This window comes from Benincasa hispida, chromosome 6 (assembly GCF_027475165.1).
Source record: "Benincasa hispida cultivar pf3 chromosome 6, pf3_genome.v1.1, whole genome shotgun sequence".
Taxonomy (NCBI): domain Eukaryota; kingdom Viridiplantae; phylum Streptophyta; class Magnoliopsida; order Cucurbitales; family Cucurbitaceae; genus Benincasa; species Benincasa hispida.
Genome location: NC_143483.1, coordinates 19,705,000 through 19,777,088, shown reverse-complemented (window position 1 = coordinate 19,777,088; position 72,089 = coordinate 19,705,000).

Genomic DNA, 72,089 nt, shown 5'->3' with positions numbered 1-72,089 from the left:
ACACGAGGGGTTTACTTTTATGATCCATCGGAAAATAGAGTGTTTGTTTAAATGAATGCTACCTTCCAGGAGGAGGATCATATTAGGGAGCACAGTCCATGTAGTAAGTGAAAGAAATCAGAAGCGTGATTTCCATGAGCAGTGGAACAAGACTATTCCAAATGACAATCATGAATTAACAAATCATTTACAGTCGACTTCAAACATAAACGGTTCTACAAATCATACAGAAATTACAGCATGAATAAATACAAATGCATAAAAAGAAAACTCTACGCACAATAGCAGAAACGTCTCTATGCTCTGATGTGCACGAACGCTCATACAACAGTAGCCTCGAACGCCCGATCTACACGACCGCAACACCGCACGAACACTTCGCGTTCGTCCTCAACGATCTCCTCGGTCACAAACTCCTCTGCAACAGGAACGAACACCACGCTCGTCTTCAGCGACATAAACGGCTTCCACAGCACCACAAACGGCCTCCAGAAAACCTCGACAGTGTCGAGTTGAGTCTGATACCACCAACAAGGCGACCTTGGTATTCTCGGTGTGAGAATCCAAAAGGTGGGCTCTGTTCGGTATTGGTATGAGGCAGACGAATGGAGGAAACAATAATCGCGTACACGATTGGGCAAGTGGGAGATGGTTGAGACCTATTGTATAGGTCGATGCCCAATCGTTTAGATAAAGCTATACAATCGTCTAGTAAAAGCTATGCGATCGTTTAGTCTATCGTTTAGCTCGGTCTGTCGCGACAAACACTACAAGATCATTTACCTTGGGCCTGCGATCGTCTAGCAAAGCTATGCGATCGTTTAGTAAAAACTGCACGATCATTTAGCTCGACTCTGCATGATCGTTTAGCTCGCCCAATCGTCGTTTAGTAAATCCGAATTTAATTGACGACTTCGTGAGTTTATTTTTCGCGAGAGAAAACTCAAAAACCTTTTCAATTGTTTGTAAAAAACTTCTTTTCAAAATAGGAAACCACTTTCCTTTTAAACTCACGGTTACCATGATCCAATAACCACCGACTACTTTGGTTATTTAAAATAAAAAGTATTAATTATCCAATAATTAATATTATTATAAATATAAATGATAACCAACTTAACATACTATGTTTATAACCTATAGTTTTAATATTTCATCTCATGAAACATATAAACCATAGTTCTTTTTCTATTCCATGGTACTTAATGTAAATCTCATTTACATCAATCCTCCACTAGATGTATCTTATACATCATATCGATTATATCATATATAATCAAAATACCTCTTGTCAATTTAAATATTTCAAATCAACACCAAGAAATGATCCACAACAGAATCCAAGCAACCAAGGGGAACTCTTGGACCTGTAGCTCCGAAGCTCCAACGATATGTGAATAACTGACTAAACTCTTTAGTCCTAGGATCCACCATCCGTTAACTACCAGACACTCCACTATAGACCGACAGCTGAACTCTTCTTACTACAGATATATTATGTGTCCATCTTAACCAATCAGCAATACGACAACCCTTCACAGATCACTCATAAGTACAGCTGAGCCAATAACGGTTATGCCTCTATAGTTACATCTATTTTCTTAAGTACCACTGATCTGATCCCTCTAATGAACATAAATCATAGTCTTACTATGATTGAGTCTTCTCTTCCAAAGAGAAGCTGTGGCCACTATGTTCAAGCCCCATAATCAGCCTTTAAGGAAGCAATCTCTCTACTTATCCCTGCTTCGGGAAAGAAGTGAATTCCATCTTGTGGATTGAGTTCACAGCTCCTAGATCAAACAAGTCCCCAAAAAGGTAGGCATGTTGAGTTGGGAATCTGGCCATTCTCACCCATACTAATCAAAGGACTACCCTCAAAGGTAGGAGTTCCCAAAACACTCAGGATTGAAGTCGTGTCACCTATGGTCCTTTAGGTGAGATGTAAGTCTCTAGTATCAATGGCGTTATATACAAAATCTAATCATCTCATGGTCCAGGTTTTATACAAACCCTTTGTATAGGATTCCCCGCTCTACATCTCCATATGAATGGTCAGGATCTACCATTTATAGTAGTTTACAACACTGGCAAACCTCTACAAAGCGGGCTGCATCCGTAGTGTCACCAGGATCAGGTATCCCATCTTAATCCTTATTACAGACCAATTTAGGTTATCACTTAAGGCATGATCCACTTGTATATCACATATACATGCTTAAGTTCACATAAGATAACCAAGGAGCTTTGTTTATTGGATACGAGACTCCGAGAGAATTAGGACACCAATCGAACAATGTTTATCTTTACAGTAAGGTCGTGTTACGTGAGCTTTCCAACGAAACTACTGAAACTTCAACAAGATTTGTTGAACAACCTACTTCATCAACAAGAGTTGTTGATGATAGTTTATTTAGTAGGTTGGTTCCACCTCAAGAGTTGAGGGAACTGTGATGCAGTGGGAGGGTTGCGAACCCACCTGTTCGCTATATGGGTTTCATGGAAATCCTAGCTATGTTAGTCAATGGCGATGTTGAGGATCTGTTGTCTTATTAAAAGACAATGAAGGATGTTGACTGGGATGAATGGGTCAAAACCATGGATCTCGAGATGGAGTTGATGTACTTCAACTCAATGTGGGATCTTGTAGATCAGCCTGATAGGGTAAGACCTATAGGTTGCAAATGGATCTACAAGTGGAAACATGGTATTGATGGGAAGGTGCAAACCTTCAAGGCTCGACTTGTGGCAAAGGGTTATACCAGGTGGAGGGAGTGGACTATGAGGAGACTTTCTCGCCTGTTGCCATGTTGATATCGATCCGCATCCTCCTATCCATTGTTGCTTATTATGATTATGAGATTAGGCAAATGGACGTTAAGACGGCCTTTTTGAATGCTAATCTTGAGGAGACCATTTATATAGTGCAGCCCAAGGGATTCATTGCCCGAGGTCAAGAGAAAAAAGTTTGTAAACTGAATTGGTCCATTTATGGGCTGAAACAGGCGTCTCGATCTTAGAACATTCAGTTTGATAATGCGATCAAATCATACGACCTTGACCAAAACGTTGATGAGCCTTGTGTCTACAATAAGATCGTCAACGATCCAGTAGTTTTCCTAGTATTGTAAGAAAATATCCTACTCATTGGGAATGATGTAGGACTACTGACTGCAGTTAGGAACTGGCTAGCGAACCAATTCCAAATGAAAGATTTGGGAGAGGTTCAGTTTGTTCTTGGTATACAGATCTTTCGGGATCATAAAGACAAAGTACTAGTGCCTACAGATACGGATACATGATACAGATACGATACGATACGACGATACGTTAATTTCTAAAAAACTAAGATATAGATACGTTGAAGATACGTTATATATGTCTAATTAATTGTTATAATACTTATTTTAAGTTATATTAAAATATATTCAAGAAGAGAGTGAAACTTGAAAAAAAAAACTAGTAACGTCGAGTGATTATCATGATTTAAATAGTAAGAGCGGAAGGAAGAATTAAGATTTAATTACGTTTTGGGGTTTTTTTAAATTTTTTTTATGTTTTGTTATTTTTAATTTATTTTGATTTGGATTGCTCAATTTATGTGGGCAAATGTTTGGAAGTGATTTCAAATCACTTATGTCATTTTCAAAATCATCTTGAAACATGTTAATTATTTAAACTAATTTTGATGATATGAAAATTGCATTTAAAAGTGTAAAATTGATAACTAAATTAATTTTGAGTAATTAAAAGTGTGTTTTCGAGTGATTTTAAAAATGAAAAAAAAGTGATTTTTGATGATTTTAAAATCACTCCAAAATATGCACTAAAATAAAATGGGTTGTGGGTTGGGCTTTTTAAATGGTTGTGCTTAAATTTGGAAAAACAATTGACCCATGTATCTCTTTCATGTATCTGGAACCAGATACGTGTATCTTAAAATTTAAAATAAAAATAAAATCAGATATTTCAAATCACGTATCAGATACGTATCTATCACGTATCTGGACGTATCTATCTGGACGTATCCATAAATATATAAATTTGAAACAAAAGCCTCCATAAAATGTACTTTCTTGAATGATTAAAATTACTTAAAATAATGAGATATTTACATGTGTTTGGATAAGTATAACTCCAACTAGGAGGATTAATATATCTTATCCTATTCCAATTTAAAATTCTTCAAGAACTTTTATGATCTTAAGTAAATAATACCTCATGTGAGATCTAGGTATCATAAATTTGACTTTTCATTTGTTTCACACTAATAATTTTGTTATAAAAAAATTCACTTTGAGCTAAAAATAGGTTTGAGCATTCCTAGCTATGTTGAATAATAATTAATATATACCTATAAATTGATCAAATAATATTTTACTAAAATAAAATAATTATTAAAAATGTAAATTTGAAACAAATACCTCCATAAAATGTATTTGCTTGTTTGATTAAAAATACATAAAATAATGAGATATTTGCACGTGTTGGATAAGTATAACTCCAACTAGAGGATTAATTAAATTAAATTAAAATGTGAAATGGAAGTTTAGAAAAGCCACCCCACTTCACGTTAAACAAGAAAAGTGGAAGGAAGTTTTTCAAGTGGTTTGTAATGACATGGTTTTATGTGAAATCTCACCAAAAACAATAATTCCCTTTATTTTTTAAAAAAGAGGATCCTACCCTCCGGTCCTTGCCATAGTAGGGAATATCAATTGGAGGCGTCCCAAAAGTGTTGTGCTGATTTGTTTGTGAGAAGGGAATTTTTTAAGAAAACGGTGTTCTTCAAAGGCAATTCCTCTCAACCCAATTTATGTTCTTGAATCTATGCTTAGTCTAAAATTTATTTTTCATTCTATATTCTCATTCTCTCAATTTGAAGACAAAAGCGATAAATTGGTTCCACTGTAGGATTCAATGCCTTCAATAATATAAATCTTATCCATATAATTTATTATTTGAATCTTATTCAAATATATTATATCTCTCATAAGATGAATTTTGAATCTCATTCAAAATTAACTTTATACAAAAATGTATCTATATACATTATATTGATTGTATCTTATACAATTAATGTATACTATCTTATTTAATTTGAACTATTCAAATTATTTCGAAACTCTTTGGTTCTTGTTTTACCTAATAGTGAGCTAGCAGGGACCTAATAGACTGATTCATAAGCTTCAATGATTTGAGATCAATTAATTAAAATTTTGAATTACATTAATCAATACTCATCAACTATGGGTCACTTCACTAAAGACCCATAGCAGCACTTTTCGTACTGTATAATATTTTTGTGTACATGGATATAACCATTACAAGTAAGTTGATCATTCACAAGTTTTTCATAATTTTAGCTGGGTCAAATTACTGTTATACCTCTGTAAATACATCTTGCTTCTTAAGTCTCACTGATCCTCTAATGAACAACTTGTTTCTGGTTCTATCATAAACTAAATCCCTCTCAAGCCAGTGGAAGGGAGGAGGCTACGGGCTCCATTATTCAAGATCTGGAGTCAGCACTCAATGAAACAACTCATCTACTTCCCTAAAGTTGGGAAGGAGTGAATTCGATCTTGTGTAGTTATGTTCCTAGCTCTCTATTCAGTTTCATTCCTAAAATGGTAGGCATATTGAGTCAGTGACTCGAGCCACGCTCTCCCATACAAATCAAAGGGCAATTCCTCATAGACAACAGTCCTTAATTCACCCAGATTGAGATCAAGTTACATATGGTTATCCTATAAAATGTTAATCTCTTCAGTTAATAGTGTTACGAAGAGAGATTAACTATTTCTCATTCCATTCTTATACAAACTCTTTGTATAGGATACCTCCACTCATATGTCTCCACATGAACAATTTGGATCAAATTATTTGTAACGATTATAAAGTGGGTCATATCCATAGTGTTACCAGGATAAGATAACTTCTTATTTTATTAAATAAATAATGTGTTTATACCTTACAAACTACGAGATTTAAGACATAAACCCCAACAATTTTTCACTTGTCCTAAAGTAATGGGGTGTACAATACAAAAAAGTACAATAATACAATAAACTAGGACATACACTATACTCAGTAACATCTTCCACTTGCCATAGACAATGTGATACATTTACCTTTAGACCTAGACTTTCTGGATTACCCTCAAACATTGTAGTCATGAGAGTATTTGTAAATGGATCAACCTTTATAAGCAAGTATATCCTTATCTATCTCTACTAATACAATGCCGCATAGTTTTATCATACCTAATAATCTTTGAATTAAAATGTACGTTCATTTCTAAAGGTCCTTATATGAGATAAACTAGTGCCTTAAGTTAAGCATCATTTTCACGCACAAATTTTCATAAAAATTTTATTTACAAGGCATATTTGGTGATGAAAAGAAATCTGTTTATGAGCCATAAGGACACTCGTCATAAATCTGCCTATAGAACCTATAACCTTAACGTTGATACCCACTATAACGTCCCAAACTTTCTAGAACTGCTAATTGACCATTACTACATGGAGTTTGATATTAAAAAAATACTTTTACTCATTTCAAAATGAAAAGAACATGATTTATTAAAATGAATGAATTTAATAAATTTATTTGTTCAAAGTGCATAAAACAGTTTATCAGAGTCCTAAAAACAAAAGTTTAAATTAAGAAAATTAATTAACAATCTCAAACATTTGATTACTAATAGTTAAAACATGAACATCATGAAAAACATGCATAAAAGCGTCTGATTAGTCGTATTGGCATGGTCACAGATTCTTCTTGTCATTCTCGGTGTGTCCCTACCCTTACCTGAAAAATATTTTATAATAAAAAATGAGTATAAAAAAATATTCAATAGGTAACCCCATTATCAAGGTCAGGCTATGCATTTATATCCAATAAATGAAAACATGTTAGTGGACATGCATAATTCAACCATGCATAGATTGTCGTTTAGTGAATGGTTTAACCCATCCTAATGCATAATTTGGTGCCCCGAAGACTCACCTAATAATATAAAAGTGAACCCGTCAGTCCACGAAAGTGTAACATAGTAGTCTAACTTGTTGGTCCACGGAGCTGTAATATAATGGTGAACCTGTTGGTGAAGGATCCGAATGAAAGGTCCATGAGCGGAAGCAGCAGATCATCCCAAGTCCTATTTTTCATAATTCAACTTTTTTTCATAATTCAATTTTTATAGAAGAAGAAATATAGTTATGCATTTAACCAAAAAAAAAAAAAAAAATACAGCAAACGAAACAAATTGGATTAGAAAACCCCTTACGTTTGAAGACATTTTTTCAAGAAAATTCCCCAAAATCGAAATGGGCAGCACCATGAGATGACCTCGGTATTCCCTAGTGAGAATCCAGAAGTTTGTGATGCTCTAGTGATTTTGGATTGAGAGAGGGAGAAGAGAATTGACACAGATGAGAGGATAAAGATAATTTCTCTGAGATTTTTCTCTAAGAAAGCTCCCTGTCTATTTTTCACTTTTGCTTAATTGTAGGAAGAAGAAGAAGCCTGTCAAGAAAACCTCAACCTCCCAAGTACGTGATGTGGAGAGAAGTTATTTCCTTCCCTTTAATTAATTTAAAATTAAATAAAAAGAATTATATATATATATATATATATAATAACAAATTTATTATACATATATACATAACTATATGTTATATCATATATAATATATAATCTATAGGTTTTATATTGCAACAAATACAATATAACCTATAGTTTCAATTCTGTCTCACAAATGGCTTTTAATATAAATCACATTCAAATTTAACTACATGAATCCAATTCTTATAATTAACATTTTAATCAAATTCAAATATTTATTTCCTCTCATAAATACTTAATCTAATGTATCAAATACATTATTAATAATTATATCATATATAATTAAACAATTAATTAATTCTATCATATATAATTAATTTTCTCAATTTATTTGAATAATTAACCCAAAAACCGATTCTCATTAAATCCTGTTGAGCTACCGAGGAGACCTCATGGACCTGTAGCTTGAAGCTCTAACGGTACGTGAATAATTAATTAAACTCTTTAATTTAATTATTTTTCATCCTTTAATTGTCAGGCACTTCAATAAAGATCAATAGTTGCACTCTTTGCACTACAAATATATTTCTGTGTCCATTGGATATAACCAATCAACAATATGATGACACTTCACAAATTGCTCGTAAGTACAGCTAGACTAAAATTACCATTTTTCCCCTATAGTTACATCTAACTCCACTGATCCCTCTAATAAACAATAAATTAGAGTCCAACTATGATCGAACCCCTCTCGGGCTAGGAGAGGGTGTGGCGTCACATTGTTCAAGTCCCGAAATCAACCCTTAAGGGAACAATCTCTCGACTTGTCCCAACATTGGGGAATGAGTGAATTCCTTCTTGTGTAGCTGTGTTCCCAGCTCCCCAATCAAACGAATCCCCAAAATGAGATATGAGTTGATAAGTTATTATTATGGTTTCTATTCAGTGTATTCTAGTTCATGAAGTTCATTAACTTATTGAGTTTATGTTGATAAGTTTAGTTTATGAAATTGCTTCCTATTTCAATTTTTTATTCTCAAGTGTTTACATATCTCTATATTTCTTTTTTCCAGATGTTTATGTCTTGATAGTCTCCAATATAAGGTGTTTCATAGAGTTTAATTTAGATGGAGATTCAAGGAATATCTGTTAGTATTCTCTTTTTGTTTCAAATTACTTGTTATGCTTCAAAGAGCATTGAAGTTTTTATTATGTAAACCTATGATAAGTATCTTATCATTGAGGAAATAATGTGGCCATTATGTAATGAGGTTAATGAAAAAGGTTTGCATCATCTAGACACTTCTATCAAATCCTTATATGTTACTCATATTGTGTACTTAATAATAATAAGTTATTGTAATATTTGTTATTTATTTGATCTCATGTGATTTTAATTCCATTAATCTTTTTACTCAGGAAGAAGTCAATGAGGTATGCGTTGATTGGCCCAATGCATAAGTCAAATAACATTTGATCATATTGTGTTGTGGTACAACATATATTCTTTGGAAGCCCTTAAGTATTTTTTCGGTTTCAAATACATCGTGTAACTTTGCTAAATTCAAAACATATTGTGTAGCAAATTATCAGAACATTCTATTGAAACTTGAATTGATTAATATTGAAATGAAATAGCATATTGTGCTTACGAAGTTTGTATTTATTTTCCTAAATATTTGTCTAAAGGAATTAAATGAAAGTGGTGATGAGAATCATTATTTTTGTAAAAATTGTTTTTTAGGATCTGGAATCCATATTATGCTAATATATTTGTTGTCAATTAAAGTAAATATGGATATTAGTTCTGAACTGATATTGTAGTAGTATATAACTATAACAATTATTAAACGTCATCTAAACATAACAATTTGGATTAGAATCAATGTCCAGTTCACAACCATCATCCATTATCTACATAATATCTGTTACAAATTGACATCATAACAAACTGTCATCGTATATATATAACAGCAAGGATATGATGTCAGTTCCTAACTGACATCATTGATAACGGTCATCAAATTTTAGAATGACATGTTATATGATGTTAGACAAAAAAAAGCCATCATATATATATGATATCGAAAGTTTTGATGGCGATTCGAACCGCTATCAAAGATCATCCATCATCGTATTCTACGAGGACAAGCAATACGATGTCGATTTATAATCTATCATCATATGTATACGACGTCAGTTTAATTATTGGGAAGTTTGAGCAGATGTTTTAGATCATATTTTTTTCGGCAGATTTGGGAGATTTCTCCAAGAGTCTAAAGCTTTCTAAGATTTGAAGGGGAAGGAGTAGAGTAATGGGCAAAAAACAAGATGAAGAAGTTGAGAGATGATGTCGATTTTGGAATTTTAATTTAAGATAGCGAAAAAATACGAAAAACAGACTATTACACATAACATTAACATATTCAATATGATTTTTAGAAGCTTCTTATTACAACCCAAAAAGTGGTTATTTATACCTTACAATAGTAAGTTAATCTAAAATACTAATTAAACCCTAATTAATCTAAATTAATAACTAAATAAATACTAACACAAATATACTAATTATCTAATAAATCTCCACATCAATTTTTAATTACATTTTACTGATAAGAATTGGTTATATGCAGTCTTTGTGGATTATTTTATATCTGGAAAATGCTAGGCATCCATATTATTCATGAGGAATTTGCATACCCAAAGTTCCATCAATGGCCAAGAAATATGCTTAATTAATGTGTATATATTTATCTTTGAGTTCACCTACTATTTTTTCCACAAGAAAAAAGTGGGGGTAAATACTCTATTAATACAACTTGACAAAACTAGTATTCTCATATTGTGCTTTAATAAAATTAATAAATTTCTCAAAGTATGATATTCAACTTAATTATGAGATAATTTAATCATAGTTATGCTTGGTATTGGAACTTCTGTAAATATAAATTATACCATTAAGATCAAGCAATATGCTGTCATTTAATTAAACTTGGTTAAAGGTCATAATTATCATCAGCTTCAAAATAGGACCATAAGAAGATGAAATCAAATCGAACTGCGATTGAAATACGAAGAAGATGGCATGACCATAACTTGCGATCGAAACCACGTTAAAATAATTCCAATAACAAACCCTAATTTACGCAAAATTAGTTGGGATTTAATTGGTCCGATCCTAGCGACTCCAATTATTTGGAACTTAAACTAACTACGTGGCACCTAATCATCTCATAAAAAATGTCATCTCATAAATCCGTTATTTTTTTAACAACACGCTGACCCCCAAGGACCAAATTGAACCTTTTCTTAAGCCTAAAATAAACATTTTTAAAGTATAAGGACCAAAGTAGTAATTAAATCTAAAATAATATCAATATGGTATAAAGGTTTGAAATCTTGATTTCGACCCAAATATCTTAGTCTTAATTTTATGAAAATTTCAATGAAAATATCAATTTTGATGGATATTTCTAAAATAGTTATAAAACCAAAAAAATTTTTTAAACAAAAGTAAATAAATATTTTATGATTTTTAAACAAGCTAACATATCTATTATTTATATTATATTTACATTAGTGATATTTTGTTTTTTATTTTTTTATTTTTTATGTTTAACGGATTTTTCTACATTACAATCGAAATATCAATATCAAACTCATGAAAATATAGAAATATCGATGAAAATATCGATAGGTAGATGGAAATTTAATACTATGAGAGAGAATGAAACGAAAAGTGAAGAGAAAAATACCACATATATATCAATAGATAGGGACTAGAAATAAAGACAAGTATAATTATTTTATTCATTTATTTTATTTCATAGATTTTTGCATGGATATTGTTAAAGTAAACATAGTAATTCAACTTTAGCTTTTATTCTCCAGAAGTACAGATTCAAAATTTAAGAGACGTACTACTGCCCGTTGATTAAAAAACACTTTAGCTGTATAAGTCCAATTAATTCCACATGAGTTTTTAGCCACCAACACAAGAGTGAAAACTATTCGAATAGACCTTCTTCCTTGTTCCAACCCATTTATCACGTGCTGGAACTCCAGTTTTTCTCTTGTGTTTTCATTATGCTCACTCACTGCAAAGCTTCCATATCCTTGTATCTCCTCGCTATCAATATCCTTAATTGGTACTAGATCAACATTAGGAATTAGATCAGTATCCTCGGAACTCATTACTAGTTACCTCTTTTGATAGATGGATATATACCAAAATAGGTTTGTGCTGCATTCTAGTTAAGTTAGATAATCATTAATATACCTATAACTCGATCAAATAATATTTTACTAAAATAAATACATTAATAAATATAAAAATTGGAAACAAAAGCCTCCAAAAAATGTATTTACTTTAATAATTAAAACTTATTAAAATAATGAGATATTTGCACATGTTGGATAAGTATAACTCCAATTAGGGGAATTGATATATATTATCCTATTCCAATTTTAAATTCTTGAACCAATTTTATTGTCTTAAAGTAAATAATACCTTCTATGAGATCTATACTTAACTTGGTTATATTTAAGTATCAAATTTTGATTTTTCATTTATTCTACATTTTCATAATTTTGTTATAAAAAAATTCATTTGGAGCTGAAAATAAGTTGGATCATTCTAGCTAGTTGGATAATAATTAATAAACCTGTAGCCCCATCAAATAATATTTTACTAATTTAAGTCCATTAAAAAAATATAATTTTGAAACAAAAGCCTCCATAAAATATATTCGCTTGAATGATTAAACTTATTTAAAATAATGAGATATTTGCACATGTCGGATAAATATAACTTCCAACTAGGAGGATTAAGATATATTTTCCTATCCAATTTTAAATTCTTCAACTACTTTGATTGTGTTAGGTAAATTATAACTTCTATGAGATATATAATTAACTTTGTTATAAATAAGTATGGAAATTTGATTTTTAATTTATTTTACACTCATATTTTTTTTTTATAAAAAGTTTGAGCTCAAAATAAGTTCGAGCATTCTAGCTAGTCGATAATTAATATACCTATAACTCCATCAAATAATAATTTACTAAAATATGTCCATTAGTAAAAATATAAATTTGAAACAAATACCTCCCTAAAATGTATTTTCTTGAATGATTAAAACTACTTAAAATAATGAGATATTGATATGTATTGGATAAGTATAACACCAACAAATAAGATTTAATATCCTATCCAATTTTAACTATAAACACCCTAGATTTCAATTTTACCTATGATTATTGTGAAATTTAAATACATTTTAGTGTTATGTGAAAAAAATAAAATTATATATGTTCGCACGAGGTTTCCGGAGAAACGTGTTTCGTGGAGTTGAACTTGACTTGGTGTTGATGTTGGAGTTGATTTGATGCGATGTGGATCGATCTCTAATATTTGATCCTCTGATTCTCTCTCAGTTGGGTGAATATGCTTGACTTGGAGAAGGAAAGCACCGAACGTTCTTGAAGTAAAAGTCTTGGAAGCTTGGAGTAGAAGTCTTGGAAGAGTATTTGTGTCTTCAAATGTCTTCTGCCTTATAGGAGTGCAGCTTGGAAGCAGGAGTCTTGGAAGCTTGAAGTAGAAGTCTTGGAAGAGTATTTGTGTCTTTAAAGGTCTTCTGCCTTATAGAAGTGCAACTTCAGGAGTCTTAGAAGCTTGAAGTAGAAGTCTTGGAAGAGTATTTGTGTCTTTAAAGGTCTTCTGCCTTATAGGAGTGCAACTTCAGGAGTCTTGGCAGCTTGAAGTAAAAGTCTTGGAAGAGTATTTGTGTCTTCGAAGGTCTTCTGCCTTATAGGAGTGCAGCTTCAGGAGTCTTGGGAGTCCTCTGCTTGTTAGTGAACTCTCTCTGGGTCTTCTGAGTGTAGAAAATGCTACCCTTACAAATGAAGAGAATTTCTCTATTTATAGAGTTCTCAGGTGGGTTTCGTGGGCTTGGTTGGTCCATGGGCCTGACCTTTGGGCCCAATTCTTTGGTTTTGGGCCTAATCTGGAATTTGGATCCAATTCAATTTTTTTTTAGTTTGGACTTTAAGCCCAAATAGTAATATCAAATTGGACCAATTTATTCTCATCTGATTCATCTGCGTGATGTCATCAAAACTTGTCTTTAATTCAATTCGAGACATGTGTCAACTTCTAATTGGACCCAAAGTCAATGATTTAGAAATTCGTCGTTAATTTAGCAAACGACGTGGTGACTTGTGATTGGTCCAAAATTTCTCATTCAACAAATGCCCCTTTTCGAGATTTATGCACGTATATGGGTGAATGAATCTCGAAAGAAAATGTAATTTGAGATCAAAGTATGATTTTTTTACTCTTTTAATTTGATGCATCATCATGATCAAAATATGAGAATTTAGCTCAAAATTTTGATTTGAAATCTTGTTTGTTTGACACATTATCGCTAAGTAAACTTTAATTTGAACTAAAGTAGAATTTATGGTCCACTTTAATTGCAAATTTAATTTAATTCGAATTCAGAATAGAATTTGGGGTGAAATTGAATCTTGATCAATTTTGATTTGATAAAAATTTGGGATATGCTCAATTTTACTTGGAAATGAGTATAGAAACTAAGGTATAAGTTTGAGATAAAATTTGGAATATAGCCAAATTTTGACTCGGCATTTTATTCATAACTCAATATCAAGTTTAACCATTCAAATATTGATAAATTTTGGGATATGACCAAATTTTAATTTGGGACGGATTTGACATTTATCTCACCCGATTTGGCTGGCTTGAATTTAAAATAAAAATTTGGATTAGAAGCTTTAGACTAAGATTTGGAATAACAATTGATTTTAATTCCAATTTTAATGGAATATGAATTTAAACTTAAATGGAAGAGATTTTGGAGAGCCAACGTATTGGAAGACAGCCTTACTAGCGAGATCAGGCCATTACCAGCGATACCAAGCCAATACTAGTGAGATCGTGGGAGAGAGCGAGATCAGCGAGAGCATTTCGAGCAAGATTGTGGGAGAGAATGACACTAGCGAGAGCGAGATTTTGGAGAGAGCGACACTGGAGAGAGCGAGACTGTGAGCGAGAAAGTGGGAGAGAGCGAGAGTGGAGAGAGCGAGATTTTAAAGAGAGCGAGATCGTGGGACAAAGCGAGATTGTGAACGATAAAGTGGGAGAGAGCGAGAGTGAAAAGAACGAGATTTTGGAGAGAGCGAGATCGTGGGACAGAGCGAGATTGTGAGCGAGAAGTGGGAGAGAGTGAGAGTGGAGAGAGCGAGATTATGGAGAGAGCGAGATCGTGGGAGAGAACGAGAACAGCGAGAGGATTTCGAGCGAGATTCTCCCTTTGATTATTATTATTATTTTTTTATTATTAATATATTTTTCTTTTTTTTTTTTAATCTCAGGCAACTGTCTGCTTTGTGGCTAGCGATACCAGCCTTAGCGAGATTTCCTTCTCCATACTATTGGCTTATGGCAGATTCTCTCAAGTATTAAGCTCAAAACTCCTCGTCGTTGAATTTGGGGATTCAAAACTCCACCGTGACCCCTAATTCCGGCAGCCTCCAATGGAGCATGATCTTTTTTGTTGACTCTTAACTAATTTTAGCAAGAATCGAAGTTCCACAATAAAATAAACAGTATTCAGTTCGAGTAACCTGTGATTTTATCAAATTTCAACTTATTAGTAGAAAAAATCCCATTGAACTTAGCTATATAAATACTGGCAGGACGCATGCTCTTTTTCATCTTGTAGTGTGATCTCCTTCGTTCTTACGTCCTTTGCAGTTTGAATTGTGATTCTCTTTCGATCTTACGTTCTTTACATCCTTTGTCAATCGGACTCGGATTGCAAATCAGCCTTGAATTACAATAGAAGGCTGTAAGTGAGAAGAAGGGAGAAAGAAGGAAAGATGGGGAATTAGGGCTTCGCTTCCTTTTTTTTGTTTTCATATATATATTTTTATTATTTTTTTTTTTGTTTCTTATTATTATTATTTTTTTTTTGCTCTCTTTTTTTTACTAACTTGCCCCCTACTATTGTTTTTTAGGAGTTACAGTGCAACCAAAGGAGTACAACAAAACAAGTTTTTTTTTTTTTTAATCTCATCAACCTGTCTTTGGTGCACTCATGTATCCTAATCGTCATGGGAGGGGCCCCGCAAAGGCTTACAACTCTCTCATTCGATCACCCTAGGTGGATCCCGTAAAGGTCTACGTTGTCGCACCGTTCGTACATCCTGATCGTCATGGGAAGGGCCCCGCAAAGGCTTACAACTCTCCCATTCAATCACCTTAGAGAGGATCTCGGAAAGGTCTACCTTGTAGCGTCGCTCGTGTATCCTGGTCGTCATGGGAGGGGCCCCGCAAAGGCTTACAACTCTCCCATTCGATCACCCTAGGGAGGATCCTCGAAAGGTTTGCCTTGTTATGTTACTCCTTGATCAAAATTTGAAGATAAGGGAAATATGCCATTGAGTATTTGAAGATGAGATGGATATGCCATCAAACCTTGAAAATGAGAAGAATGTGCCATCAAGATTTTGAACGGAGTCAGGTTGGTTAAAGTCAATCTCGCAAACAAGGCGGAGCCAGACGGACCGGAGTTGTCCTCGCATATGAGGTGGAGCCGGATGGACTAGAGTCGTCCTCGCATATGAGGTAGAGCTAGACAAACTAAACTTGATCTCGCATATGAGGTGAAACCACACCCACATTTTTGGAGAGGAAGCGAAGCTACACAAATTTTGGAGAAGAAGTGAAGTTGTACCAATATTTTGGAGAGGAAACGAAACCGCATCACGACTTTGAAGATGAAGCAAAATCGCATCATCAGTTTGGAGATGAAATGAAACCACGCCACGACTTGGAGATGAAGCGAAGCCTCGTCATGAGTTTGGAGATGAAACGAAGCCATGCAACGACTTGGAGATGAAGCAAAGTCGCGTCATTAGTTTGGAGATGAAACGAAGCCACGCCACGACTTGGAGATGAAGCGAAGCCGCGTCGTTAGTTTGGAGATGAAACGAAGCCACGCCACGACTTTGAAGATGAAGCGAAGCCACGTCATTAGTTTGGAGATGAAACGAAGCCATGCCACGACTTGGAGATGAAATGAAGCTACCCCACGACTTGGAGATGAAGCGAAGCCGCGTCGTTAGGTTGGAGATGAAACGAAGCCACGCCACGACTTGGAGATGAAGCGAAGTCGCGTCGTTAGTTTGGAGATGAAACGAAGCCACGCCACAACTTTGAAGATGAAGTGAAGCCACGTCATTAGTTTTGAGATGAAATGAAGCCACGCCACGACTTGGAGATGAAGCGAAGCCGCGTCATTAGTTTGGAGATGAAACGAAGCCACGCCACGACTTGGAGATGCAGTGAAGCCGCGTCATTAGTTTGGAGATGAAGCGAAGCTGCGTCATGATTTTATAGACCGAGTCATTGAAGATGGAGCTGAGCCATGCAAACCAACCTTGAACTTGAAGATGGAGCGGAGTCATGCACATCGACCTTTAACTTGAAGATGGAAGTAGGGCCATGCATGCCAATCTTGAACTTAAAGATGGATCAAGCGGAGTCATGCACATCGACCTTTAACTTGAAGATGAAAGTAGGGCCATGCATGCCAATCTTTAACTTAAAGATGGAGAGGCATCAATGAAGCCTTTGAACTTAAAGATGGAGAAGCATCGATGAAGCCTTTGAACTTAAATATGGAGAAGCATCGACGAGACCTTCGCACTTGAGTTTGAAAAAGCATCAACAAATTCTTCGCATTTGAATTTGATGAAGCATGAAGCTTTGGCAGTAGGCTTGACTTGGTGATTTTGAGCATGAAGATGAAGCATCAATGGAGCCTCTAAACTTGAAGATGGAGGATCATATAAGTTTACTTTTAAAGAGGAAGCGAAGCGCATTCCACGTGTGTGCCTTTTATTTACTGTGTTGGCTCTTTACGAGGAATGAACATCTTCAACCCATTGTGTTGCTCCCAATATGGATGAACATCTTCAATCTGAAGTGTCATTCTTGGACGGGGATGATTAACATCAATCTTATAGTATTATATATAGGTGGTTGTGGTACCTCTTCTGATGGACTAAACATAAATTTCTTTAAGTTTCCTTCGTACCTTTAAAGAAAGGGATCAAATCATGACGTAGTTCAAGATTTTTTTTTTTTTAACCGGACTGAACTTGAAGTTTCTTTCAAGCTGCCTACATACCCTTTTTAATGATAGGGATCAAGTCATAATGTAGTTCGAAGAGAAATTTTTTTCTTTTTATGCGTGACTGAACTTAAATTTCTTTAAGTTGCCTACGTACCCTTTATAATGAAAGGGATCAAGTCGTAACATAGTTCATACAATTTTTTTTGGGCCGTTCACATTTTAAGCTCATGTGGGCTAGAAGCATCATGCAGTTTAGGCTCGTGCGATGAAGAGCTTCTTCATTTAAACTTCAGAAGCTCTTATTTCATCAGGGTTTTGATTATCCTCTTCATTTGTAGGATTCGTCAATATGATGAGTTTTGGCTTCACTATCAAGGAACCTTCTGCATTTATGTCCACAGAAAATTTCCTCTTCATGCGTGAAGGGACACAACTGTGAATCTTTTCATTGTTGTTTTCTTCATGGAATGATGTTGGCTTCAAGATTTTCATCCTTCCTTTACGTTGATCGCTTGTTTCCTTGAGATGATCAAAAGTAGATGCTGGAGGTTGATCTTTCTTTGATGTGGATATACTTAGCCTTTTGAAGGCTGAAGTTCGAGCAGAAGTAGTCGTTGGACATTAGTCTTCTTCTCCTACTGTGGCCATACTCAATCTTTGAAAAACTGAAGATCGAGCACTTGAAGGCTTAATACGATCGAAGACAGAAGTTCTTTGCTTCATTTCTTCTAAGTTTTTGACTTCTTCAGCAGTCACATGATTGTTGTCAACTTCCACTATGCTGACAATGTGACATGCAATAACTTCTGATACTTTCTCTGGATGATTATTGAGAAAGCTTCTTGGGAGAAATTCTGCCGAAGTTACCGGTTGTCAGAATTGAGGGAAGTCTTTGTCTTTTTTCTTAGCAGACTTAGGCTTCCGTGTCATCTTTTTGCCTTTCTTTTTATGAGTCTTGTTTCTTCTTCTATAGCTTTGATAGGAGTGCGAATCTTTTTGGGTGGAGTTTGGTTGTCTTCTCTTTCGATGAGCCACTACTATCCACCCTTTGTTGTCATCTTCAAAAAGCTCATCTTTCTTTTCGGAATTTTCTGTTTGAATCTCTTGTTGGAACCAAACAACTATAGGCTCAAATTCTCCAAACTGGATCGGACTTTGTCTTTGAGCATGGGACACAGACAATATTGGAACATTTGAAGTCACCGCTACTGTAGCGTGATTTGTCTGAGCTACTTCATCCAAATCTAGCTCAATCTTCTTTTCACGAGCCAACTTCATAATTCGTTCCTTCAGCACGAAGCACCTTTCAACTGGGTGACTAATGACCTGATGATACTTGCAGTAGTTAGGATCATCTATTTTTCCTTCTTGTTCCGGTCGCTTGCATTCCGGTAGCTAAATAAGTTGCTTCTCTAGTAGTTGCTCTAACATATCTGCCACATCAAAGTCAGGGAATGGATAAACCTTCTCTTGTCGTTCTTTAAGAGTTGGACGATGCTTCTCGCCTTCATTGTGCCTTCTTTCAAATTTTGTTTGTTTTCCTTTGGAGGAAAATTTCAGCGGGGTTACATGAACGACCATAGATTTTTTTGTGGCACTACCCACGATCTTTTCAGTGCCTTTGGCATCATTTTTGTATTTTCTCCCTTCAGAGACTAGGAAATCTTTAGTTCCCCTATTGGCAATGCTCAACTCCATATCATGAGCGCATGTTGCCAGCGCCTCAAATGTATAAGGTTTTATCCCTTGTAGGATGTAGAGGAGTTCCCAGTGCATACCCTACATACACATTTCCACAGCAGACAACTCGGTGAGTCGATCTTTGCAATCTAGACTCAGAGCTCTCCATCGATTGATGTAGTCGACGACTGGTTCCCCTTTCCGTTGTTTGTAGTTTGTCAGCTTCATCATTCTGACGGTGCGTCTGGTGCTGTAGAAGCGATTCAAGAATTCTCTTTCAAGTTGCTCTAAACTGTCAATCACCTTAGGCTCTAAGTCTGCGTACCAGTCAAACGCATTCCCTTTGAAGGTTCTGACGAACTGTTTGACCAATAGATCCCCTCTTGTTCTCGCATTTTCGCATGTTTCTATGAAGTGGGCGATGTGTTGCTTTGGGTTGCCCTTTCCATCGAATTGTTGGAACTTTGGGGGCTGATATCCAGTAGGCATTCTCAGGTTGTCGATCCTCTGAGTGTATGGCTTGGAATACATGAAGGAGGTTTGGGGCGACCCTCCATATTGAGCTCTTATGGAGGTCATGATCATGTCTTGTAGTTGTTGGACCGACAAAGAGGCCACCGAGGCTGACTGTTGCAATTGGCTTTCTTGTAGCACGGTCTTCCCCTTGTCGATTGCTTTCATCATGGGTGCTAGGCTTGATTGAGCAGTATCTCGAGCCTGTATCTGATCTCTTAAAGCAGTGATTTGATGATCCCACTCCTCCACAACCTTCATTAGGAGGTTTTTCTTTACCTTCATCTCTGTCATAATCGACTCAATCGTTACGTCAGTCATCATGACAGACACTACATCAAGATGTGATTCTTTCTCTGATAGATCAGTAACAGAAGCATAGTTTTCAAACAAGGGATTTTCTCTAATGATGATCTCGCCTTTAGGAAATTCCATCAGCTGGCCCCAGATTTCCTCCTTGATGACAGAGCTTATATAAGTGTTGCTTGCGACGGTAGCTTTGGATGCAACTTTATTTGGTGCCATTTGGCTTGTTTGAATGAAGAGAAAGAGATGAGAGGTAGAGAGGTCCCACTGGGCGTGCCAATTTGTTCGCACGAGGTTTCTAGAGAAACGTGTTTCGTGGAGTTGAACTTGAGTTAGTGTTGATGTTGGAGTTGATTTGATGCGATGTGGTTCGTTCTCTAATATTTGATCCTCTGATTCTCTCTCAGTTGGGTGAATATGCTTGACTTGGAGAAGGAAAGCACCGAACGTTCTTGAAGTAGAAGTCTTGGAAGCTTAGAGTAGAAGTCTTGGAAGAGTATTTGTGTCTTCAAAGGTCTTCTGCCTTATATGAGCGCAGCTTCAGGAGTCTTGGAAGCTTGAAGTAGAAGTCTTGGAAGAGTATTTGTGTCTTCAAAGGTCTTCTGCCTTATAGAAGTGCAGCTTCAGGAGTCTTGAAAGCTTGAAGTAGAAGTCTTGGAAGAGTATTTATGTCTACAAAGGTCTTCTGCCTTATAGAAGTGTAGCTTCAAAAGTCTTGGTAGCTTGAAGTAGAAGTCTTGGAAGAGTATTTGTGTCTTCGAAGATCTTCTGCCTTATAGAAGTGTAGCTTCAGGAGTCTTGGGATTCCTCTACTTGTTAGTGAATTCTCTCTGGGTCTTCTGAGTGTAGAAAATGCTGCCCTTACAAATGAAGAGAACTTCTATATTTATAGAGTTTTCAGGTGGGCTTCGTGGGCTTGGTTGGTCCATGGGTCTGACCCTTGGGCCCAATTATTTGGTTTTGGGCCTGGTTTGGAATTTGGATCCAATTCAACTTTTTTTGTAGTTTGGACTTTAAGCCCAAATTGTAATATCAAATTGGACCAATTTAATCTCATCTGATTCATCAGCATGATGTCATTGAAACTTGTGTTCAATTCAATTCGGGACATGTGTCAACTTCTAATTGGACCCAAAGTCAATGATTTAGAAATTTGTCGTTAATTTAGCAAACGACGTGGTGACTTGTGATTGGTCCAAAATTTCTCATTCAACAATATATATTATGTTTATATAAAACTTAATTTTATTCATGCCTCTAGATTTTTTTTAACTCACTTTTCTCCAAATTTTCTAGTCTTTTTGTTAATTTTTTTAAATTATTTATATTTCTTTCTAAAACCATAGCTCTTCTTTCTAACTTTATTTCTCATTCTAAAATTTTATCATTCAAATTTCTGCTCCTTTTATATTTAAGAATTTATTAGTTTTTTCTTCTTGAAAATATTCATTTTTCCGTATAAAATTTATTGTTGCATTTTCTACACTCTATTTTATAAATTTACTTACAATTTCATAAAGGAATTAAACAACTCGATTTTGATTTGGTTTATTAATTTAATGGTTGTTTTCAAATATAGAAAAATGAATAAAAATATTTACAAAAGATAGCAAAATTAGAACTATCAATGATAGACACTGATAAACTTCTATCAGTATCTATAGAGATATTGATAGACTCTGATAGAAGTCTGTAAGTGTCTATCAGCATCTACCTTTGATAGTTTTAAAATTTTCTATATCTTTTAAATATTTTCAACAGTTTTACCATTTAAAAAAATTTCACATTTTCATTTCTAAATTTAGTTTACCTTTAATGTTGTCTCCTTTATGTTTTTGTTCTTAAAATTATATAGTATGAAATGATTTTTTAAGATTGTAAACAATGTGTATTTTTATTGACAAAATTATACATGCATTGTTAACACTGAAAATGTGCTAATAGAAGCTTAATTTGGGACCAGTATCGAAGTTTATGCATTTATTATGCTATTTTGTAGGTCTCAATCAACTAAAAGGTAGAATAAACCAACGAACCTGAAATGGTGCAAAAATGGGTCAAATTGGAGTTTCGAAGCAAAAATTGGGAAGAAATGAGGTAAAATGACAAATGCCTCTATGTCTGGCGCAGCTGCAATTGCATGGCGCTACGCCTAGCGCCCAAAGGCAAAAGTGTGCCTAACAGGGAGCGTTGCGACACTCCGAATAATAAAGGACAAAATGAAGGATTGATCCCAATACGGGAGCGAATTATCGTTCTGTCTTCTAATTGGAGTTGGGAAAAATCAAAATTGATTTTACTGAAACCTAATTTAAGCTAAGCACATATATTTTTCATACGGAGAGAATCAAAGATTAAAGGAAATAATATCTTTGTAGAAAATCCAAATCTTCACGAAATTCCCATTATAAGGCCACAATCAAACCTTCTGTGAAAACCCAATCGTTTTACTCAATAGGAACACCACCAAATGAATTCCTTATTATTTTCAGGATGCAAGAATGAAGGTGTGGATTTATTGATTTTTTATGGCAAATAGAAGATCTTTGAGAAAGAGTAGGAACAAAATTAATCAAAAGTAATTAAAGAGACTTCTATCTTTGTATTTCACGCAGTAACTAAGAGAGAGACGAAGAGGGGGGAGTTAAGTTTACTCCATTCCCAAGTTGTGCAAATAACTCCCTCAACTGGGAGTTATTTTATTTAGTATTTTATTTAATATAATTAATATTAAATAATAATATTAATATAATATTAATAATATGGTTAATCTAATTATTAGTAGTCATATTATATACATTTATAATCACATTATAATGCAACCTCTTCTTTTATCTTATAGTTTTACTATGAATCAGATTTATATTAAATATTAATTTATAGTATAAAATTCATTTAAAATATTTGAATCACATTCAAATATTTCTCATTCAAATATTTCTCTCTCTCACATATTATATAGTTTCAATTATAAATCATATTTATAATTAACTATATGCATTATAATGCATCAATATACATTATACATTATATTAATCATACTAATATAATTATTTACTCATATTCCCATAGATAATATGAAAAATTCAAATTCTTCCAAAAAAAACAATTGATCTTTGTTTCTATGCTTGGTGACCTAACAATGGGACCTATTGGACCTACAAATTAGAAGCTCCAATTATTCGAGATTAACCAAGTAAACTCTTTAAATGGTTTAATCAACATTTATTAACTGCCAGTCACTCCACTAACCCTTCATAAATTACTTGTAACTATAGTTGAGTCAAAATTACAATTTACCCTTTAGTTACATCTAACTCCTTAAATGTTACTGATTCCTCTTATGAACAAACAATTTATAGCCAAACTATGAACTAACCCCTCTCGGGCCAATGAAAAGGTGAAGCCTCATAGTTCAAGACTTGGAATCATCTACCAAGGGAGTAATTTATCTACTTTCTTTTTCAATGGGAAGAAGGTAATTTCATCTTGTGTAGTTATGTTCCTATCCCTACTCGGAAAACCCTAAAATGGAAGCATATTGAGTCGACAGAAATGAAGAGTTAAACAATATGCAGTGGAAGAATCAAGGATCCATAAGCATTCTAATTCACTAATTTTGGCAAAAACTAAAGCATGCTCTTCTTAAAAAATGGGTTTTCAGAACATACCTTTGATGAACTCTCCAATAAAACGTTTGTACAGCTGCTGTCTTCATTTGATATCACCGTGAACCACCCCATAGTCTTCCCTACTATGATCTTGGAGCTTTAGACAGAGTTGTGGGACTCAAGAACAGCTTGAAGATATGAATAAATAAGAAGATCTCACAGCAGCCGATTGAAGAATACAGTTTCTTCTTCACATAAATTTTTCTCTCAAATTTCTGCATTCATCCTCCTCCAACAACTTCAATCTTCTTTATATATATTAGATGAACATGCAAAGAGATGGAGTGCATGGCTTGTAGCTCATGCTTGGAGACAAAGTAGAGAGGATAATGGCTTTTGTGTGAGCATAAAGATGATGGTAATGGAGAAAACTCATTTTTCATTTTGTGCAACCATGTAAAATGATTTTCCATTTTTTCTTTTTAAAAATTAAAATGTTTTTAAACCATTTTAATTAAAAAAATGATTTTCTTAAATTAATTTAAAATATTAATTAATTTAATATCGAATATTAAATTAATTTTTGCACAATAATCATCTTCATATATTTAAATCATATTTAAAAATATATTTTCTCTTGTTCTGTTTAATTTGAACGTTTCAAATTAATTTCTCAAGCTGCCCTAAAGCTTATCCATTTACGAGTTAGTAAGGAGACCTCGCGGACCTACAGATCTTGGGCTCTAACGATTTGAGATTAATCGGCTAAACTCATTAGTCCGATCTAACCCTCATTCGTTAACTAATGGGACACTCCACTATAGCCCATAGTTGAACACCTCTCACTGTAGATATATTATGTCCAATTAATAACCATAATCAGTAAGTCGATCCTTTACAGGTTGTTCGTAATCACAGCTAGGTCAAAAATACCGTTTTACTTCTGCGACTACATCTTGTTCCTTAAGTTCCTACCGATCCTCTAATGAACAATTCTAATTCATAAATTTTATGAATCAAATCCTTTCTCTATTATGACAAGGCGGGGCTCCGTTTGTTCAAGACCTGGCGTCAGTACTTAAGAGAACAACTTATTTGCTAACCCTAAATAGGGTAGGAGTGAATTCCATCTTAAAAAGCTATGTCTCCAACTATTCATTCGGTCTAATCCCCAAAATGGTAAGCTTATTGAGCAGTGCTGTTGGACTACTCTCACTGTTTGCAATTCAAAGGGTAATCTCGAACAAACAAGAGTTCATGCTAGCTCAGGATTAAGATCGAGTTAACCTAGGTTATATTATATAATAATGAAATAGTCAATTTTAACAGTAAACGGTCATTATAAAGAAAAATGACTATTTTCGTGGTCCAGTCTACATGCAAACTCATTGCATAAGATGCCCCCACTCTCATGTCTCAATATGAACAATTTGTGGATCACATCGTTTGTAGCACCTTACAACTTCTTGTAACAACTACAGAGTGGGTCGCATCTAATAGTGTTACCAGGATGAGATACCCAATTTCATTCATATACTTATTAGACCATTTAGGCTATATACTGTCAACTTGATGCTGTTTATGTCACTACATAAAGTTACAACATTCAGACTATAGCCAATGATGCATTTATTGAATTTTCATAATAAGATGCAAAATCAATAAGTCATTGTTATTGATAAAATAGAATGTTTAACAAAAACTACGAGTTCTAGGACATTCCCAACAGAAAAGACATTTCTCGCCCATACAAATCAAAATTTTGTCCACATTGATAGGAGTTTATAACTCACTCAAGGTTAAGCTACCTATGGTCATCCTAATGAAATGTTAGTTTCTTCAAGCAACGATGTTATTCTGAGAAAGTAATCATTTCGTGGTCCTGTCCTATTTAAACTCTTTATATAGGATACCCCCATTCACATGTCTTCACATGATCAATATGGATCATATTATTTGTAACGCTTACAACTCATGTAACAGTTACAATGGATCACATCCCTAATGTCACCAGGATAAGACGTTCAACCTTAACCATATAGATAGATTTTCTACAAGCATGTGACATTTGGTCAAAGACTCCGTTAAAGATTTTAATGGATGATGATCAAAAGTTGTTCAACTATCCAAGGTAAACCTAAAAAGTCATCCAGTTAAAATTTTTAGCCATTATTTTTTCTAAGTAACTAAACCATAGGTTATAAAATACTCTATGGGAGGAAAAGATATATGTGATATGTCAATGATTCCACTTACGCTTCTCCCTGAATGTTCACGTCGTCAGATTCATGCTTGGCTTCATGGTGCTCTGAGAGCATCCCCTTCAGACGGTGTTTGCATGAGTCAATATCAAGGTAGATGGAGAGAGTGTTTATAGTAAGTGGGTGAAAGGTGTGTGTCAACACGTCCTGCGGTCTCTTTTATTGGTTCGCACCATGAGATTATTCTTGCACTCCCTCGTGGCACCCTGGGAGCATTCCCTTTCGGATGGGTTTTTTGCAGTTGGTCAATATTAAGATGAACTCCAGAATGGATAGGGTCACTTTATTTTTTGCCCTAATCGGATTTTTCCCTTTGGATTCTCTTCTTGGGGTGGAATTCTAGGGCCTAAAATGACGGGTCACACTTAGGAAAATTGTTAAGTAAGTTAATAATTTCTTGACCAAATCAATAATGGCTAGTCATTATAGTAGCAAGAGTTGTTCTAGTATAAATGGCTTGTTGAAAACGTCTTAATTCAGAGGAGAGATAAATTGACCACACTTCAGCAGCTTTTGTCCTAAACCTTTGGAGCATCATTGCGAAATTAGATGTCATACGGGGTTCATGTTAGTTTTACTAAACCGTATTGAATGTTGTTTGTTTTTATGGAGTATTTGCTTAAAACCTAATGTAGGTCAATGTGTCTTGTTTTCAGCAACATGTTTTATTTTCCATTAAATGCCTCTAGTTTGACTGATTTCATATGGTGGAAATAGTCTTATAAAACATATTTCAAGGTAAACGACCTTCAGATTATCATGTTTGAGGAGTGTCCTCAAGTCCCGACCCTAAATTGCACCACAAAGTGTTCGTAATGCATATGGGGTGTGGATGAAGGCTAATTCATTGGCCCGACTTCAAATATTGGCTAGCATACCTGATGTTTTGGCCAAAAGGGTTGAGAACATGATCTGGCGCAACTGCGGTTGCATGACGCTGCGCCCGACGCCCAAAGGCAAAAGTGTGCCTAATAGGGAGCGCTGCGACACTCTGAATATTAAAGGACGAAAATGAAGGGTTGAATCCCAATATGGAAGCAAATTATCGTTCTGTCTTTGAATTGGAGTTGGGGAAGATCAAAATTGATTTTACTGAAACCTCATTTAGGCTAAACGCACATATTTTTAATGTAGGGAGAATCAAAGACTAAACGAAATTACTTGTAACTACAGTCAGATCAAAATTATCATTTTATCCCTGTAATTACATCTAATTCCTTAAATGTCATTGATTCCTCTAATGAACAAACAATTTATAGTCCAACTATAAACTAACCCCTCTCCGGCCAATGTGAAGGTGAGGCCTGATAGTTCAAGACTTGGAAACATCTATTAAGGGAGTAATTTATCTACTTTCCTTTTCAATGGGAAGGAGTTAATTTCATCTTGTGTAGTTATGTTCCTAGCTCCATACTTGGAAAAATCCTATAATGGAAGCATATTGAGTTGACGAAAAGGCCTCTCTCGCCCATACAAACCAAAGGTTTGTCCTTATTGATAAGTGCTCACAACTCACTCAAGGTTAAGCTATCTATGGTCATCCTAGTGAATAGTTAGTTTCTTCAAACAACGATGTTATTCTGAGAAAGTAATCATTTCATGTTCTGGTTGATAATGGGTAGAAATACACGTTTTTACAACGCAGATAAGTAAAACAATGAGAGAATGCAATGGTAAAAATAAACAATATCATGTCCAAAAGCGCTAAACTGAAGAAATTGCGATCGCATGCGCCCATCAAATAAAAGCAGTTAATTCACTTATTTTGTGTAGGAAAAATGCATTGGCGTAAGTAAAATTGCGATCTAAGGAATTAGGCGTCCGCACGCTTGAAAGATGGTGATCACAAGGTCATGTGATCATATGTGATCATGAGAAGTTGCTCAGAAAGGTGGCCGCATAAAGACTACACATCGCATCAAGGTGACAGCATAATAAATCATGATGGGACGAAAAGCTGATGATAATCAAATCTGAATTTAGTTGACAAGCCATTAAAGCCACACTGTAGCAAGTACACTCAAATTTCGGTGACCATTAATCGGCGCATCAGAGTAGGAGATTTAATGACCGCCCATCATTGCAATCATTAGAGAGAAAGCTGCTTTACCTTGAGCTCTATAAATTCCGAAGGCCACCATTGTAAAAAGGGTTAACAAGTTAGATTATATACAAGTTAAAGAGCCGTTAGTCTGTTCGCGTACATACTCATACTTAGAAGATAGAGATGAGTTAGGAGACGAAGAAGCTGAGAGATCATTCCCGGACAGATCAAGAGACTACCGACAAGCGCTACAAAGGGAGAAAGGGCAAACCTTGCGAGAGCAAGAATATTTATCTAGACAGAGTTGAAGTGAAAAATACAGTGTAAAAGGCCACGGGAAGCAAGACATTGCTTACCGAGCTTCTTATCTCTAAATTCCTTTGCCATTTTGTATTCAGCACTTTATTTATAGAAAATGGAATCTCATTTAAATCTATGTTCAATCTCTCCACATTTCACATGAGTAGCTAAATTTCTGAATGGATTGGAAGTACTTAGTTAGCATGACCTAAGAATTACAGTTTATGCGATCATCTTGTCTTATGTATGCGTCATTCACCCTTTAGAGATACTCGAGAGAGTAGTGTAAATAAAGAATCTAGACTTGAGAGAGTCAAATTAGAATCTAGGCTTGAAAGAGTCAGATTAGAACCGCATAAGCAAGAAATAGAAACTTAGACATAAGTTCTATCGCTATTTACACATCGCATGCACCCTAGAAATAGGATATGATAGTATGTGGTCACCTTGTTTTATGTGTGCATCACTCATCATCGCATAGACAAGAATAGAGGATTAGACATAAGTCCTATCGACATTTTCATATACATCACATGCATTCTAGAAATAGGAATTATGGCATTTGCATTGAAAGATGACGTGTTGTTGTTTGTGTGTAGCATGATCGCATAACTTATACGTAATCTTAGGAAGTGTTAGCTAAACCCCTTCTCAACTCGTTGTAACTCTTGATTTCATTAATTGTTTGAACTCCGTCGCATAGGAAATATACTTAATCAAAAAACATCCAAATTATTTATTTTCACCACTGCAAGAGAATCGAAGTAACTGTTGCATATTTACTTAGTAGTCCCTTTGTTCAACCCTGGACTTACTAGGAAACCTAGTGAGGCTTATACTTGGGTCTCATTAGGAAAACTTGCATGTGCAACGCATAACACGTCACCGCAAACTCATACCATAATCGCATCGCAATTCATAACGCATCACCGGTCCTATTTAAACTCTTTATATATGATATCCCCATTCACGTGTCTTCACATGAACAATATGGATCATATTATTTTTAACGCTTACAACTCATGTAACAGTTACAATGGATCATGATAACGGGTAGAAATGCACGTTATTACAACGCAAAGTTATAAAACAATGCAGAATTACGATGGTAAAAATATACAATATTGCATCCAAAAGCATTAAGTTCACAACATTGCGATCGCATGCGTCCATCGCATTAAAACAGCTTACTTATGTATTTTTGTGCAGAAAATGCGTTGACGCAAGGCGAAATGCGATCCAAAGAAATTAATGCCCGAGCGCATTAAAAGATTGCGATCGCAAGGCTATGCGATCATTTATGCCCGCGAAAATCTGCTCAAGAAGGTGGCCGCATAGAGTGCATCAAGGTGGGCACATCTGGGTGAAAGCTTAATAAATCACGATGGGACAGAAAGTTGATGACGATCAATTCCGAATTAAGTTGACAAGCCGTTAACGACATATTGTAGCAAGTACACTCAACTTTTAGATGACAATTATTCATCGCATCAAACAGCCATCTCATCAGTGCAATCATAAGATAGAAGAAGCTTTTCACCTGAAGCTCTATAAATACGGAAGGCCACCTTCAGTGAAGGAGTTGGCCCAGTTTTAGAGTTCACCATATAGACGATAGTTAGCCTTGTTCTTAGCTTTTTTATACTTAGAAGGAGGAACCGAGAAAAGGGAGAAGATGCCGGAAGATCGTCCTGGTCAGCTCGAGAGAGTGCCATGGAGCGTGGGAAGCAGAGAGAGGGTCGACTTTGGAGGCCAACGCACAGCAGCGAAAGTATTAAAAAGTGGGTATTATTGGCCAACATTATTTAAGGATGCAAGAGACTACGTGATGAAATGTGACCAGTGCCAACATGTGGGTAATATTTCATGGAAGCATGCGATACTCATGAACATCATTTTAGAACTGGAATTGTTCGACGTCTGGGGCATTGACTTTATGGGACCATTTCCACCATCGAATGGTCACAAATACATTATGTTAGCCATCGACTACGTTTCCAAATGGGTAGAAGCGGTAGCGTGCACCGCAAGCGATGCGACGATAGTCTCCAAGTTCTTGTTGAAAAATATTTTCACTCATTTGGCACTCCGTGTGCCATAATAAATGATGAAGGCTCCCACTTTGTCAATCACACTGTCAAAGATTTGCTGCTCAAATATAATATCCTCTATAAAGTGGCCACTGCATACCATCCACAGATAAATGGTCAAGCTGAAGTGTCCAACCGGGAGATTAAGCTGATATTAGAGAAGGTGGTAAAGCTTTCATGAAAAGATTGGGCAACAAAGCTGGACGATGCCTTGTGGGCATATAGGACCGCTTATAAGACACCTCTAGGCATGTCCCCATATGCGTTGGTATTTGGAAAGGCATGTCATTTACCACTCGAGCTGGAGCATAAAGCACTGTGGGCAGTAAAAAAGTTAAACTTTGACTTAAAGGCCGCAGGGGAAGCAAGGAAACTTCAATTGGTCGAGCTGGAGGAATGGAGAACTCACGCATACGAGAACGCAAATATCTACAAAGAGCGTGCAAAGCGCTAGCACGAAAAACAATTATGCGAAAAGAATCTCCAAGTTGGGTAAAAGGTCTTACTATTTAATTTGCGGCTACGACTCTTGCCTGGATAATTAAAGTCACAGTGGTCTGGACCCTTTATAGTCAGAGTGGTATTTCTGCATGGCGAGGTTGAGTTATCCAATGAAGACGGGACCAACATACTCAAAGTCAATGGGCAACAAGTGAAAATATATCGCGGAGAAGACTGGCATCGCAAGGTCACCTCCGTGTACCTGAGAAACTCTAACTGAAAAAGAAGTGGGCGGTCCCTGCACAATCATGTGATTCAAAATCATCAGGGACGCAAGTTTTGTGAAGTATCCATTGTAATTCTCAATTCATGAACTTATCTCTATCTCCTTTTAGTATTTCGCTATTTGTTGCTTTTCTAAAAAAAAATCGTGTTTTGTTAACTTTATTTTTTTATTTGACCCTCTCAATGTTTTCTTTGCAAACGATCGAGGTGAACGATTGCGGAGGTGCTACACGAAAGATGCAACTGCTTTATTTCGTCACCACATTCGAAGAGAGCAGTTCACCGCAAAGAAGAATACGTTCGCAAATAATTCGGGTGACAATGCAAATTTGGGGGTTGTATCTTTCCTTGACTTCGTTATTTTCAAATTTTGCTCTATCACATCACATTTTAACTTTGAAAATCTTATCATCGCATCTTCTTTAGTCGGCGCAATCAGTTAACACTGATTAATTTAGTAAGTCACCGCATTAACCCTTGCCAATTATGATTTCAATGATAAAATACATGCCTCTATTTTTTCGTATATACTAGAGTCAACTTAATTTTAGGACAGTCAAATCATGAAATATTTCTAGAAGTTAGTGGTCTGCTAGCTTTCTTTCAAACTGACTTTGTACGAAACTTTCTAAGAGCATCACATGACTTCTTTCAATCTTTCAGTAATGAAGACATTGCTGTGTTTTAAATTTGGGGGTGCGGTATTCATTTTCGACCTTGCTATTTTTAGGTTAAAAAAAAAATGTTGCAATCGAATCTTACTCGTAGTTGGATGTTCGAATGACGCTCGTGGGGGCAAGCCAAAATGAAGGTAGGAGTTGTGATCAACACATAAATAAATGATCCCAACTCCACTGCCAAATGGGCATGAGTTTAGACTGAGAAAGAGCGCCTTGCTCGTAGTTGGATGTCTGCATGACACACATGGGGGCAAGCAAAAATGAAGGCTAGGCACTTAGATCAGCGCAATGTCATAAAAAAAAATATGTGACTAAAATATGTAAGAATAAAAATCATTTGAAAATACGCTAGTGAAAAAGTTTTTTTTATGAAATAAATCATGCGATGCCCTGGAATCTAGTAAAGTCTTTTTGAAGGTTAAACTTGCGGTCCCTAAATTTTAGAAATATTTTAAGATGCCTGGATAAAAATTAAGGAGATTTTAGTGCATAAGATTTGAATAAGGCATCCTTGAGAAATCTAGGAAAGAGAAGGCGGTCGACATTCTAGAGAAAATCTTTAGCTTATGCTTGAGGACAAACATTGTTTTAAATTTGGGGGTGTGATAACAGGAAGAAATGCACGTTATTACAACGCAAAGTTATAAAACAATGCAGGATGACAATGGTAAAAATATACAATATTGCATCCAAAAGCATTAAGTTTACAACATTGCGATCGCATCGCATTAAAATAGCTAACTTATTTATTTTTTTGCAGAAAATGTGTTGATGCAAGGCGGAAATGCGATCCGAAGAAATTAGCGTCCGAGCGCATTAAGAGATTGCGACCGCAAGGCTATGCAATCATTTGCGCTCGCGAAAATCTACTAAAAAAGGTGGATGCATACATCCGACGCATCAAGGTGGGCGCATCTGTGTGAAAGCTTAAATCACGATGGGACAGAGAGCTGATGACAATCAATTACGAATCAAGTTGACAAGCTATTAATGACATACTATAGCAAATACACTCAACTTTTCAGTGACAATTATTCGGCGCATTAGACAGAGAATTAATGCCATCCCATCAGTGCAATCATAAGAGAGAAGAAGCTTTTCACCCTGAAGCTCTATAAATACCGAAGGCCATCATCAGTAAAGAAGTTGGCCCAGTTTTAGAGTTCACCATATAGACAATAGTTAGCCTTGCTCTTAGCTTTTTTATACTTATATGGCGGAAGCGAGAAAAGGGAGAAGACGTCGGAAGATCATCCTGGTCAGTCAGAGAGGCTAGGGAGCGTGAGAAGTAGAGAGAGGGCCGACTCTTGTGAGAGCAAGAATATCTTTTGAGCAGAGTAGAGAAGAATAGTGTAAAAGCTTTGGGAAGCAAGAAATTGCTACCTAGCTCTTTATTCTTATTTCACATTGTCATTCTGTACTTCGATTATATATATATATAATGGAACTTGCATTTCTACATCTGTTCACTCTCTATAAAATACGCATGAGTAGCTAAAATTCTCGAATGGATTGAGAAGTACTTAGCTAACATGAGCTAGGATCTTCATTGCATGCGATCATCTTGTCTTATGTTGCGCCCATCACCCCTTTAGATCTACTCGAGAGAGAGTCTATAGAAATAGCCTAAGACTTGAGAGAGCTAGGTTAGAATCTAGACTCGAGAGAGCAAGACTAGATTTGCATAAGCAAGAGATAGAGACTTAGAGATAAGCTTTGTTTGTCAACATGCATCGCATGTACCCTAGAGATAGGCTAGGAAGTATGCGGTCGCCTTGTGTATGTATGTGTCATTCGTCATCGCAGAGACAAGAATAAAGGCTTAAGATAGGTTGTATAAACACCATCGCATACATCGCATGCGTTCTAAAACTAGAAGCCATAGTATTTACATTAAGAGATGACTTGCTGTTGTATGTGTGTAGCATAATCACATAACATGAATGCATTCCTAGGAAGCGTTAGCTAAATCCCTTCTCAACTCGTTCCCTCGCATTCTCATTGCATTTTTCGTAATATTAACTCTTTTCTTAACTTCACTGCATATACTTTATACTGTAGAAAACAAACCAACCAACATTTTGATTTATTTGTTACCGCAAAGTGATCTAAAAATTACCATCGCATATTGTTTTTCTTAGTCCCTGAGTTCGACCCTGGGCTTACCAGGTAACTAACTCAGTAGAATTTATACTTGGGTCTTACTGAGAAAATTTGCATGCACAACGCATTTTCCACCATCACATTATACTCCATTATTTCATCGTATAACAACACGCATCAGATCACAGCCCTATTGTCACCATGATATAACACCCAACCTTAACCATGTAGATAGATTTTTTGCAAGCAAGCAACATTTGGTCAAAGACTTCGTTAAAGAGCTTAATGGATAATGATCAAAAGTTGTTCAACTATCCAAGGTGAATGTTACTCTTGGGCAAACCTAAAAAGTTAGTTAAAATTCTTAGCTCTGTTTTTTCTAAGTAAACTAAACCCTAGGTTATTAAATACTCAATGGGAGGAAGAGATATATGTGATATGTCAATGATTCCACTCACGTTTCTCCTTCAATGTTCACCGTGAGATTCATGCTTGGCTAAGTGGTGCTCTGAGAGAATCCCCCTTCGGATGGTGTTTGCATGAGTCGATATCAAGGTGGATGGAGAGAGTGTTTATAGTAAGTGGGTGAAGGGTGTGTGCCAACACGTCCTGCGATCTTCTTCATTGGTTTGTATCATGACATCATTCTTACACTCTCTCTTTGTGCCCTGGGAGTGTCCCCCTTCGGATGGGTTTTGTGCAGTTGGTCAATATCAAGGTGAAGTCAAGAAATGGATAGAGTCACTTTAGCTTTTTCCCTAATCGAATTTTTTTCCCTTCGGATTGGCTGCTTGGGCGGAATTCTAGGGCCTAAAATGAGGAGTCACACTTACGGAAAATATTTAAGTAGGTTAATGATTTCTTGACCAACTCAATAATGGCTAGTCATTATAAGAGCAAGAGTTGTTATGGTATTAATGGCTGGTTGAGAATGTCTTAATTCAGAGGAGGGATAAATTAGCCACCCTTCAGCAGCTTTTGTCCTAAACCTTTGGAGCATCGTTGCGAAACTAGATGTCACACGGGGCTCATGTTAGTTTTACTAAACCGTATTGGATGTTGTTTGTTTTTCAACGAGTATTTTTATTAAAACCTAATGTAGCTCGATGTGTTTTTGTTTTTAGCAACATGTTTGATTTTCGGTTAAATTCCTCTAGGTTGATCGATTTCATACAATGGAAAGAGTATTGTAAAACGTATTTCATGGTAAACGACCTCGATTTTGTCATGTTTGGGGAGTGTCCTCAAGTCTTGACCCTTGATGCACCGTAAAGTGTTTGTAATGCATATGAAATGTGGATGAAGGCTAATTCATTGGTCCGACTTCACATATTGGCTAGCATACCTGATATTTTGGCCAAAAGGGTTGAGAACAGGTCATTACACATGAGGTCCTAGACTCATTGTAAGAATTGTTTGAACGTCAGTTCTTACTTTTTTAGCATAAAGGGATGGATGACAAAACCAGTGATGTTAATTCCCAAGTAAAACTCCAGGAAGAGAAAGCAAGTGTTGCTAACTCTATTAAAGTTCATCGATGAGAAGTGTTCTCTGAAATGGAACTTGGAGCTTATTTATGTTCTGATACTGATCCTACCACTTTGCTAAAGAGGAGGATGTCTAAAGACAGTAAATATGATTTATTGGTCTTGAAAACGTGTTTGGTAGAGAATGATGATTCTACCTGGATCTTTGATTAGGATGCTACTAGCCACATCAGTTCCACTTATAAAGGATTTAGTTTTTGGAAAATGTTGCCATGGGGAGAGATAACTCTTCGAGTTGGTACTAGTGAGGTTGTTTCAGCTGTTGCTGTAGGCAGGCTAAAGTTAATTTTGGACAAGAAACGTTATCTGTTACTGGATAATGTTTTTGTAGTTCCTCATATCAAAAGGAACTTAATCTTTGTTTCTTGTCTCATTGACCAAGGTTATACCTTCTCCTTTTCTGAGAGTAAAATGTATCTTTTCAAGAATGGGATGGAGATTGATTTTGGTTCAATGGAAAGTAACTTATATGTACTAAGGTCGTTAGTCATAAAGGACTTGTTTAATACTGAAATGTTTAGTACGACAACAACAACTAAAAGACTAAAGGTTTCGCCTAAGGAAAACACCCATCTTTGGCATCTAAGGTTAGGTCACGTCAATATCAATAGGATTGAGCAGTTGGTGAAATGTGGAGTTCTAAAGAGTTTAAAAGAAAATTCCTTGCCGGTATGTGAATCATGCCTTGAAAGAAAGATGACCAAACGACCTTTTACTGGAAAAGGTTACAAAGCAAAGGAAGTCTTGGAGCTTGTACATTATGACCTTTGTGGTCCGATGAGTGTTAGGGATCAAGGTGGGTATGAATATTTCATCGCTTTCATAGATGATCATTCAAGGTACGGGTATCTCTACCTAATGCAATGTAAGTCTGAAGCCCTTAACAAGTTCAAGGAGTATAAGGCTGAAGTTGAAAACTTGTTAGGTAAAAAGATAAAAACACTACGATCTGATCGTGGTGGAGAGTATATGGACCTCCAATTCCAGAACTATATGATAGAACATGGAATTACATCCCAACTCTCGGCCCCAGGTACACCTCAGCATGGTGTATTAGAAAGGAGAAACATAACCTTGTTGGACATGGTTCGGTCTATGATGAGTTATGTTCATCTTCCAGACTCGTTTTGGGGTTTCGCAGTGGAGACTGCTTGTTATATTTTAAACAACATTCCCTTGAAAAGTGTTTCTGAAACACCTTTTGAGCCGTGGAGAGGCTGTAAAGGTAGTTTATGCCATTTTAGGATTTGGGGGTGTTCGGTCCACGTGCTTGTGGCTAACCCGATGAAGTTAAAACCGCATTCGAAAGTTTGCCTCTTTGTAGGCTACCCCAAGGAAACAAGGGGTGGATACTTCTATGATCCGGGTGAGAATAAAGTGTTTGTTTCTAAAAATGCTATCTTCTTAGAAGAATACCACATCAGGTATCATAAACCACGAAGTAAGCTTGTTTTACGTGAGACTTCTAGTGAGACTACTGAGGGTTTAACAAGATTTGTTGAACAGACTAACAGATCAACAAGAGTTGTTGAAGTCGAGTCATCTAGTCAACCATCTCAAAAGTTGAGGCTGCCTTAACATAGTAGGAGAGTTATGAACCCACCAAAACGCTACATGGGTTTGACTGAAGCCCAGAACGTCATTTCTAATGATGGGGCAAGGATCCATTGTCTTTTAAGCAAGCAATGGAGGATGTTGACAAAGATGAGTGGATTAAGGCCATGAACCAAGAGATGGAGTCTATGTACTTCAATATAGTTTGGGAGCTTGTGGATCAGTCTGATGGGGTAAAACCTACAGGGTGTAAGTGGATCTACAAGCGAAAACGATGTGTAGATGGTAAGATGCAAACTTTTAAGGCTAGACTCGTGGCAAATGGTTATATCCAGGTTGAGGGAGTGGACTATGAGGAAACTTTCTCACCTATTGTCATGCTGAAATCTATCAGTATACTCCTATCCATAGCCGCATTTTATGATTATGAGATATGGCAAATGGATGTCAAGACTACCTTTTTTAATGCTAATATGAGAAGACCATCTACATGGCTCAACCAGATGGATTCATAGTTCCAGATCAAGAGCAAAGAGTTTGCAAGCTTAATAGGTCCATTTATGGGTTGAAAAAAGCGTCTAGATCGTGGAACATTAGATTTGACTATGCGGTCAAATCATTTGGCTTTGATCAAAATGGTGATGAGCCTTGCATTTATAAGAAAATCATCAATAGCCCCGTAGCTTTCATGGTACGTATGTGGATGATATCCTACTCATTGGGAATGATGTAGGGTTTCCGATTGACAGTAAGATGTGGCTAGCCGCCCAGTTCTAAATGAAAGATTTGGGTGAGGCGTAGTATGTTCTGGGGATCTAAATCATTTGAGATTGTAAGAACAAGAGGTTAGCCTTGCCTCAGGCATTGTACATCGATCAAATGTTTATCAGGTATAGGATGTAGGATTCCAATAGGGGTTTGTAACCTTTCACACATGGAATCATTTTGTCTAAGGATCAATGTCCTAAGACACCTCAACAGGTTGAGGAGATGAGACGGATTCCCTATGCTTCAGTTGTTGGAAGCTTAATGTATGCAATGTTGTGTACTAAACCCGACATTTGCAATGCAATAGGGATTGTCAGTCGTTATCAGTCCAATCCATGATTCGATCACTGGACGACGGTCAAAAAAATCCTCAAGTATCTTCGGAGAATGAGGGATTACATACTCGTGTATGGAGATAAGGATTTGATCCTTACAGGATACACAGACTCTGACTTTCAGATTGATAAAGATTCTCATAAATAGTCATCGGGGCTGTTGTGTGGCGAAGCATCAAGAAAGAATGTATTACAAACTCCACTGTGGAAAATTCGAAAGAACCTCAGAGTCATCGTAGAGGTAAGCATATCAAATGGAAATTTCATTTGATTAGGGAGATTATGCATCGCAGTGATGTGATAGTAGATCGCATCAGAGCACAACATTGCTGATCCATTTACAAAGACTCTCACGACTAAAGTGTTTGAGGGTTATCTGGAAAGTCTGGGTCTACGGGACATGCGACATCTTGTCTAGGTCAAGTGGGAGATGATACTGGGGTCTAGAGTACTACAGACCTTTGAGGCCATCATAATCCACTTGTATATCTACCACATAATGTTCAAGTTTCATTAAATGACCTTTAATCTTAACTTATTGGATCTATTTAAAGCTATCTAAAGGTCAAATAAAATACAACTTATTTTATTGAATAAATAATTTGTATTTACAAATTGACAAACTACAAGATGTAGGAGATTTAGGGCACGAAATCCAACAATCCCCCACTTGTCTTAAAGTGAGTGGGGAGTACAGTATACAATATAAAGAACAATATAATAAACTAGGGCATCCTCTATACCCTAAAATCTCCTAGTTGCCCTAGACAAGATGACACATATTCCATAGACATAGACTCTCTAGGTGACTCTACAAAACCATAGTCATGAGAGCATTTGTAAAGGGATCAACAATGTTGTTATCCAAAACGATCTTTGTGGCAATCATATTTTCATGTTGCACAATCTTTCTAATGAGATAATACTTGCGCTTAAGGTGGTTTCCTCATTTTTGGCTTTGAGGCTCCTTGGAGTTTGACGCAATACTACTATTATCACAATATAGGTGATGAGCATTGACGGATTTGATGACTTGTTTGGAACAATTTCAGAAAATTTATCATTATTATCATTAAATGGCTTATGCTCCAAATACAACTCAAAACACATCTTTATCATCCATGAGTCTTATAAACTCCATAACATCTTCATCACTCTTTAATAGACAATATCCTCCAACATCATGTGTAAGATTCCCCACCCCACAATTTCTCCCAACTAGTATGTCCAAGGTTTTTCACAATATCTACTGCTTCAAAATAGGACCATATATTTAGGCCAAAATTATGGACTATATCCACCACCTTTCCATTTTCATATTTCGTATAAGGATTACATATGAACTTTCAACAGTGATGAAACTTTATGTTGAGAGTTGACATCTCTACAAAATAATTGAATGATATTACAAAATATAGTAATAGGGACCACTTAATCGAAAATAATATTTAACGATAGGAAAAGAACCAAAATAAAAAATTATAACTTTAACAAAAACAATGTAGTGCCTATCACATGTTTATATCTATCCTCCAAAAAGAGATAAAGAAGAGGCTTACATTTAATCATAACTGAATGAGAAGACCAAAAGATTGAGAAAGAAAATAAGAAGATGAAACCAAATCGAACTGCGATTGAAACACGAAGAAGAGGGCACGACCATACCTTGCCATCGAAACCACGTAAAAATAATTCCAATAACAAACCCTAATGAACGCAAAATTAGTTGGGATTTAATTGGTCCGATCCTAGCGACTCCAATTATTTGGAACTTAAACTAAGTACGTGGCACCTAATCATCTCATAAAAAATGTCATCTAATAAATCCGTTAGTTTTTTAACAACATGCTGACCCTCAACGACCAAATTGAACCTAAAATAATATCAATATGGTATAAAGGTTTGAAAGGTTGATTTCAATGCAAATATCGTAGTCTTAATTTTATTAAAATTTCGATGAAAATATTGATTTCGATGAATATTTCTAGAAGAGTTATAACACCAAAAAAATTAGTTAATAAATATTTTATGATTTTTAAACAAGCTAACATATCTATTATTTATATTATATTTACATTAGTGATATTTTATTTTTTATTTTTTATGTTTATTGGATTTTTCTACATTACAAAGAAAATATCGATACACCCTTCATATCCATATTGAACTTATGAAAATATGGAAATATCGATGAAAATATCGATAGGTAGATGGAAATTTAATACTATGAGAGAGAATGAAACGAAAAGTGAAGAGAAAAATACCACATATATCAGTAGATATGGATTAGAAATAAAGACAAGTATAATTATTTTATTAATTTATTTTATTTCATTGATTTTTGCATGGATATTGTTAAAGTAAACATAGAAATTCAACTTTGGCTTTTATTCTCTGGAAGTATAGATTCAAAATTTAAGAGATGTACTGTTGTTCGTTGATTAAAAAACACCTTAGCTGTATAAGTCCAATTAATTCCACAGGAGTTTTTAGCCACCAACACAAGAGTGGAAACTATTTGAATAGACCTTCTTCCTTGTTCCAACCCGTTTATCACGCGCTCGAACTCCAGTTTTTCTCCTGTCGTTTCATTATGCTCACGCACTGCAAAGCTTCCATATCCTTGTATCTCCTCACTATCAATATCCTTAATTGGCACTGGATCAACGTTAGGAATTACATCAATATCTTCGGAACTCATCGCTAATTATCCCTTTTGATAAATAGATATATACCTTTTTCGTAAGAGTGGTTGGAAGGAGTTCGATATTTATGGTTGATGAAACTTTAGAGATTGATATCCTTAAATGGAACATCAATTGTTAAAACTACATAAAATAATGAGATACTTGCATATGTTGGAAGTCAAATTTTGATTTCTTCAACTAGTTTTATTGTCTTAATGAATGAGATACTTGCAGATGTTGGAACACCAATTTTGAATTCTTCAACTAGTTTTATTGTCTCAAGGAAATAATACCTATTGTGGGATCTGTAATTTATTTTTTATAATTATATACCAAAATATGACTTTTCATTTATTTCACAATGCCATAATTTTGTTATAAAAAAATTTACCTAAGCTCAAAATACGTTTTTGCTGTATTCTAGCTAAGTTAGATAATCATTAATATACCTTTAATTAAATAATATTCAAGTATTTGGTTCGTTTGATGGACGGCGATGGACGGTCTTGTTTTGTTTGATGAGATCCTTAACTGCCGGGGGTGCGATTTTGGATTCATATAGGTCAACGGTAGTTTATGATGCACGGAGTAGTTTGGAGGTGCGGATGTCGAAGTTCATGGATGGTGATGGAGGTTGGAGGTAGCCTACAGTGCCTTGGGAGTTGCTTGAGATCTGGGGTTTTATTCAGGCAGTGGGGTCTAGGGTGAGGGGGGAGGATTATTGGGTTTGGGTGCCGGATGCTAGTGGTTGGTTTTCTATCGATAGTGCGTGGGAGAGTTGAGTTGAGTAGGTTGTGCCGAGTGGGGTCAGGTAAGAGGGTGCATAGTAAGTTTTTCCGTGTTTTCTGGTGTGCTTCCATCTACTACATCTGGCAGGAGCGTAATAAGCGGCTGCATGGAAGTCGACCGAGATCGGTGTCTGCTTTGTTTCACCTTATGGTCTCTAAAGTTCGTGCTCGAGCTGCTTCCTGGCGGGTTGATCTTCTTGGTCTTATCTAGTGTGTTTACGGTCGTTTCTTCTTTTTGAACTTGCCATTGTTCTTTGTTTTGTTGTTGTCCCTAATTTGTGGGGTTTTGGTTTCTTTTCTCTCGCTTTTTTCCTAGTGGTTTGGAAGGTTTTGCATTTATGTTTTGGTTTTGTCTTATCTTGTTGACTTTGTTTTGGTTTTGTTGCCCTGACTTTTCTTGTATTTTGTTGCTTTAATGTCTTGATCCCGGGCTGTGGGATCCCCTTGTTGTTGTATAATAATATCACCTATTCTAAAAAAAATATTTTACTAAAATAAATGAATTAATAAATATATAAATTTGAAACAAAAGCCTCCAGAAAATGTATTTACTTTAATGATTAAAACTAATTAAAATATAACTCCAACTAGGGGAATTGATATATATTATCCTATCCCAATTTTAAATTCTTGAACCAATTTTATTGTCTTAAGTAAATAATACCTTCTATTAGATCTATACTTAACTTAGTTATATTTAAGTATCAAAATTTTAATTTTCATTTATTTTACATGTTCATAATTTTGTTATAAAAAAAAATCATTTGGAGCTAAAAATAAGCTGGAGCATTCTACCTCGTAGGATAATAATTAATATACCTATAGCTCCATCAAATAATATGTTACTAAACTAAGTCCATTAATAAAAATATAATTTGAAACAAAAATCTCCATAAAATGGATTCGCTTGAATGATTAAAACTACTTAAAATAATGAGATATTCGCACATGTCGGATAAATATAACTTCCAACTAGAGGATTGATATATATTTTCCTATCCAATTTTAAATTTTTCAACTAGTTTCATTGTCTTAGGTAAATTATACCTTCTATGATATCTATAATTAACTTTGTTATAAATATGGAAATTAGATTTTTAATTTCTTTTACACTATCATAATTTTTTTTTATATAAAAATTTCACTTGGAGCTCGAAATAAGTTCGAGCATACTAGCTAGTCGATAATTAATATACTTATACCTCGATCAAATAATATTTTACTAAAATACCGGCATTGGTAAAAATATAAATTTGAAACAAATACCTCCCTAAAATGTATTTTCTTGAATAATTAAAACTACTCAAAATATTGATGTATTGGTACGTATTGGATAAGTATAACACCAATGAATAAGATTTAATATCCTATCCAATGTTAACTATAAACACCCTAAATTTCAAATTTACCTGTGATCAATGTGAAATTTAAATAAATTTTAATGTTATGTAAAAAAAAAAAATTATATATATTATGTGTACATATAACTTAATTTTATTCATCCCTCAAGATTTTTTTTTTCACTCACTTACTTTTGTCCCTATTTTCTAGTCTTTTTGTCAAATTTTTAAATTATTTATATTTCATTATAAAACCGTTGCTTTTCTTTCTAACTTTATTCCTCATTCTAAAATTTTCTCCTTCAAATTTTTGCCCCTTTTATATTTGAAAATTTATTAGTTTTTTCGTCTTGAAAATATTCATTCTTCCGTATAAAATTTATTATGTTGCCATTTTCTACACTATTTTATAATTTACTTACGATTTCGGAAAGGAATTGAAAAACTCGATTTTTATCTGTTTTATTAATTTTTATTAGTGGTTATGAAATAATGAAAAATGAATCAAAATATTTACAAAATATAGCCAAATTTTAAAATTATAAATGATAGACGCTTTATATCAGCAGTAACATTGATAGACTCTGATAGAAGTCTATAAGTGTCTATCAGCGTCTATCATTGATAGTTTTAGAATTTTACTATATCTTGTAAATATTTTCAACAGTTTTACCATTTGAAATAATTTTCCATTTTTATTTCTAAATTTATTTTACTTTTAATGTTGTCTCCCTTATGTTTTTGTTCTTTTCTTTAAACTTGAATAGTATGAAATTATTTTTTAAGACTATAAACAATGCTTATTTTTTGTTGAAAAAATTATACATGCATTGTTAGCACTGAAAATGTGCTAATAGAAGCTTAATATGGGACAATATCGAATTTGATGCATTTATTATCCTATTTTGTAGGTCTCAGCCAGTTAAGAGGTAGAATAAACCAACGCATCTGGAATAGTGCAAAAATGGGTCAAATTGGAGTTTCGAAGCAAATAGCGTGAAAAAATGAGGTAAAATGACAAAACTGCCTATGGTTCTTGTGTAGCTATGGTTGCATGGTGCTGCGCTCGGCGCCCAAAGGCAAAAGTGTGACCAACAGGGAGCACTGTGCCACTCCGAATATTAAAGGATGGAATTGAAGGGTTGAATCCCAATACAAAAGCAAATTATTGTTCTCTATTTGAACTGGAGTTGGGGAAAATCATAATTGATTTTACTGAAACCTAATTTAGACTATGCACATATACTTTTCATGTTGGGAGAATCAAAGATTAAAGGAAATAATATCTTTGTAGGAAATCCCAAATCTTCATGAAATTTCCATTATAAGGTAATAATATGGTTAATCTAACTATTAATAGCAATATTATATACATTTATAATCACATTATAATGCAACCTCTTCTTTTATCCTATAGTTTTCATATGAATCAGATTCATATTAAATATTAGTCTAAAATATAAAATCCATTTGAAATATTTGAATCACATTCAAATATTTTTCATTCAAATATTTCTCTCTCACATATTATATAGTTTTAATTATAAATCATATTTATAATTAACTATATGCATTATAATGCATCAATATACATTATACATTATATTAATCATATTAATATAATTAATTACTCAAATTCCCATAAATAATTTGAAAATTTCAAATTCTTCTAAAAAAACAATTGATCTTTGTTTTTATCTTTGGTGACCTAAGAATGAGACCTATTGGATCTACAGATTAGAGGCTCCAATTATTCGAGATTAACCAAGTAAACCCTTTAAATGGATTAATCAACATTTATTAACTGTCAATCATTTCAGTAACTCTTCACAAATTATTTGTAACTACATTTGGGTCAAAATTACCGTACCCCTATAGTTACATCTAACTCCTTAAATGTCTCTGATTCCTCTAATGAACAAACAATTTATAGCCCAACTATAAACTAACCCCTCTCGGACCAATGAGAAGGTAAGGCCTCATTATTCATGTAACGATCCGATTTTTTGAGTGCTCTAACTGGGGTCGTTATAATTAAATACATATTTAAAGCCTATATATTTTGACCATAAAAATTCATTAAAACAGTAAGGATAGTTTTTAAAAAATAAACTAGAAAATAAATAAATAAAACTTTTATTCGAGAACCCCTAAAAGTAATATTTATAAAGAAAACATACAAAACATTAAATTTGCTATCTCACATTAAATTCTAGTTTCAAAACATTCAAATGACAAAAACATAGACTGAGTGGAAGCGGTTTCTCGTGTTCCCATATGGCTCTGTCACGGGTCCTGTCTGTCACCCGCCAACCTGTTTCTGACATTCCTTGAAAAACATAAAGGAAGAAATGATAAGTATGACAATACCTAGTAAGTGACCCGCTACTGGGCCCTCTAAGTTACCTATTAGTTAGTTTATTTAGGCATCGGTGTACACCCATCATATCAGTCGTAATGATCCTGAAGGAGCATGCATCAGTAATAATGTGTAACTCAAAGGTCCACCAATAAGTCATAGACATGAACCCGAAGGAACATGAATCAGTCGTAGTATGTAACCTGAAGGTCCACAAATTAGTCTTAGACATGAACCTGAAGGTACATGAATCAGTCGTATTGTGTACACCTGCCAGATAAGAAAAACTAACAAGAACCCTATAACTTAGTATGCATCAGTTTTCATATAACTAATGTGTTATATTTTATAGTTGTTTATCTTAGGGGTAAAATTTTATATATATCCTCAGTCAACAGTACAATCATCATAGACAAAATAGTCCAATCCAGTCAGTCAATGCCATTAAGTCATGTAGTTCAATCAGTCATAAATTATCAGTCCCAGCAGGGTAGATAATCCGTCAAATCCGTCTTAGCAGTCTCAAGAAACAGTCCATGTAATCTTAAGTAACCAACCCATGTATTCTTAAGTGAAACAGTTCAAGTAATCTTAAATAAGTAGTCCAAGTGGTAGGGACAACTGGTTTGAGGATACTTACCTCAAGTTTAGTCAATATGAGCTCAAACAACCTTAACTTTTATTTGCCTAAAAGATCATGAACCAAGTCCGAAGTGATAAACCAAAAATTAGGATTTCCAGTAGAAGGCCAAAATTCTCAATCAACCAATTTACATCATCCATTAAGACCAAATATTTACAGCCCCAAGTCTAATTACTTATTCAAATTTTCTCAAAATTGATCTCAAATTTGGTAAACAACACTTCAAAATCCTTCGATTCTTGAAACAAACCCTATACTAACAATCAAAATTAATTCCATCATTTAGGACATAATTCCAATTACAACTTAACCCGAATGTCTCCAAACAACTTATCCAATACGTGGTTTCATCCCAAAACCACTTCGAAGCTTCAAAATCAACACAATCCAACAACTATATCACCAAAATCAACCTTTAACTTTAATGGACAGCAGCTTTAGTCCTTTTAATCCAACCTCCAAAAATCACAATTAAAACAAAAGTTAAGGCGACACTTAGTGGGTATCCAAAAATTATCAACAAAGACCCCAAACCTTACAAAAAAAAAAAAATGGATGACTAACAATTTTAATCTTATCAAAAAGCACCTTGAGTGTCTGCAAAATCCAATTTCAACATCAAAACAATATGGGTGAGCCAAAATTTAAACCAAAATTTGATGGGTATTCAAGATCTTCCAAGAAAATCCATAAAACACCAAATAACTTACCCAAGATATTAATTTCGGTGACAATGGTGTTGAGTTTTATGTCCTAAAACTCGCAGTTTGTAAAATGACAAACATTTTCTATAATCAATATATTTATTATTGATGTCATAAATTGTATGAAAGTCTAAATCCAATAAACTAAGACCCATGACTATTGTATGAGTACTTGAACTTTATGTGAAGACATAAGAGTGGATCAGGTTCGAGTAAATAGTCAAAATGATTTATGGTACATGAGTAAGATTGGGTACGTTATTCTGGTAACACCATTGGATGCGGCCTACTCTGCAGTTGTTACGAAGAGTTGTAAAGTGCTACATACAAAGTGATCTTAATTCGTGCATGTTATGACATAAGGATTGGGGGTGTCCTATGCAATGAATTTGCATAAGAACGGACCAATAAATAAGTCACTCTTACTTTATAACGTTGTTTACTCTTTAAGACTGAGTATTTCACCTAGATGACCTAGGTAACTCAATTTTAATCTTGAGCTAACTATGAACTCTTGTTTATTGGGGATTACCTTTAGATTTGCATAAGTGAGTGTTGACTCAACAATGTCGGCTCAATAAGACTCCCATTTTAGGGGAAAGACCTAATAGATAGCTGAGGACATAAGGTGCAAGTCTGAGTTCACGCCTACCTGATTTAGGGATAGGAGAAAGGTTGTTCTCTCAAGTACTGAATACAGGTCTTGAACAAAGGGCCCCACCCTCTCACTAGGCTGAGAGAGTTTGGTTTGATTGGATCACAAACTAGTTATTCATTAGAGAATCAGTAGTGACTTGAGGAATAAGACGTAATCTCGAGGGTAAAATAGATATTTGACCCAGCCGTTATTACGAACAACCTGTGAAGGGTCGACTTGCTGATTATGGTTAAATCATGTGGACATAATACATCTAAAGTGAGAGGAGTGCAACTATAAGCTTTAGTGGAGTGACCCATTAGTTAACGAATGGGGATTAATTTGGTCTAATGAGTTTAGTCAATTAATCTCGGATCATTTGAGCCCATGATCTGTAGGTCCGTGAGTTCCCCTTACTTGCTCGTAATAGACTAGCTCTATAATAGTGTGATAAGTTAATTTGAAATGTTCAAATTAGAATTAAAGAAAATTAGTAATTATATGAGATATAATTACATGTTTAATTTGAGAATTAAACGGAATAGAAGAATTTATATATTTAAATATGATTTAAATATATAAAGATAGATTTGTGTAAAAATTAATTTAATATTTGATATTAAATTAATTAAGTTTTATTTAAAATTAATTTATTTTATTAAATTAATTTTATTTTTCAGTTTTAAAATCAAAATAAATTTAAAAATCATTTGATTCTATGATAAAATTGGAAAATTAGAAAACAGAACACAAAATGGAAAATTCTTGTTGTCCATTATCCATCACCTAAGTAGCTCGCACAAATAGCATTCTCTTTACCTTGTCTTCACCAAGCATGAGCTACAACTCATGCACCTCTCTTCTTTGCATGTTGATATGCAATATAATGAAGAGTTTGGAGTGAATTTGTGCATGCAATCTATAGAGAATTTTAGTGAAAATTCTGGTTGAAGAAATGGTTTTTCACCAAGATTGCTACTGTGAGCTTTTTTTTCTTCATCTCTTGATTCAAGCTTGTTTTGAGTTCCACAACTCAATCTAGAGCATCAAGAGAATAGTGGGGAAGATCTTGAGGTGGTCTACAACAAGATTCGAAGAAGATAGCAGCTAGAGAAGAAGCTTTGAAGAAGTTCTACAAAAGGTATGTCTTGAAACTCACTTGTTTTCTGCAAGAGCATGCTTTATATTTTGCTAAAATTTATGAATTGGAGTGCTTAGATGATCCTTGTGCTTCCGCTGTTGCTGATACAATCCGAAAATTGGTATCAGAGCATCATATAAGCATTCAATTCGGATTAATTTTGGTTTGGTGGGTGTTTTATATGAGAACTATGAAATTGGTGCACTGATATGATTTTCTGAGTTTTGGCTTTTTAATTCTCTTTAATTTCTCATTTAAATTTGTAATTGGCTATTGTTTGATGAGTTTTTATGTGTTAACAAGAGTTTGTAATTTATTTGGAGTCATTAGAGTTGAAATTAAGATGTAATTAAAGAAATAAATGAAGGAGGCCGAGCTGTTGTTCCAGTTTTTCAGTTTCTGCTCAAAATTGTTGTTGAGGTTCAGTTGCTAAACAATCGTCTAGCTCCAGACACTATACGATGTGAAGAAAAGCTAGACGATCGTATAGCAATGGGTGCTGGTCGTTGTGATGTTGAATGCTAAATGATCGTGTACCTGCGGAAGCTAAACGATGCGTTCAATTTGCTATATGATAGCACTAAGCAATCGTTTAGCTTTGGCGTGGGAACTAAACGGTACATTTAATTTACTATACGATGGTACTACACGATCGTTTAGCTACAATGCATGCTAAGCGATGCGATGAAGTGCTACGCGATAATGTTGAGCGATCGTTTAGATTTGGAGCTAAGCGATCGTGTAGACGAATTGCTAAGCGACGCGATGATGTTCTATACGATAGAGCTAAGCGATTGTTTACCTACAACGGATACTAAACGATGACATGAAGCGCTAGGCAATGGTGTTAAGAAATCGTTTAGTTCTATACGATAGAGCTAAATGATCGTGTAGTTCCATACAATATAGATAAGGAATCATTTAGCTTCGGCATACACTAAGCGATCGTTTAGTTGAGGCAAATACTAAGCGATCGTTTACCCCTTCACAACACAAGGCGATGGAACTAGACGATTGCCTTCAGCGCTACACGATCGACCTTAGCAAGACTTTGAGGTTAGACCGAGAGCAGCCGATTCGATCGGTTTTCTCAAGGTCTAATCTGGTTCAGCCTCAAAGTGTTTTGGCTGGTTCGGTTTAGACTTTGATGGTCCGGTTCAGACTCATCCAGTCCGGTTTAAGATGCTTGGGTTTGGTTTGGAGCGGTTCGAGCGGTTTAGAGACGATTTTGAAGCTGATTGTAATAGTTAGGCTTCTGTTTGCTTTTTTTTCCCCAAAAACTAAAAACCATATCAGTTTGTGTTCAATTATTTATGCATTTGATGTATGTTATAATTAAATAAATCTTGTATGTGCATATAATATGCCATTTAGATTTAAAATCCTACCATAGGAAGCATGTTACATGCATTGAAAGTATGTTATAATTGTTATAATATATAGTATGCATGTTAGGGTTTCTTGTATTTAATATAAGTGTTATATTAAATATTGAATGCCTTATGTATGTTATGGATATTTAGCATGTCTAAAGTTTTATAAGTTGTTATAAAATTGGGTTAGACATTTAAAATCCATGAACAATAGCTGCATACTCATGTAGGTTGACTACCTGTTTAATTGTTAAAACTTATGGCCGAATTACTTAAGTTGTTACAAACTCAATCGGTATATAATCCTGTCTAAGGCTGGGGGTACTTAAGTTGACGGTTTACAGAACACCTCCTACCTGGGGATTATGGTCGAATTATTGAGCGTTGGTAACCGGTTTTATGAGCATACGTGAGTGATGTAAGGTAATAAAATGGTTTATCACCTAGATATCGTAGGTTAAAATCCAATTATAAGAGTTATACTTGGATAAACCACATAGACTTATAGTTGTTTTATTAGCCGAAAAGAACCTAAGTATAAATCTACCCAATAGAACACTTCAGTGGCAGTTTAATAACTTCTATATGATAGAGTTATTCAAAAACTTCAGTGGGAGATTAATAACATATATGATACGTTATTTTTAGCTCTCACGTCTCTAAGAGTTCACAATCAAGATTTCAACGGTACTTCGTGTTACCCTGGGAGTGACCTCGACACGGAAAGTATTTTTTAGCTTAAATCTAGATTTCGGTAAATAATAGGAAGTTGTTTAAACATAAGTCTATTATACGATATATAGATTTCAACTGTCAAGTCTCCACATAGTTTACACCGTGAGATTCATATGACGCTTCGTGTCACCCTGGGAGTAACCTCCCTACAGAAAGTGTTTTGTATGAGTCAATATCAAGGTAAACCGAGGAAGTAGTTTATAGTGTGGGTGAAAGATATGTGTCAATATATCCTAAAGTCTTCTCCATTAGTCTAAACCGTGAGATTCCTATGTTGCGCCTGTTGGTTAGCTTTAAGTGGCCATTTTCTAGTCGTTTAGCGATGGCTATCCCTACGGAGGGTTGTAACATAGGATTCGGAACAACCCAAGTTTCCGTAAAATGAATAGGGTTTTATAGTTTTGTCTTGGATATTTTCTTCTATTTCGGAGGCAAGTTCATACCATTCTATAAGATCTGAAAATGGCGGGTCACAATTACAAGAATTATTAAGTTGTTAGTAAAGATTTTGACCGGAAACGATAACTAAACGATTATAGGAATAAGAGTTATTACGGAGACAATAGGAATAAGAGTTATTCCGAGGATAGTGTTTGGTCAAAATTGTTTGCTTTAGTGAAGGAGTATCTGACTGCCCTACAGTAGCACATATTCTGACTCACTAAAGTATTATTTCAAATAAATAATAGTTATGGGTACATTATTACTTTTTGCTAAAACTTGATCTTGGATTTAGTTACAATTTTCTAATTAAAATTTGTTTGAATTTATTAGCATGTCGAATTCTTCTAGAAAACTCGCTTCCGATTTAAATAACAGTAAAATCAAATCAACAAACAAATTACTAACGATTGATTACACCAAAAGAGTTTTAACAGAGGATTGTCCTCTCCTAACTCATCTGAAATTATGAACTATGTAGATGAGAGTGCACAATTCGAACAACAAGATAAATATGATTTACTTGTTATGGAAACATTTTACTGGAAAATGATAAAATCTGGATAATTGATTCAGGTGCCGCTAATCATGTATGTTTACTGGAGACAGTTGATAGAAGGTGAAATAATCTTTAAGGTAGGGACTGGGGAGATTGTTTCAGCCAAAAACAATGGGAGATATGAAGCTATTTTTAGGACATAAGTACATTTATTTGAAAAATGTATATTATATTCCTTTTATGAAAAGGAATCTAATATTTGTCTCTTGTTTTCTAGAACAAAATCATAAAGTTTATTTTGAAAATGATGAAGTGTTCATCAATATAGGAAATAAACAAATTTGCTCTGCAAAGTTAGAAAATAACTTGTACATGTTAAAACCAACTAAGGTTAAAGCCGTTTTGAACATAGAGATGTTTAAAACTGTTGGGACTCATAAGAAGAGGAAGATTTCTCCAAATACCTATCTTTGGCACTTGAGACTGGGTCACATAAATCTCAACAGGATTGAGAGATTGGTTAAGAACGGTCATCTAAATAAGTTGAAAGATAGTTTATTACCACCGTGTGAGTTCTGTCTCGAGGGTAAAATAATAAAAAGATCTTTTTTCTTTAAAAGGTTTTAGAGCCAAAGAACCCCTAGAACTGATTCACTCAAACCTTTGCGGGCCTCTAAATGTTAGAGCAAGAGGAGGGTATGAATATTTCATCAGTTTTATAGATGATTATTCCAGGTATGAGGTTGAGAACCAATTAGGTAAAAAGATTAAAACACTTCGATCGGATCGAGGTGGTGAGTATATGGACATAGAATTCCATAACTATTTGATAAAACATGGAATTCAGTCTCAACTCACAGCCCTGACACACCTCAGTAGAACGGTGTGGCAGAGAAAAGAAACAGAACCTTGTTGGACATGGTTTGTTCCATGATGAGTTACGCTTAGTTACCAAATTCTTTTTGGGGACACACAGTTGAGACCGTAGTGTATATTTTGAATATAGTTCCCTCAGAAAGTGTTTCTGAAACACCTTACGAGCTTTGGATAGGATGTAAAGGAAATTTACGTCACTTCAGGATTTAGGGTTGTCCAGCACATGTGTTGGTGCAAAATCTTAAAAAGTTGAAATATCGTTCAAAAGTATGCCTATCTGTAGGCTACCTAAAAGAAATAAAAGGTGGTCTCTTTTATGATCCTCAGGAAGATAACATATTTGTATCGACAAATGCAACCTTCCTAGAGGAAGACTATATAAAGAATCATCAACCTCGCAGTAAGCTAGTAATAGAAGAAATGTCTAGAGAAACGACAAATGTATCAACAAGAGTTGTTGATAGAGTAGGTTCTTCAACAAGCGTTGTTGATCAAGTAGGTCCATCAACAAAAGTTGTTGATGAAACTGATACTTCACATCCTTCTCAAAAGTTAGGAATGCTTCGTCGTAGTGGGAGGGTTGTGCAACAACCTGACTGGTACATAGGTTTAACTAAAACTCAATTCATCATACCAGATGATAGTTTAGAGGATGCATTGTCTTTTAACCAAGCACTGAACGATGTGGACAAAGACCTATGGATTAAATCCATGGACCTTGAAATGGAATCTATGTATTTCAATTCTTTCTGGGATCTTGTAGATCAACCTGAAAAAGGTAAAACCCATCAGTTGCAAATGGATCTATAAGAGAAAACGAGACCAAGTCGGTAAGGTACAAGCCTACAAAGCTAGACTTGTGGCAAAAGGGTTTACACAAAGAGAGGGGGTAGATTTTGAAGAAACCTTCTCTCTAGTTGCCATGATAAAGTCTATTAGAATACTCTTGTCCATAGCCACATTTTATGATTACGAAATATGGAAAATGGATGTCAAGACAGCTTTTCTGAATGGCTATCTTGAAGAGAGTATCTATATGTTTCAACCATAAGGGTTTATACTGCAGGGTCAAGAGCAAAATATTTGCAAGCTTAATCGATCCATTTATAGATTAAAACAAGCTTCTAGATCCTGGAATATGAGATTTGACACTGCGATCAAATCTTATGGCTTTGAACAAAATGTTGACGAACTCTGTGTATACAAGAAAATCGTCAACAAAACTGTTGCTTTTCTGGTGTTGTATGTTGATGATATTCTACTTATTGGGAATGAGGTAGAATATCTAGCTGACGTTAAGAGATGGCTGGCTTCAGAATTCCAGATGAAATATTTGGGAGAAGCACATTATGTTCTTGGAATCCAAATAGTTCGAAATCGCAAGAATAGAACATTGACATTATCCCAAGCATCTTATATAGACAAGATGTTGTCTACGTATAAAATGCAAAATTCCAATAAAGGATTTTTACCTTCCAGGCATAGAATTCACTTGTCTAAGAAACAGAGTCCTAAGACACCTCAAGAGGTTGAGAAGATGAACCGAATTCCATATGCATCTGCAGTTGGGAGTTTGATATATGAAATGTTGTGTACTCATCCCGATATATGCTATGCTGTAGGAATTGTCAGCAGATTTCAGTCCAAACTTGGTCATGACCATTGGACAGTTGTTAAAAACATTCTCAAGTATTTACGGAGAATGAGAGATTATATGCTCATGTATGGTGCTAAGGATCTTATCCTTACTGGATACACTGATTCTGACTTTCAGATCGATATTGATTCGAGGAAATCAACTTTGGGGTCAGTATTCACTATAAACGGAGGAGCAGTTGTGTGGAGGAGCATCAAGTAGAGTTGTATTGCAGACTCCACAATGGAGAAGTTGCAAATTCAAAGGACCCACAAAGCCATAAAAAGGGAAAGCATATTGAATGAAAGTATCATCTCATCAGGGAGATTGTACACAAAGGAGACGTAATCGTCACCCAGATTGCTTCCCAAGACAACTTAGCTGATTCTTTTACAAAGGCCCTCTCAGCTAAAGTGTTCGAGGGTCATCTAGTACGAATAGGACTACGAGTTTTGTATCATTAGGGCAAGTGAGAGAATTTATGGGTATTGTAATGCCCTAGTTTATTGTGTTTGTACATTTTATTCTCTCCATGTAAACTCAACATTGTATATATTTGTATATATTTATCCACTAGAGTTTTAGTCCAAGTGGGAGTATTGTTGGGTTTTATATCCTAAAACTCGCAGTTTATAAAATGATAAACATTTTCTATAATCAATATACTTATCATTGATGTCATAAATTATATGAAAGTCTAAATCTAATAAACTATGACCCATGACTACTATATGAGTACTTGAACTTTATGTGGAGACATAAGAGTGGGTCAGGTTCAACTAAATAGTCAAAATGATCTATGTTACATGAGTAAGGTTGGGTACCTTATTCTGGTAACACCATTGGATGCGGCCTACTATGTAGTTGATACAAAGAGTTGTAAAGTGCTACATACGAAGTGATCCTAAGTCGTACATGTTATGACATGAGGAGTGAGGGCGTTCTATGAAATGAGTTTGTATAAGATCGGACCAAAAAATAAGTCACTCTTACTTTATAACATTGTTTACTGTTTAAGACTGACTATTTCACCTAGATGACCTAGGTAACTCGATCTTAATCCTGAGCTAACTATGAACTCTTATTTATTGGGGACTTCCCTTAGATTTGCATAGGTGAGGGTTGACTCAACAGCGCCGGCTCAATAAGATTCTCATTTTAGGGGTAAGACCTAATAGATAGCTGAGGACATAGGGTGCAAGACGGAGTTCACACATACCTTATTTAGGGAGAGGAGAAAGGTTGTTCTCTCAAGTACTGAATCCAGGTCTTGAACAAAGGGCCCCAGTCTCTCACTGGGCTGAGAGAGTTTGCTTTAGTGATTGGATCACAAACCAGTTGTTCATCAGAGTATCAGTAGGGACTTGAGGAATAAGACGTAATCTTGAGGGTAAAATAGATATTTGACCCAGTCGTTATTACGAACAACCTGTGAAAAGTCGACTTGTTGATTATGGTTAAATCATGTGGAAATAATATATCTACAATGAAGGGAGTACAACTATGGGCTTTAGTGGAGTGACCCATTAGTTAGGTCCGTGAGGTCCCCCTATTAGCTCGTAACGGACTAGCTCTAGAATAGTGCGACAAGTTAATTTGAAACGTTCAAATTAGAATTAAAGAGAATTAGTAATTATATGAGTTATAATTAAATGTTTAATTTGAGAATTGAACGGAATAAAAGAATTTATATTTAAATATATAAAGATGGATTTGTGTAAAAATTAATTTAATATTTGATATTAAATTAATAAAGTTTTATTTAAAATTAATTTATGAAATTAATTTTATTTTTCAATTTTAAAATCAAAATGAATTTTAAAATCATTTTTTATTTTATGATAAAATTAGAAAATTAGAAAACAAAACACAAAATAGAAAAATTCCATTATCCATCACCTAAGTAGCTCACAAATAGCATTATCTTTGCCTTGTCTTCACCAAACATGAGCTGCAACTCATGAAACTCGTTCCTTTGCATGTTGATTTGCAATATAATGAAGAGTTTGGAGTGAATTCAAGCATGCAATATATAGAGAATTTTAGAGAAAATTCGAGTTGAAGAAATGGTTTTTCACCAAGATTGCTGTTGTGAGCTTTTCTACTTCATCCCTTCATTCAAGCTTGTTTTGAGTCCCACAACTCAATCTAGAGCACCAAGAGAATAGTGGAGAAGATCTTGAGGTATTCTGTAAGAAGATTCAGAGAAGATGGTAGCTGGAGAAGGAGCTTTGAAGAAGTTCTACAAGAGGTATGTCTTGAAACTCACTTGTTTTCTGCAAGAGCATGCTTTATATTTTGCTAAAATTTATGAATTGGAGTGCTTAGATGATCCTTGTGCTTCCGTTGTTGCTAATACAATCCTAGAAATGGCATCAGCGGTGGTGGCAACAATAGATAGGCATCGGGTGTTGCTATCAGATGGCATAAATTGTTTACGCTTGCGGCTGGAAGTGAGGGTCTTGAATGAGGAGGGTTTGCGAGAGTGAGAGAGAAAGAGAATTTCCAGTTTTACAGATTTTATTCAGCAGTGATTACGAACAAATAAGAGCATCAAACAACAATCCAACTGTTAACTCTATATGTCCAGAACAGACATACCAAATTTGCCCATGATCCAACGGTTCATACTCTGAAAATCGACAATTTTGTGGAGGCTGTCATTGAAAAATCGAATTGATTTCTCCTCGATTTTTTGTCTCTTTTCACTCTCCTTAATTTTGAAAAGTCTCAATTCTTTCAGTTTTTTTTTAAAAAAATTAAAATATAAATAAAATATTTTATCACAATATCTCGAAAATCTCCAATGATTCTATTAAATTAATAAATCAATTAACTTATCAAATTACCTTAATTTAGGGTTCAAGCATAAAATCCATCAATTTGATACAAATTAAATCCTTCAAATATTTAAATCAATTCAAAACCACGTAAAATTAACTATCAGCTAAATTGTTTTAAGTTGGCTCTAAAATCCAAAAATAATTTAGCTAATACAAATCAATCTTTTCAATGGGAAGGTGTTAATTTCATCTTGTGTAGTTTTGTTCCTAGCTCCCTACTCAAAAAAACCCTAAAATTGTGGCATATTGAGTAGACGAAAAGGTCTCTCTCGCCCATACAAATCAAAGATTTATCCCCATTGACAAGAATTCACAACTCACTCAGGGTTAAGCTACCTATGGTCATTCTAGTGGAAAGCTAGTTTCTTCGAACAACGATGTTATTCTGAGAAAGTAATCAGTTTGTGGTCCGGTCCTATATAAACTCTTTATATAGGATACCCCTATTCATGTGTCTTCACATGAACAATATGGATCATATTATTTGTAATGCGTATAACTCATGTAACAGTTACAAATTGGATTGTATCCCTAGTGTCAGCAGGATAAGACACCCAACCTTAACCATGTACTATAGACCTTTGAGGCCATCACAATCCACTTGTATGTCTACCACGTAATGTTCAAGTTTCATTAAATGACCTTGAATCTTAGCTTATTGGATATCAAATAAAATACAAGATGAATAATTTGTATTTATAAGATGACAAGCTACAAGATGTAGGAGATTTAGGACACGAAATCCAACAATCCCCCACTTGTCTTAAAGTGAGTAGGGAGTACAGTATACAATATAAAGTACAATACAATAAACTAGGACATCCTCTATACCCTAAAATCTCCTAGTTGCCCTAGAAAAGATGACACATATTCCATTGACATAGACTCTCTAGGTGACTCTACAAAACCTTATCCATGAGAGCCTTTGTAAAGGGATCAACAATGTTATTCTCTAAAGCAATCTTTGTGGCGATCACATCTTAGTGTTGTACAATCTTCTAATGAGATGATACTTGCGCTTGATGTGTTTTCCTCATTTGTGGCATCGAGGCTCGTTGGAGTTTGATGCAACACCACTATTATCACAATATAGGTGATGGGCATTGACAGATTCGGTGACATATTTGGAACAATTTTAGAAAAGTTATCATTATTATCATTAAAAGGCTCATGCTCCAAATAAAACTTAAAACTCATCTTATCATCAATGAGTCTTACAAACTCCATAACATCTTCATCGCTCTTTAATAAACGATAACCTCCAACATTATTTGTAAGATTCCCCACCTCACAATTTCTCCCAACTAGTATGTCGGAGGTTTTTCACAATATCTACAGCTTCAAAATAGGACCATATATTTAGGTCAAAATTATGGACTATATCCACCTTTCCATTTTCATATTTTGTATAAGGATCACATATGAACTTTCAACCGTGATGAACCTTTATGTTGAGGGTTGACATCTCTACAATGGAATGATATTACTTAAATGAAACACAAGGAGTCCATTCACATGGTAAACAATTAAAAATTAAAAATTGCAAAAAATGACAAAATATTAGGGACCATGTATTACTTTTTTGAAAGAAAGCACACTAAAAGACCAACCATATAATCAATAAATTAGGATGTATAGTAATAGGGACCACTTAATCGAAAATAATATTTAACAATAGGAAAAGAACCAGAATAACAAATAATCTCATAAAAAATGTATCTCATAAATCCGTTAGTTTTTTAATAACATGCTGACTCCAATGACTAAATTGAACCTTTTCGTAAAATATAAAGTCTAAAATGAACCTTTTTAAAGTACATGGACCAAAGTAGTATTCAAACCTAAAATAATATCAATATGTTATAAAGGTTTGAAATGTTGATTTCGACGCAAATATCGTAGTCTTAATTTTATTAAAATTTCGATGAAAATATTGATTTTGATGGATATTTCTAGAATAGTTATAAAACCAATTTTTTTGTTTTAAAAAAATAGTAAATAAATATTTTATGATTTTTAAACAAGCTAACGTATCTATTAGTTATATTATATTTACATTAGTGATATTTTGTTTTTTATTTTTTATGTTTAACGGATTTTTGTACATTACAATGAAATATCGATACACCCTTCATATCAATATCAAACTCATGGAAATATGGAAATATCGATAAAAATATCGATAGGTAGATGGAAATTTAATACTATGAGAGAGAATGAAACAAAAAGTGAAGAGAAAAATACCACATATATCAGTAGATATAGATTAGAAATAAAGACAAGTATAATTATTTTATTCATTTGTTTTATTTTATAGATTTTTGCATGGATATTGTTAAAGTAAACATAGCAATTCAACTTTAGCTTTTATTCTGCGGATGTACAGATTCAAAATTTAAGAGACGTACTGCTGCCCGTTGATTAAAAAACACCTTAGCTATATAAGTCCAATTAATGCCACAGGAGTTTTTAGCCACCAACACAAGAGTGAAAACTATTCGAATAGATCTTCTTCCTTGTTCCAACCCGTTTATCACGCGCTCGAACTCCAGTTTTTCTCCTATTGTTTCATTATGTTCACGCACTGCAAAGCTTCCATATCCTTGTATCTCCTCACTATCAATATCCTTAATTGGCACTAGATCAACGTTAGGAATTAGATCAATATCTTCGGAACTCATTGCTAATTACCTCTTTTGTTAGATAGATATATACCTTTTTCGTAAGAGTGGTTGGAAGGAATTCGATATTTATAGTTTTTGAATCTTAGAGATTGATATCTTTGAAATAATGAAACGTTGTTTGAATGATTAAAACTACTTAAAATAATGAGATACTTGCACATGTTGGAAAACCAATTTTGAATTCTTCAACTAGTTTATTGTCTTAGGGAAATAATACCTATTGTGGGATCTATAATTATATATCAAAATATGACTTTTCATTTATTTCACAATGTCACAAAATAGGTTTGTGCTTTATTCTATCTAAGTTAGATAATCATTAATATACCTATAACTCGATCAAATAATATTTTATTAAAATATATGCATTAATAAATATTTGCACCTATTGGATAAGCATAACTCCAATTAGGGGAATTGATATATATCTATCCCAATTTTAAATTCTTGAACCAATTTTATTGTCTTTAGTAAATAATACCTTAGATCTATAGTTATATTTAAGTATCAAAATTTGGTTTTTCATTTATTTTACATTTTCATAATTTTGTTATAAAAAAATTAATTTGGAGCTAAAAATAAGTTGAGCATTCTAGCTAGTTGGATAATAATTAATAAACCTATAGCCCCATCAAATAATATTTTACTAATTTAAGTCCATTAATAAAAATATAATTTTAAAATAAAAACCTCCATAAAATGTATTCACTTGAATGATTAAACCTACTTAAAACAATGAGATATTTGCATATGTCGGATAAATATAACTTCCAACTAGGAGGATAATATATTTCCAATCCAATTTTAAATTCTTCAACTAGTTTCATTGTCTTAGGTAAATTATGACTTCTATGGGATCTATAATTAACTTTGTTATAAATATGGAAATTTGATTTTTAATATCTTTTACACTATCATATATTTTTTTATATATATAAAAAGTTCATTTGGAGCTCAAACTTCGAGCATTCTAGCTAGCGGATTATTAATATACCTATTAACTCGATCAAATAATATTTTACTAAAATAAGTCCATTAGTAAAAACATAAATTTGAAACAAATACCTCCATAAAATGTATTTTCTTGAATGATTAAAACTACTTAAAATAATGAGATATTGGTATGTATTGGATAAATATAACACCAACTGATAAGATTTAATATCCTATCCAATTTTAACTATAAACACCCTAGATTTCAATTTTACCTATAATTAATTTGAAATTTAAATAAATTTTAGTTCTATGTAAAAAAAATAAAATTATATATATTATGTTTATATATAACTTAATTTTATTCATGCCTCTACATTTTTTTTAAGTCATTTTTCTCCCAATTTTCTAGTCTTTTTGTCAATTTTTTAAAATTATTTATATTTCTTTCTAAAACCATTGCTCTTCTTTCTAACTTTATTTCTCATTCTAAAATTTTCTCTTTCAAATTTCTGCTCCTTTATATTTAAGAATTTATTAGTTTTTTCGTCTTGAAAATATTCATTTTTCCATATAAAATTTATTATGTTTTCATTTTCTACACTCTATTTTTTAAATTTACTTATAATTTCAGAAAGGAAGTGAAAAACTCGATTTTTATTTGGTTTATTAATTTAAAGGTTGTTATCAAATATAGAAAAATAAATAAAAATATTTACAAAAGATAGCAAAATTTTAGAACTATCAATGGTATACACTGATAAACAAATCAGTATCTATCAGTGATATTGATAGACTCTAATAGAAGTCTATAAGTGTCTATCAGCGTCTACCATTGATAGTCTTAAAATTTTTCTATATCTTTTAAATATTTTCAACAATTTTACCATTTAAAAAAATTTCTCATTTTCATTTCCAAATTTAGTTTACCTTTAATGTTGTCTCCTTTATGTTTTTGTTTTTAAACTTAAATAGTATGAAATTATTTTTTAAGATTGTAAACGATGCGTATTTTTATTGAAAACATTATACATGCATTGTTAACACTTAAAATGTGCTAATAGAAGCTTAATTTAGATCGAATTTTATGCATTTATTATGCTATTTTGTAGGTCTCAAGCAAATAAAAGGTTGAATAAACCAACAAAACCGAAATGGTACAAAAATGGGTCAAATTGGAGTTTCAGACCAAAAACAAGAAAGGAATGAGGTAAAATGACAAAAATGCCTCTAAGTTTGGCGCGGCTGCAGATGTAGCTGCGTGGCGCTGCGCCTAGCACCCAAAGGCAAAAGTGTTCCTAATAGGGAGCACTGCGACACTCCGAATATTAAAGGACAGAAATGAAGGGTTGAATCCCAATATGGAAGCGAATTATCGTTCTGTCTTCTAATTGGAGTTGGGAAAAATCAAAATTGATTTCTACAAACCTAATTTAGGCTAAGCACATATATTTTTCATACTGGGAGAATCAAAGATTAAAGGAAATAATATCTTTGTAGACAATCTAAATCTTCACGAAATTCCCATTATAAGGCCACATCAAACCTTCTGTGAAAACCCAATCGTTTTACTCAATAAGAACACCACCAAATGGATTCCTTGTTATTCTCAAGATGCAAGAATGAAGGTGTGGACTTATTGAATTTTCATGGCAAATGGAAGATCTTCGAGAGAGAGTAAGAGCAAAATTAATCAAGAGTAATTAAAGAGACTTCTATCTTTGTATTTCACGCAGTGATTAAGAGAGAGAAGAAGGAGAAGGAGTTAAGTTTACTCCATTCCCAAGTTGTGCAAATAACTCCCTCAACCGAGAGTTATTTTATTTAATATAATCAATATTAAATAGTAATATTAATAATATGGTTAATCTAATTATTAGTAGCCATATTATATACATTTATAATCACATTATAATGCAACATCTTCTTTTATCTTATAGTTTTACTATGAATCAGATTTATATTAAATATTAATTTATAGTATAAAATCCATTTAAAATATTTGGATCACATTCAAATATTTCTCTCTCACACATATTGTATAGTTTCAATTATAAATCATATTTATAATTAACTATGTGCATTAAAATGCATCGATATACATTATACATTATATTAATCATACTAATATAATTATTTACTCAAATTCCCATAAATGATATGAAAAATTCAAATTCTTCCAAAAAAACAATTGATCTTTGTTTCTATGTTGGGTGACCTAACAATGGGACCTATTGGACCTACAAATTAGACGTTCCAATTATTCGAGATTAACAAACTAAACTCTTTAAATGGATTAATCAACATTTAATAACTGCCAGTCACTCCACTAACCCTTCATAAATTACTTGTAACTACAGTTGGGTCAAAATTATCGTTTACCCGTTTAGTTACATCTAACTTCTTAAATGTTACTGATTCCTCTTATGAACAAACAATTTATAGCCCAACTATAAACTATCCTCTCTCAAGCCAATGAGAAGGTGAAGCGTCATAGTTCAAGACTTGGAATCATCTACTAAGGGAGTAATTTGTCTACTTTCCTTTTCAATGGGAAGGAAGTAATTTCATCTTGTGTAGTTATGTTCCTAGCTCCCTACTCAAAAAAACCCTAAAATGGAAGCATATTGAGTCGACAAAAATGAAAGAGTTAAACAACATGCAATGGAAGTATCAAGGATCTAAAAGCATTCTAATTCACTAATTTTGGCAAAAACTAAAGCATGCTCATCTTAAAAAATGAGTTTTCAGAACATACCTTTGATGAACTCTCCAAGAAAACGTTTGTACAGCTGCTGACTTCACATGATATCACCGTGAACCACCTCATAGCCTTCTCTACTATGATCTTGGAGCTTTAGACAGAGTTGTGGGACTCAAGAATAGCTTGAAGATATGAAGAAACAAGAAGATCTCACAGCAGCTGATTGAAGAATACAGTTTCTTCTTCACATAAATTTTTCTCTCAAAATTCTGCATTCATCCTCCTCCAACAACTCCAATCTTCTTTATATATATTAGATGAACATGCAAAGAGATGGAGTGCATGGCTTGCAGCTCATGCTTGGAGAATCAAAGTAGAGAGGATAATGGCTTTTCTGTGAGTATAAAGATGATGGTAATGGAGAAAACTCATTTTTCATTTTGTGCAACCATGCAAAATGATTTTCCATTTTTTCTTTTTAAAACATAAAATATTTTTAAACCATTTCAATTAAAAAAAATTATTTTCTTAAATTAATTTAATATCAAATATTAAATTAATTTTTGCACAATAATCATCTTCATATATTTAAATCATATTTAAATATACTTTCTCTTGTTCCGTTTAATTTGAATGTTTCAAATTAATTTCTCAAGCTACCCTACAGCTTATCTATTTACGAGCTAGTAGGGGGATCTCGCGGACCTACAGATCATGGGCTCCAACGATTCGAGATTAATCGGCTAAATCATTAGTCTGATCTAACCCTCATTCGTTAACTAATGGGACACTCCACTATAGCCCATAGTTGAACTCCCCTCACTGTAGATATATTATGTCTAATTAATAACCATAATCAGTAAGTTGATCCTTCACAGGTTTTTCATAATCACAGCTAGGTCAAAAATACCATTTTACCCCTGTGACTACATCCTATTCCTTAAGTTCCTACTGATCCTCTAATGAACAATTCTGATTCATGATCTTTATGAATCAAATCCTTTCTCTATCATGAGAAGGTGGGCCCCGTTTGTTCAAAACCTGGAGTTAGTACTTAAGAGAACAACCTATCTACTAACCCTAAATAGGGTAGGAGTGAATTCCATCTTGAAGGCTATGTCCCCAGCTATTCTTTCGGTCTTATCCCCAAAATGGTAAGCTTATTGAACAGTGTTATTGGACTAATCTCACCGTTTACAGATCAAAGGATATCCCGAACAAACAGGAGTTCATAGTTAGCTCAGGATTTAGATCGAGTTAACCTAGGTTATATTATATAATAAATGAAATAGTCAGTTTTAATAGTAAATGGTCATTATAAAGAAAAATTACTATTTTCGTGGTCCAGTCTATATGAAAACTCATTGCATAGGATGCCCCTACTCTCATGTCTCAACATGAACAATTTGTAGATGACATCGTTTGTAGCACCTTACAACTTCTTGTAAGAACTACAGAGTGGGCTGCATCCAATAGTATTACCAGGATGATATACCCAATTTCATCCATATACTTATTAGACGATTTAGGCCATATACTGTCAACTTGATCCTGTTTATGTTACTACATAAAGTTACAACATTCAGACTATAGCTAAGGATGTGTTTATTGGATTTTCATATTAAGATGCAAAATCAACAAGTCATTGTTATTGATAAAATAGAATGTTTAACACAAACTGCGAGTTCTAGAACATTCCGAACAGAAAAGACATTTCTCGTCCATACAAATCAAAAGTTTTTCCTCATTGACAGGAGTTCACAACTCACTAAGGGTTAAGCTACTTATGGTCATCCTAATGAAAAGTTAGTTTCTTCAAGCAACGATGTTATTTTGAGAAAGTAATCATTTCGTGGTTCAGTTCTATTTAAACTCTTTATATAGGATACCCCCATTCACGTGTCTTCACATGAACAATATGGACCATATTATTTGTAACGCTTACAACTCATGTAATAGTTACAATGGATCGCATCCCTAATGTCAACAGGATAAGACACCCAACCTTAACCATGTAGATAGATTTTCTACAAGCATGTGACATTTGGTCAAAAACTCCATTAAAGAGTTTAATGGATGATGATCAAAAGTTGTTCAACTATCCAAGGTAAATATTACTCTTGGGCAAACCTAAAAAGTCACCTAGTTAAAATTCTTAGCCGTGTTTTTTCTAAGTAAACTAAACCCTAGGTTATAAAATACTAAGTGGGAGGAAGAGATATATGTGATATGTCAATGATTCCACTCACGTTTCTCCCTGAATGTTCACGTCGTGATATTCATGCTTGGCCTCGTGGTGCTCTGAAAGCATCCCCCTTCGAATGTTGTTTACATGAGTCAATATCAAGGTAGATGGAGGGAGTATTTATAGTAAGTGTTGAAAGGTGTGTGTCAACACATCCTGCAGTTTCCTTCATTGGTTCGCACCATGAGATCATTCTTGCTCTCCCTCGTGGCGACCTGGGAGCGTCCCCCTTTGGATAGATTTTGTACAGTTGGTCAATATTAAGGTGAACTCCAGAAATGGATAGGGTCACTTTAGTTTTTTCCTTAATCGGATTTTTCCCTTTAGATTGCCTTATTGGGGCGGAATTCTAGGGCCTAAAATGCAGACCACACTTACGAAAAATTTTTAATTGAGTTAATAATTTCTTGACGAAATTAATAATAGCTAGTCATTATAGAAGCAAAAGTTGTTCTGGTATTAATGGTTGGTTGAGAATGTCTCAATTCAGAGGAGAGATAAATTGACCACACTTTGGCGGCTTTTGTCCTAAACCTTTGGAGTGTCATTTCAAAATTAAATGTCACACGAGGTTCATGTTAGTTTCCTAAACCGTATTGGATGTTGTTTTTTTTTTCAAGGAGTATTTTCTTAAAACCTAATGTAGGTCAATGTGTTTTTGTTTTCAACAACATGTTTGATTTTTCGTTAAATGTCTATAGTTTGACTGATTTCATATAGTGGAAACAGTTTTGTAAAACATATTTCGTGGTAAACGACCTCGAGTAGGTCATATTTGAGGAGTGTCCTTAAGTCCCGACCCTTGATCCGCCGCAACGTGTTCGTAATGCATATGAGGTGTGGATGAAGACTAATTCATTGGCCTGAATTCACATATTGGCTAGCATACTTGATGTTTTGGCCAAAAGGATTGAGAACAAGATCTGGCACAGTTGCGGTTGCATGGCACTACGCCCGACGCCCAAAGAAAAAAGTGTGCCTAACAGGGAGCGCTGTGACACTCCGAATATTAAAGGACAAAAATGAAGGGTCGAATCCTAATATGGAAGCAAATTATCGTTTTGTCTTTGAATTGGAGTTGGGGAAAATCAAAATTGATTTTACTGAAACCTCATTTAGGCTAAACGCATATATTTTTCATGAAGGGAGAATCAAAGATTAAAGGAAATAATATCTTTATAGAAAATCCAAATCTTCACGAAATTCTCATTATAAGGCTACGATCAAACCTTCTGTGAAAACCCAACCGTTTTACTCATTAAGAACACCACCAAATGGATTCCTTATTACTTTCAGGATGCAAGGATGAAGGTGTGGGCTTATTGGGTTTTCATGGCAAATAGAAGATCTTTGAGAGAGTGTAAGAGCAAAATTAATCAAGAGAGCAAAATTAATCAAGAGTAATTAAAGGAACTTCTATCTTTGTATTTCACGCAGTGATTAAGAGAGAGAATAAGGGGATGGAGTTATGTTTACTCCATTCCCAAGTTGTGCAAATAACTCCCTCAACTAGGATTTATTTTATTTAATATAATTAATATCAAATAATAATATTAATATAATATTAATAATATGGTTAATCTTACTATCAATAGCCATATTATATACATTTATAATCACATTATAATGCAACCTCTTATTTTATCCTATAGTTTTACTATGAATCAGATTCATATTAAATATTAATTTATAGTATAAAATCCATTTAAAATATTTGAATCACATTCAAATATTTCTCTCTCACACATATTATTTGGTTTTAACTATAAATCATATTTATAATTGACTATATGCATTATAATGCATCGATATACATTATTCATTAGATTAATTGTATAATATAATTAATTACTCAAATTCCCATAAATAATCTGAAAAATTCAAATTCTTCCAAAAAAAACAATTGATCTTTGTTTCTATGCTTGGTGACCTAACAATGGGACCTATTGGACCTACAGATTAGAAGCTCCAATTATTTGAGATTAACCAATTAAACTCTTAAATGGATTAATCAACATTTGTTAACTGTCAGTCACTCCACTAACCCTTCACAAATTACTTGTAACTACAGTCCGATCAAAATTACCGTTTTACCCCTGTAGTTACATCTAATTCCTTAAATACCATTGATTCCTCTCATGAACAAACAATTTATAGCCTAGCTATAAACTAACCCCTCTCGGGCCAATGAGAAGGTGAGGCCTGATAGTTCAAGACTTAGAATCATTATTAAGGGAGTAATTTATCTACTTTCCTTTCAATGGGAAGGAGTTAATTTCATCTTGTGTAGTTATGTTCCTAGCTCTATACTTGGAAAAATCCTAAAATGGAAGCATATTCAATCGACGAAAAGACCTCTTTCACCCATACAAATCAAAGGTTTGTACTCATTCACAAGAGCTCACAACTCACTCAAGGTTAAGCTACCTATGATCATCTTAGTGAAAAGTTAGTTTCTTCAAGCAACGATGTTCTTCTGAGAAAGTCATCATTTCGTGGTCCAATCCTATTTAAACTCTTTATATAGGATATCCCCATTCATGTGTCTTCACATGAACAATATGGATCATATTATTTGTAACACTTACAACTCATTTAACAGTTACAATGGATCACATCCCAATTGTCACCATGATAAAACACCCAACCTTAACCATGTAGATAGATTTTTTGTAAGCAAGCGACATTTTGTCAAAGATTCCGTTAAAGAGTTTAATGGATGATGATCAAAAGTTGTTCAACTATCCAATGTAAGTGTTACTCTTGGGCAAACCTAAAAATTTACTTAGTTAAAATTCTTAGATGTTTTTTTTTCTAAGTAAACTAAACCCTAGGTTATTAAATACTCAATGGGAGGAAGAGATATATGTGATATGTCAATGATTCCACTCACGTTTCTCCCTTAATGTTCACATCGTGAGATTCATGCTTTGCCTCGTGGTGCCCTGAGAGCATCCTCCTTCAGATGGTGTTTGCATGAGTCAATATCAAGGTGGATGGAGAGAGTGTTTATAGTAAGGGGGTGAAGGGTGTGTGTCAACACGTCCTGCGGTCTCCTTCATTGGTTTGCACCGTGAGATCATTCTTACACTCCCTCATGGCGCCCTAGGAGCATCCTTCTTCGGATGGGTTTTGTGCAATTGGTCAATATCAAGGTGAAGTCCAGAAATGGAAAGAGTCACTTTAGGTTTTTCCCTAATCGGATTTTTCCCTTCGGATTGACTACTTGGGGCGGAACTTTAGGGCCTAAAATGACGAGTCACACTTACAGGAAATTGTTAAGTTAATGATTTCTTGACCAATGGTGACGAAAAATTAGTTATCAATTACTTTACGACTAAAATTACGTGGACACAATATGCAATGCATGTTCTTAAGTTATGCGTTGATTATCATGCGTCGGTGGTCATGCATTGGAGTGAACTATGCGTTAATAGATGTATGTGATGACCATGCGTTCCTGTCACAAGTTTTCTTGCACTCACGCTAAGTATAACAAGAATTCAAGTTTCTCGAGTGATTCGAGGTTGAACTCAGGGACTTGTAGCTAGATATATGCGGTAATATGTATGTGGCGATTGAATAAAAGAATGATGGAGGGGTTTTTATGCCAATATTACTCCTACTCCTAAGTAACAAACAACGCAATGAGAATATGAATGAGAGGTAGAGACACAAAAACTCTTGACGGGAAGTAAGTGATGGAAAAATAGATAAAATGTGAAGATGTCTTCATCGCAACTCTTAAGAGTGATCGTGGCAACCTCAGCCAACGCAATGCGATCATGCTACACACACTAAATCTATGCAAAAGGGTTGAGATGATCGCATACCATTGATGCTTGATTTTATTAAGTGAAATTATGGATGATATGTGATGGTGAAATTGCATTGAGCACTCAAGTTTCCTCAACGGAATCCAAGTGTAAACTCCACTGAGTTTCCTGGTAAGTCCAAGGTCGAACTCAGGGACTTGTGAAACCAGATTACGTTGGTAATTTTTAGGAAAATTTTGCGGTAACCAAATAAATAAATAGTTGTTGAGGTTGTTGTTTGTGATGATAAAAAAATAACAAATGCGACAGAGTTTAAAAGGAGTTGATAATCGGAAGATACGATGAATATGCGGTGAATGGGCTGAGAAAGGGTTCAGCTAACACTTCCTAGAATGCGTTCATGCTTTGTGATCATGCAACATGCATACAATCGTAAACCACCTCTCGGTATGAATGCCACGCTTCTAAGGCTATAACACATGCGATGTACGTGTAAAGGTGTCTATAGGGCCTACACATAAGCCTCTAATTCTTGTCTATGCGATGATACACAAACAAGGAGACCATATATCATCATTCCCATCTCTAGAATGCATGCGATGCAAGTTGGCAAACAGAGCTTATCTCTAAGTCTCTATCTCTTGTGTATGCAGTTCTAATCTGACTCTCCCGAGCCTAGATTCTGACCTAACCTTCCCAAGCCTAGATCCTATCCTTAGACTACCCTCCCAAATATCTCTAATGGACGAATGAAGCATACATAAATACAAGATAATCGCAAGCAATGAAAATCCTATGTCATGTTAGCTTAGTTCTTCTCAACCCATTCAACTAATTTAGCTACTCATGTGTGCTAAGAGAATGAACAGATGTAGAATAAGAACTTCCATTGTATAGATATAAAGATGAAGTACAAGACAACAATACAAGAATAGAATAAAGAGCCTGGTAGCAATCTCTTGCTTCTCAGACTTTTACATCGTCTTTTCTACTCGTGTTCAAAAGATAGTCTCGCTCTTGCAAGATTCGGCCCGCTCTCTATTTCTTTGCCCCAAGGTTCTCTCCCAAGCTTCCCTGAGTGATCTTCCAGTGTATCGACTCTTCCCTTGCTCCACCTTAAAGATAAAAGAAAAATATGGACAAAGACAAGCTGAGCTCTTAAAACTCGTGAACCCCTTTTCTGAAGGTTGCCTTTGGTATTTATAAAACATCCAGGGTGAATGGCGGCTTCTCTCTCATGATTTCATAGATGGGACGGCTTTAATTCCCCTAATTGATGCGCCGAATATTTGTCACCGAAAGCTGAATATACTTGTTATCGTTAGCGGCTGTCAACTTAATTCGGATTCGACTGTCATCAGCTTTCTGTCCCATCGCGATTAATTAGCCTTTCACCCAGATGCGCCCACCATGTTGCCGCAATCCTTCTTGAGCAAATGTTTGCGAACACGATCACCGGAAAGCCTTGCGGTTATGCTGTGCTCGACCAATGATTTCCTATGATCGCAATTTCCGCCTTATGTCAACGCATATTCTACATAACAATACAAAAATCAACTGTTCCTATGCGATGAACGCATGCGATCGTAATTTATGAAATTGATGCTTAATGGACGCAATTTAACATGTTCTATCAACGTAAGCCAACATTGTTTAAGAACTTAGCATTATGATAATGTGCATTTCTGCCCGTTATCAACCGCCACCATATCCTACTTCTTGGACGCAGCCATTGTCCTCTCCGTAGGGTGCATATACTGTGTAATAGTGATGACGAAAATTTATAATGATTCTTTATAGCATGCACTTTGATGACAGTTGAATATGATTCAAGTTCTTGTCTCTGGAAATGGCGCAAAAAACTTATAATATTAAATTTGTATCTATCTTTATCTTATGCGTTGCTTATAAATGAAAATGAATGTGCTCTATGCGCTCAAGTGCTTTGCGATAAAGATATTATTGCGATACTACGTTCTAGGTGTGTGCATTGATGATAATATGCTTCGTAGTATGCGATGATGTAATGCGTGTCATAAGTTTTCTTGCGCTGGAACCCAATATAATTCCAACGAAGTTTCTCAGAATGACCTGAGGTTGAACACGGGGATTGTTATTGTTTAGATGCGACACTGATGTGGTAAATGCCACCGGTTATCATGAAGAATAAAGAATTTGGTTTGTGAAGAAAATTAAATTGCATTGAAAGTAAAATGCGTTGTAAATAAATGTCTAAACTACTAATGATACAGGGTGAGGACTGGCTGTGAAGTTGTACAAAAGAATCTAATGAATGAGATGGCAAGTCTTGTGAATGAATCAGAAAGAGAATGAGTAGAGGGAAAGAACATCGCAAGTTCGCCAATCTCGTTAAGGATGCAACGAAGGATCCGTTTTCCCTTGGCTTACATCTTTCAGTGATCGGCCGCGTTCCCATACGTCTATGGTGAAATGGAGATGAACGTAATGAACGCAAGATTGTTTCCAACTCTGAAAATACTTCTCGCTTTAGTTAACACATTTTTCCAACCTTCACTCGATAGGCAGAATAACATCTTCACTTCTGCTCTCACAGGTGAAGATGTCGTCGAGCATACTTTAGCTAAACTTACCCGATTACCTTAACAAAGATTAACTCACTCGCTTAATCCTCCCCCTTTACCCAGGGGATTAAGAACACATGATGGAGAAAATGGATGATAAATGTATGGAAAGGAACAGAAAGATGATAATGATGACGATAATGATATTTAAATCTAAAGATCAACATTTGATACATGATTGTGAATGAA